The sequence below is a fragment of the Chrysemys picta genome, chromosome 1 (assembly GCF_011386835.1).
Source record: "Chrysemys picta bellii isolate R12L10 chromosome 1, ASM1138683v2, whole genome shotgun sequence".
Classification (NCBI taxonomy): Eukaryota; Metazoa; Chordata; order Testudines; family Emydidae; genus Chrysemys; species Chrysemys picta.
The window spans coordinates 120,535,578-120,607,666 of record NC_088791.1 but is presented as its reverse complement, the minus strand read 5'-3'; the positions used below and the strand labels follow the sequence as shown (position 1 = coordinate 120,607,666).

At 40.7% G+C, this 72,089-nt stretch overlaps 1 protein-coding gene across 1 annotated transcript; it reads left to right on the top strand.

Moving 5' to 3' along the window:
- Positions 1–12,958: 12,958 nt before the first annotated feature.
- ETNK1 (ethanolamine kinase 1) lies at positions 12,959–67,507 on the top strand. The gene is made up of 8 exons (XM_005296611.5): positions 12,959–13,291; positions 44,779–45,038; positions 46,826–46,966; positions 47,535–47,677; positions 55,195–55,278; positions 58,890–59,050; positions 62,295–62,368; positions 63,473–67,507. Exons 1-8 carry the CDS (start codon positions 13,136–13,138, stop codon positions 63,543–63,545), a joined length of 1,092 nt encoding a protein of 363 aa, XP_005296668.1. The 5' UTR covers positions 12,959–13,135; the 3' UTR covers positions 63,546–67,507.
- Positions 67,508–72,089: the final 4,582 nt, after the last annotated feature.

Genomic DNA, 72,089 nt, shown 5'->3' with positions numbered 1-72,089 from the left:
TTTTGTGTATCTTAAAAGAGACCTCTAGACAGCATGGAACCTGGCTTTTACTGCTGCTGCTGACGGCTAGCAGAAGGGTTACACAACTGCTAGATTTAATAAATAAATAAATATTAAATATTTTTCTATCATTACTTTTTCATGTCAGCAATTGCTGTAGTTAGCACAGGGATTATTCATGAAGAAGAATGGGAGGAGAAGTGATCTTCAAGACATTCTATTAAAGTGCGGACCACACTAAGAAGTTCTGGAAACCCCTCAGGCAAACTATTTACTGCATCACAATATTTACCTGTAACTGACATTCTAAATATCTACATTATGAAATTGGATGCTCTAGCTGTATTTTCCGCTTTTCCTTATCACAACCCAGATAAATAGTGTGTTTAGCAGTTAGAGCAGACAATTGGGAGTCAAGACTGGACAACATTGTTTTTATAAAGCACCCCTCAGGAAAATATCCTTGGGTCCAGTGCAGCAAAACAATATACAAAATGAGCAAATAAACAATTACATTTAGTAGCAAAGACGTTGTTCTTTACAAGTAAGTTAAAGATGGATGTCAGCTAGAAATGGGATATAAATGGGGAGAGTAGCAGAAAGCTTCTTCCACAGATGAGGGAATTAAATGGGGGCGGGGGACATACAAACCTCTCACAGTCTCAGGGTTGTACTAATAACTGAGTTCCCATCAGATTCAGAACTTAGTGGATGGTTGTGAATATAGGAGAAAATAAGATCTCCCAAACAGGATGGAGCTATTCCTTTAAAGGCCTGAGAAGTTAAAATCAGAATTTCAGAATCAAATCAAAACTTAGAAGGAAACTAGTGTAAGGATTGCAGATTTGAATATGTTGGAACTGTAATGTGCCTGTTAACAGACTTGCTGCTGTGCTCTGGATGAATTGCAGTCTAGACAGACTATAGATGTGCAAACATTTAATGAAGTGCAAAAAGCCGGCATGTGAGAGGGAATAAATGGCACTGCTCTCTTCTCACTTCTCCTGCTTTCTAGAGAAGGGGCAGGAACAAATGTTATTCCCCTCCCACATGCTAAATGGTTCAAGACTCAGCATAAACAACTGGATTTTGTAGCTCAACCAGCTTCACATAATGGAAGAGTACTTCAGGTTTCCATATAAAGAAACAAGGATGGATCATGTAAATGCATAGCAGACAACATAATACAGATCCCTGAGGAACCCCACTATGGAAAGAAGCAGGTTCTAAATCATGCAAGCCTAGTGAAACTATTGCCAAGCAATTAGCCAAATAAATTTCATGCCTGCTCAAGGTCATGCACAAAACTCCAAATCATTTTTTGTCACGATCAAAAGGTCCTCTATGCTGAGATGGTCCAGAGACAGCATGACTCATAACAAAATGGAATCATTAGCCATTAGCTTGTAGTTATGTACTTTCAACAAGTCTCCATCCTGTGGGCTTTCTGCAAGTCTGACTGAAAATCATCATAATGAAGCAGGGGCAGGAATTGTCCCTTTTCTGCATATGTACAGTACCCAGCACAAAGGAGCCCCGGTTGTAGAATATACATTTTTACCATAACATAATAACAACTGGAGAGGCAACATAGTCCAGTGGATAGAGCACTAGCACAGGAGTCAGGAAATATGGGTTCTATATTTGGCTCTGCCACTAGCCTGCTATGTAACCTTGAGCCAGTCACTTCACCTCTCTGTGCCTCTATTTTCCCTCCTATCTATCCTATGGCTAATTTATATAGATTGTATGCAATATGGGGCAGGCTGTCGCTCCCTGAATGCTTACACAGTGCTTGGTACAATAGGGTCCGAAGCTCATACTGGAATAGTAAGACTAATGAGAGAGCGCACAGTTGGTTATAAATAGGCTTTTAGAGTACTTTTTGTTTGTAAATTAAAAAAAGCTTAGTAACTTGATGAAGAGGAGATAGATCATTGCTACTAAAGTAGGTTTTACTTACCAAAATGAAAGAAGAAAGTAAAAGTTCTTCTTTGAGTGATTGCACATGTGCATTCCACTCTTGATGTGCACGTGCCCATGCACAGTTGCCGGAATTTTTTTCTGTCAATGGTATCCCTCAGTATGGCTCAACTGCCCTCTGCTACTGCACGCCACTGGCATCAGTATAAAAGGCCCAGCTGACCCTGAGCCTCCTGCCCCTTCTCTGCAAAGCAGGAGAAGTGAGAAGAGGGCAGCCCACCTGTGACAGTCGCTGGAACTGCTCTTCTTGCATTTGCAAGTTCTCTCAGTGGACTGTGTTCTTTTTTATTGTATATAATTAGTATTTAGTTAGATTTTTTTAAAGACAACTCAGGGTTTTGATTGACTCCCAGTTCTTGGTCACCGGGCTTCAAGCCCAGCATTTCCTTCAGTAAGGTCATGATGACCATGAGCAATCCATACTCAAGTTGCTTGAAGTGCATCAGGGAAGCTCATATTGGAGATCATTGCCAAATTTGTAAGGACTTTTAAGCCTTGCACAAAGAGAGACCATGAAGCCAGGATAAAGTTTCTACTCATGGAGGCAGCCTTGAGACTTCCATTTGAGCAAGGTCGGTCAAAATCGTCATAGAGTGACTTGGCATGGATAAGGAGCATGCCTCCTACTGTACCTGAGTCCCGACACCGCTGATCATCTCCAGTGCCTAAGAAGAGGCATAAGCAGACTGCCAAAATGGGGAGATCCCTGGTACCGAACTTTGCTAGGCATGGGGACAAGAGTAGAGTGTGGTCTAAGCCCAAGCACGCCTCTGCTTTGGTACTGCAGAAGATGGCACCATTTCCTAGTGCCTAGGCAGATGCCATCGAGTCCAGAGCCAGAAGGAGCTTCCTCTACATCGGCAGCACCACACCGTACCAACACCATCTCGGTACTGGTCATTCTGGAGATGTTTGCAGGTGCCAGGACCTCCTGACCCTGTTGGTGCTAGAGGACATGGGAGAACCTGCAAGATCACTACAACGCTTGGTACCAGGCCAGCCTCATGTACCTCTGACAGCTCGCCATTTGGTACCCTCAGAGGGGAAACCAATGTTTGCTTCTCTGTGGGCCTCTCCACCTCCACACCAGTCACTGACACCATCTGGAACTGCACCTCTGGTCAGCTTATTGAGAGATGTTGTCTTCCAAATCAGAGGTCGGGTCCTACATTTCCCATCCTCAGAGCTGCTCTCACTACCCCTCCTCCAAACGTTTCCAGCCTTCCATGGATCCTATCACAGGAGTACCATTGAGTGGTTGGCCAAGTAGTCACAGGGTTGAGGAGGGAAGAGCATGCCTGTCCAGTGGCCTTTTTGGAATCCGTGGGGCTTTTCCACAATTTCTAGATCGTATTCCTGGTACTCCTATTCGGTGACCTCAGAAAGGCATTCAAGTACCAACCCACCAGGCAGCACCCGTTCCTGAGTCCATTACCATGCCTGGTACTGGACTCCAAGAGCCTGCTCAAGAAGGACTCTGCAGAAAGGGAGGAAGAGCATCCTAAGCCAGTGCTAGCCTTCTCTTCCTCCTCCCTTGATGATGCAGTCTTGGGACAGGAGGCATATTGCCTCCCCCAGATGACTATACGGTGCACCAGGAATTGTTAAAGAGGGTTGTTTTAAGTCTCAGCATACAGGTGGAGGAAGTAAAAGAATCCTCTCACCGCTTGATCAATATTTTAGCCAGTGCAGGTCCTTCCAGAGTGGCTTTGACTCTAAATGAGGCCATTATGGACCCAGTTAAGGGACTGTGGCAGACACCTGCATTTCTTTTCCCAACTTCAAAGAGGACTGAGTGCAAGATTTATGTACCCTCCCAGGGTTATGAGTTTCTTTACTCCCATCCTCTGCCCCCAATGGTATCTGCTGCCAATGAGAGAGAAAGGCAGGACATCAGAGTGCAACCCCAAAATCAAAAGACTTGAAGAAGTTAAACTTGTTTGGTAGGAAAGTTTATTCTACTGCAGAAGCAGTTCAGCTAAATGCTGGTATTGTACAAAAACTTGACATAAAAAGGACAGAGCATCACAAATGTCTAGCAAAAGTCCCTCACCCTGCTCAGGAAATTGGTGGGCACCAAGCTAACGGGGCAAAGCTTAGAGGTACAAGTATCAGCCCCACAGTTTTTGTTTAGATCTGGGCAGCTGAGCAACAAAAATGGGAGTTTGGATATTGAGTGTGTAATAGGATCTGTGAAATGCCCAGGAGAAATTGGTTCTGGCTCAACGTAACAGTTATTGGATCAGCTATGCTAAAAAGGTTGGGAAATAGGGGATCAAAACTAAACCATTTAATTGGTCTCAAATCCTATTGGCACTTACTAGGCTACTACAAAACTAAATCATAAAACTGCAAAGAGTTCAAGGTCTTATTCTGCTGTTATATGTATCTTTTGTAAAATGTACCTGCCTGAGTTGTAATCCACAACCTTTTGGCAATTTACACAAGAAAAGGGATTCTGCCATTAAAGAAATGTGATCCTGCAGCATCCATCCTGGAGACATTTATAGCCAGACAAGATGTAATATTTATAAAATGATATATTTTAAGTTAGTATTTAACAAGATCAAAATTTGATCATAAAGAACAATCAAAGTGATCATAAAGCTATAATATCCCTGTGCATCTAGAATCCCAGATGGCAAATCAATATGGATGCTAGGTACTATGCCCTTTAGAAATCAATATAATAAGTATAGGAGTTGAGTAAGAGAATTAAATGTTAGTACAGAGATGTGAGTTGGCTAGACATAGGCAACAGATGCTGAATAATCAATAAAGATGATATGTTCTTTAAAGAGAGGTTGCCTTGTGGCTAAAGTACTGCACTGGGAGTCAAAGCCCACAGTTCTATTCCAGTTCTACCACTGACTTGCTGTGTGACCTAATAACAAGTTAAGGTCAGGGTCACCTTTGTGTGACCCAGTTTCCACATCTGTAAAATTAGGACAATATTTCTCTACCCATAACCCACAGAAATGTTGTGGGGCTTAATTTGTTAGTGTATGTGAAGCATTTTGAGGTCCTCAGATGTGCAAACTATTATTATAATAATTAATTGGGGTTAGAAAGGTAAAACTCACTTACCATCTACAATCAAATCTTGTGTATTGGGCTGTTTTTAAAGCAATTTCTTCCTTATCGGATGTTGGAAAACAGCCAGGAGAACTGAGTCTGGGAGGCTAAAACCAGTTCTGGGCCTGCTTTAAAAAAAACCCCAAAAAACAACTCAGATGTTTATTGTTGGGGGATCATGTAACCTAAAAGCAGGAAAGATAAAGAGCAGAGGAAGGGAGCAGAATGCATAAGTGTTTATGGAGGTTCTTTCTGAATAGTTGGAGAGGGAGGGAAGGAGAGTGGCAAAGCAATGACCAAAAGCCAGTCACGTAGTTACTATACAAGCCAGTGTCGCTGCTTAGATGGGACAGACTTTATTTTTTAGTAAAATATTAATCTTCTTCTCCCTCTGCCCCTCCAAGAAAAACTCCTCTAATCCAGTGGAGTGCCATTACTTTTTTCCTCAAATGTCCTTATTTATAGATTTCACAGGTTGGAGAGTATAGTAGTGGCCACTGGGATTAGGCTAAAAACCAAAAGAAATTGCCCTTAGAAGCTTTAAGACAGATGCCCCAGTTTTGTGGGAAATGTTTCCTGTAAATTGACTTGGACGTGCAGAGAATATATATACACAGCACACAAAAGATGGGTTTAAGGGCCAAGCCACAACTTTTGTTTAACCAATTTAACACAGGGGAGTATCCCAAACACTCCCAAGCAAAAATCAGGTACAGTGTAGGAGGACACGGCTTTATGCTTATATATAAACTTCTTAGTTCTTTCATCTATATACCACCTAGAAAACAAGGGATCATCTGGTAAATATTTAACAAGATGAAACTCAATTCCCTTACCTCCCAAACAAATTACGCCTTCATGCTGTCTTTCACATGTATCCCTTCTGCTTAAAATATCTTCACAATAAACTTTTGAGAAGTCAGTGAGACTTTGCAAAGTCAATGAGACTGCTCATAATCAACAACTGAACTTGAGGCTATTTATGATAGCAAGCCCCAGGACCAAAGTGTGAAGGACCAGACCCCTGATTTAGAATGAACCCTCTTGTTGAAATTAACTCCTCGTGTAAGCAAGCTGGCATGTTCACGTTTGACATTTGCTCTCTATATGGGAATGTCATGCTGCTCTTGAACCCTGCAACAACTTTTGTTTTGTCACCTTACCAATCTGCTTGAGCAGAGGAAGAGGGTAATGTACTTCACACCTGTGAATAAGTGCTATGACTTCATGCAACCATCATTTCCAGATGAAACTTCGTGTGTGTGAATGATGAGATTTTTCAAACATGTTTAAAGCTGTTCTGATGTCATTTAGAAAAAAAAGGTTTTCTTAGAGCGTAAATTTAAAGCCAGTTTTGAGTTTAGAAAATAGATATAAAGAAAAAGAAACGGAAGAGAAATAATGGAGAAAACTGGGGAATGAAAAAAAAGATGGGATGGAGAAACATTTTTCAGAAAATCAAGGTGTGAGTGGATGTATTTAGAAGTAACCAAAAGGGCAGGCCAGAAGTTGACCGCATTTCTAACAGTAATCAACCTATGACATTTAGATATAGATTCTAAATTACTCAAACTTCTGAAGTGTTTGGATTTAGGATTTTGATTTAGGATTTTGATTCAGGCCCATGTCTAACTACTTACTACCATTGCAACCCTGAAAAGAAATCAATGTATTATCAGGACTTTTATGGAAAATAGGCAATTACATGGAATAAGACGTTTACACAAATAACATTAAATCACACACACTGAGTTTTCCCTTAAAACACAGCAGATGCCCATTTAGTTTATATGATGTTTTGTATAGACAAATATATATTCCTTGCCCTACAGTGCTTACAATATAAACACAATACAAACTCTAGAGAAAAGAAAGAACAAAACTTCAGGTGAAGGGAGATTATGAAGATTATTGATGAGAAGAGGCAAGATTTAAGAAGAGGATTTAAAAGAGGATGGAGAAGTCACTTATTGGTTGACAAGGAGGCTGTTCCAGGTTTAGGGTCCAGCATAATGAAAAGAACCTACCTTGAGTCTGTCAACAGGGACTGTACTACTTTGTGTTTGTATACTGCCATCACAACAGGGCGCTATTCTTTGTTGATCCTTAGTCACTGCTGTAATAAACATGCTTTATAATAACATTGTGAAGGTGTATATGCTACATTTTCAAGTGAGTTTTTCAAGTAGCTTCAGCCAACCTCAGCCTAGAGCTGGGTATTTATACAGGATCAGGAAGCTGAGCAAGACAGAAGGGAGTAGAACCCATGTAGGCTGTAGTGGGTGGTGGTTTCTCTTTAGCTTCAGAGTAGCCTAACCAGACTCAGAGACATTTTTTTGTGAACTTTCGGTAACGGGAGTGTGGGGTTCCATGCGGAGCAGATAAAGCACACGACCACTGTGGTTGCAGGCTGAATCCGAATTCTGTTTATTGCAAGCTTTCTTTTATAGTTTTTTCTCAACATTACATAACACAATTAGGCTATAATAACACATCTACGGATTGGACAAGAAGGAGAATCATGTGTTTATCACATGTATAGCCCCACATCGATTGGTTCAACCGTTCCTTACATAAGGCCATGATTTGTTTACCTCATCTTATATAATCCTAGACCACCAGGGGGCCTTACATAAGGCCATGATCATCTTATATAATCCTAGACCACCAGGGGGTCTTACATAAGGCCATGATCATCTTATATAATCCTAGACCACCAGGGGGCCTTACATAAGGCCATGTTTGTTTACCTGGCAAGTGTCCCATCGTGACCCTTACCTCCTCATGGAACTTTTCATTAGGTTGGTGTAGGGATGATACATCCCCACACCTCCCCCCTTTTTCTTAAATAAGGCCTATAGGAGGGTCCAACTAACATTAGGACAATTACTAGCCACCTGACTACTTTTTTTGAACCTATAAAACTGACGACAGGTGACATTTAACAACTGGGAAATATATGGAGAACTATTAAAAAACATAACATTACATAAATACCCACGAAAACCATTGGGGTGTAAATAAGGATAGCCAATAAGACATGTTCTAAAGGGATCCGATGGGGTGGCCATGGACAAGCTTCTTGGCCAGTCTGGTTCGCCCAGGTGATCCAAACATTTTGTCGTGGGTTAACAAAAGGTACAGAGTTTGGACATACAAAGACCCCTGCTCCTATAATAAGGAGTCCGAACAAACAGAAGCACAGCATTATTAGGTGTTTAGGCTGTGACAAACAACAAGTGCAGGTCCAGTGTTGCGGGGCCGTTGTTCGGCTTCTGTGTGGCGGCATGGTGTTCGGGTAGCAATATCATCTGCCGGAGGGATCTTTTCCGGTGGTTTTTTCCTATATGTCCTTTCAAAGTTAGATAAGCCTGGCTCCGCCATTCTTTTTAACCTATTCTGCAACTGCTCACCCTGCCCCGGGAACTCCGCCCGGAACTTTGGGGTACAAACATTATTGGTGACAGGAAAGCCGGGCTGGTTCAGGGCTCGCAATGTGTGGGACTGCGGGGGATGGCTCTCACCGGCCAAATGGGACAACTGATTCAGCATGTCCTGTAGCTGAAGGCCCTGTTTGTACATTTCCGCCCGAAATTCTTGTAACTTATCCCCTTCTGGGCTTGAGACCTCCATTTTATCCGCGGGGTCATCCGGTAACGGGACGATACTAGGATCAGCTTCGGGTGCACTGGGGATGAGTGGTATGATAGTGTTCTCACCCCCAAAGAACTTACGGGCTCCCACCGGCAACACATAAGGCGCCTCCTCTTTTGGCCGAAAGAGGTCATTAATGGCCGACTGGACCTCGGCTTCTGCCGCAAGAGTCTCTATTAGTTTCTTAGATTTGCACCATATTTGGCTCAATGACACGGCCTCCTTGTTGCCGTGAGAGACCGACTCCCAGAGGTCAGAGCCTAGACTTTCCCAGACTGCCTTATCAAAGACAGTATCAGGAGTAACAAAAAACCCGCGTCTCTGCCCCCATTTCAACAAACGGGACAACGCGTCAGAGGGAAGCTTCTCTCCCCGCTTTTTAGCGATGCATAATAAAAAATCATGCACCGTCTCCTCCTCTGCAGACAAAGCAGAGCCCATTTTATTAAATGCAGCCGCTCACCTGTGAGCTCACGAATGTCTCTCTCGGACGACCAGGAGCCGGTATCCTCTGGTACCTCCTGCCGCGGCTGCCACCTCCGCCTTTTCTCATCGAACGCTTCAGTCGGCTGTGAGCTCACGAACGTCTCTCTCGGACGACCAGGAGCCGGTATCCTCCGGTACCTCCTGCCGCGGCTGCCACCTCCGCCTTTTCTCACCGAACGCTTCAGTCGGCTGTGAGCTCACGAACGTCTCTCTCGGACGACCAGGAGCCGGTATCCTCCGGTACCTCCTGCCGCGGCTGCCACCTCCGCCTTTTCTCACCGAACGCTTCAGTCGGCTGTGAGCTCACGAACGTCTCTCTCGGACGACCAGGAGCCGGTATCCTCCGGTACCTCCTGCCTCGGCTGCCACCTCTGCCTTTTCTCACCGAACGCTTCAGTCGGCTGTGAGCTCACGAACGTCTCTCTCGGACGACCAGGAGCCGGTATCCTCCGGTACCTCCTGCCGGGGCTGCCACCTCCGCCTTTTCTCACCGAACGCTTCAGTCGGCTGTGAGCTCACGAACGTCTCTCTCGGACGACCAGGAGCCGGTATCCTCCGGTACCTCCTGCCGCGGCTGCCACCTCCGCCTTTTCTCACCGAACGCTTCAGTCGGCTGTGAGCTCACGAACGTCTCTCTCGGACGACCAGGAGCCGGTATCCTCCGGTACCTCCTGCCGCGGCTGCCACCTCTGCCTTTTCTCACCGAACGCTTCAGTCGGCTGTGAGCTCACGAACGTCTCTCTCGGACGACCAGGAGCCGGTATCCTCCGGTACCTCCTGCCACGGCTGCCACCTCCGCCTTTTCTCACCGAACGCTTCAGTCGGCTGTGAGCTCACGAACGTCTCTCTCGGACGACCAGGAGCCGGTATCCTCCGGTACCTCCTGCCGCGGCTGCCACCTCCGACTTTTCTCACCGAACGCTTCAGTCGGCTGCCTCGATGCCCAAGCCGAATCACATCGGGGTCACCATTTGTGGGGTTCCATGCGGAGCAGATAAAGCACACGACCACTGTGGTTGCAGGCTGAATCCGAATTCTGTTTATTGCAAGCTTTCTTTTATAGTTTTTTCTCAACATTACATAACACAATTAGGCTATAATAACACATCTACGGATTGGACAAGAAGGAGAATCATGTGTTTATCACATGTATAGCCCCACACCGATTGGTTCAACCGTTCCTTACATAAGGCCATGATTTGTTTACCTCATCTTATATAATCCTAGACCACCAGGGGGCCTTACATAAGGCCATGATCATCTTATATAATCCTAGACCACCAGGGGGTCTTACATAAGGCCATGATCATCTTATATAATCCTAGACCACCAGGGGGCCTTACATAAGGCCATGTTTGTTTACCTGGCAAGTGTCCCATCGTGACCCTTACCTCCTCATGGAACTTTTCATTAGGTTGGTGTAGGGATGATACATCCCCACACGGGAGGGTCCAGAGGTGAGAACCCTATGAACTGTGTGTTGTAATTGCTCCTGTCCTGAAATTTTATTAAAATAGGACATGCTATGTTGTTAGTATATGTTGGCTTCTCCTTGCCCTGGCCTGTTAAAGTGAACCTACTGCTGCCTTAATTAGGGAAAACTGCCTTGGGCTGCAAGATGGTGCATTGGGATAGACCATGCCTTTACAATAGTAACAAGAACTGGGAAACTGATCAATTCCTATGTACGTTTCTCTAAATCATTAATTTTGAAAATGTTACGCAAACTGCAGTTTATGGTGATCCTTACAGGATAACATCAGAGTCAGCTGGAAAACAGGATTACCGGTTCCAAAAGCATATTTTTTCTAACTTGAGAAAGAGTCAAGTTGTGGTAGAGAGTCTGGCTTTGAAAATGTGCACTCCAACCCGTAAAGGCATGGAATGAACTCAAAATGGTTTGTAAACCTTGACAAAAGCAAGGTTCACATTGCATAACTCCTCCATGTTACTTAAGGAAAGCTAGGGTGATTATTAGGCAGATGTTTAAATTTGGGTAAATTCTCTGGAAGAGGCTTTTAGGGTTGGCTAAGGCCCAGATCCTCAAAAGTATTTATGCTCCTAACTTCCACTAAAACCAATGGAAGCTAGGAGCCTACAAACCGATGAGGATCTAAGCCTAAGTCTGTAAATGCTATTGCACATAGTTACAGTTGAAACTACATAAAGAGGAAAGAGTGAGGGGGAAAAAGTTGGTTAGGAAAATAACTTATGTTCAGGGAAAAATAAAGTTTGAAAAATGGCAGACACGTTAGAGGCAAAAATGAACAGAATGCAAAAGGACAACAGCAAAATGAACTAAGGTGTGTCAAATGTCCTCCTTTAACCACAAATTGACCTTTGTTCCACACACATATGGTGTTCTCACTTCTGTTGTAAATTACCTCACATTAAGCATAGCTAAACTAAGAGGTGAAAGGCAAGGTGACTTATACCTTAGGGTTAATCTTTTGCATTTGATTTTTCCATAAAATAATTAACTGCTTTCATTAATCATTTCCTTGGAAGCTTCATATGGATATAGCCAGGTAAAAAGAGGGATGCTAGGTAGATGAGTTATTCATTAAAGAACAACACAAAAAAATTTCCCTGGGGGCAGCAGAGAGTAAACCCAGTCAGAAAGTTGAGGGAGAGGGAAAAGAGAAATGCAGCCAGGGAGATTGGGGGGAGGGAGAGAACAGAGAAAGGGATGCAGCCAGGGAGATTGGGAGGGAGAAAGGGGAGGATGATGGGGCAGTGGGGAAGGAAAGATGCATCCAGGGAGATGTGTGTGTGTGTGTGTGTGTGTGTGTGTGTGTGTGTGTGTGTGTGTGTGTGTGTGTGTGTGTGTGTGTGTGTGTGTGTGTGTGTGTGTGTGTGTGTGTGTGTGTGTGGGGAAGGAAAGATGCAGCCAGGGAGGAAGGGGGGGGAAATGGGGAAGGAAAGATACAGACATGGAGATGGGGGAGGGGATGAGTGGGGAAGGAAAGATGCAGACATGGAGATTGGGGGGGAGGGATGATGGGGGAGTGGGGAAGGAAAGATGCAGCCAGGAAGGAGTGGGGGAGTGGGGAAGGAAATATGCAGACATGGAGATGGGGGGGGGAGGGGACGATGGGGGAGTGGGGAAGGAAAGATGCAGACATGGAGATTGGGGGGAGGGATGATGGGGGAGTGGGGAAGGAAAGAGGCAGACATGGAGATTGGGGGGAGGGATGATGGGGGAGTGGGGAAGGAAAGAGGCAGCCAGGAAGGAGTGGGGGAGTGGGGAAGGAAATATGCAGACATGGAGATGGGGGGGGGGGAGGGGACGATGGGGGAGTGGGGAAGGAAAGATGCAGACATGGAGATTGGGGGGAGGGATGATGGGGGAGTGGGGAAGGAAAGATGCAGACATGGAGATTGGGGGGAGGGATGATGGGGGAGTGGGGAAGGAAAGAGGCAGACATGGAGATGGGGAGGATGATGGGGGAGTGGGGAAGGAAAGAGGCAGACATGGAGATTGGGGGGAGGGATGATGGGGGAGTGGGGAAGGAAAGAGGCAGACATGGAGATGGGGAGGATGATGGGGGAGTGGGGAAGGAAAGAGGCAGACATGGAGATGGGGGGGGATGAGGGGGAGTGGGGAAGGAAAGAGGCAGACATGTTGATGGGGGGAGCCGCCGGGCGATGGCTCTGGGTGGCAGTGTCGGGCGGGAGGCGCTGCGGGCGGCAATGGGCTGGATGGTGGCGCGGGCGGGGCAGGAGGCCGCTGCAGTCCGGGGAGCCGACCCCGCCCACCACTTTCCCAGGCTGCCCCGCGCCGCAGACGGAGCCGGGGGAGGCGGAGCCGCAGCCGCTGTATCGGGACCGAAGTGGAAATTTCCCCCAGCACCAGCAGCACCAGCCCAGCGCCAGCCGCAGGTTTCGCCGCTCAGAGTCACGAGCCGCCGCCGGACCCCAGCGCCGCCCGCCCGCCATGGCCAACTACATCCACGTCCCGCCCGGCTCCCCCGAGGTGCCCAAGCTGGACATCACCCTGAGCGACGTGGATGGGCCCGGCTGCCGCGACGGAGCCCTGCAGCTGCTGCGTCGTCTGCGGCCCCACTGGAGCCCCGAGGAGGTGACGCTGCAGGTATCGGCCGGGGGGTTAGCGGGGCCCCGCGGGGGTGGCTAGGGAGGGGCCCGGCCCGAGGCTGGGCGGCCATGGGGGGCGCGGGGAACCCCCCGGTACCGGGCCTGGGGCTGAGTCCCGCTTGCCAGGAAGCCCGGCCAGGTGGGTGCAGCGCTGACGCCTTCCCGGCCCCTCCCCATCAGTGCCTGGCGCCCCAGCTTCCCCCCCTCAAAATTAGCCCCCAGCTCCTCCCCCCACAATCAGCCCCCGGATCCGCTCCGATCCCCCCAATCCTCCCCCAATGGGCCCCCAGCTCCCCGCCCCCATATGCTCATTTCAAGGCAGAAGGGTTTTTTTTGCCCCCCCCGCGACCGTCTTCCAGGCGTCGCGTTTAAAAGGCCCATCCGGTGCGCGTGGCTCAGTCCCTGCTGCGTGCGGGGCTTTAATAAAGGCGGGGCCCGGTTGGGAAAGGCCCCGGCCTGCAAGGCTTGTTCTGTGCAAAGCCTCCCGCTGGCTACGGCTGCCCTGCCGGCTCGGGGCGTGGGGGAGTGAGTGAGTGAGTGCTAGCGCCTGGGAGCCGCGCAGGGCGGGTAGGGAGGAGGCCGCTTATCAACCAGAGCCCAAGACCCCCTCCTCCATCGGTGAGCGGCAGGCAGGATGTAGCGAACGCCACCATTTGCCAAGTATATCTCCCTTCACACGCTTTCAGTTTCAGTACACTTGAAAATAAACTGCCGGTTAGACTGATACCGAAAGGTGTCTGTGTTTTGGCTCAGTACTGGTTATCTCCCCTTTTGATAAGTGGATGGGTATCGTCCCTATTTGATGTAATTAAAACTAAGTTGCTAATTGAGCTTACCTAGTCTCTTTCCTAATTCTGGATTCAAAAAATCCATTACTTTGCCTGTTGAGTTAGTTAGGTGGCCTTTGCTCGTAGGTATGACGAATCATTTGTCTGGGGCCAGCTAATCTTACTGAAGCTTATGCTTCTAGAATATACTTAATCTAGCCTCAGGAATTTGCTGGAGATTTGTTTTAACACTCTCTGCCTCTGTGGTTGCTAGTTGCAGCCTGAATATATTACAGCATTTATGATACACATTTTTGAAACATAGTTTCCCAATGTTGTTAATGTGTGGAAATTTCTTACTTAATTTTAGTGACGCTCCCCAAGGAAACAGATGCAAGAATAAATCTCTGTAAAAGCTGACTGCTCTGTAGTAATGGATCTTAATTCGACTGAAATCATTTTAAATTACACAAGAAGGGAATAAATTTAGCAAACATGCATTGTATCAGATAGTATCAGCTGTAAATGTAAGATGAATGTATAACAGCTATACTTGTTGAAAATAACTATAGTGGACGTGCAGGCAATTTCAAAGTTAGTTTTTGCTTAAAGAACAGTTAATTAATAGTTATAGTGGTGGTTCTAGATTATTGCTTCCTGGGATAAGTGCACTCACAACAAGGAACAACGTGGCATTTTTATTCCAGGAGTGGGGGATACACATGGGCAATTTTTAAAGATTTAAAAGAACCCTTTCCGTTTCATTAAATCCTTGTACAGTGCAATGTGTTTTGGTCAGTTGTGCAAGAAACAGCTCTCAGGTTTTTAAGAATGGAAAAGAAAATTGTTACAGTTCCTTATTTTGCTTTTGTTATTTTTGGGTTGAATCTTAAGAAAAATATTCTTTTGAGGATATTTTTGTTCTTGCCCACGATCATCATCATAGCTTGTTGCTCCAAAACTGCACCCAAGAGCTATTATCAGCCACCTGACCAGGACAGTGATAGTGACTATGAAATGCTAAGGGAGATTAGAGAGGCTATCAAAATAAAGAACTCAATAATTGGGGGATTTCAATTGTCCCCATATTGACTGGTTACATGTCACCTCAGGATGAAATGCAGAGACAAAATTTCTCAATATTTTAAATGACTGCTTCTTGGAGCAGCTAGTACAGGAATCCACAAGGGGAGAGGCAATTCTCGATTTAGTCCTGAGTGGAGTGTAGGATCTGGTCCAAGAGGTAACTATAACAGGACCGCTTGGAAATAGTGATCATAATGTAATAACATTTAACATTCCTGTGGTGGGAAGAACACCTCATAAGCCCAACACTGTGGCATTTAATTTCAGAAAGGGAAACGATGCAAAAATGAGGAGGTTAGTTAAACAGAATTTAAGATACAGTGACTAGAGTGAAATCCCTGCACGCTGCATGGACATTCTTCACCATAATAGAGGCCCAACTTAAATGTATACCCCAAATTAAAAAACACAGTAAAAGAACTAAAAAAGAGCCACCCTGGCTTAACAACTATGTAAAAGAAGCAGTGAGAGATAAAAAGGCATCTTTTAAAAAGTGGAAGTCAAATCCTAGTGAGGTAAATAGAAAGGAGCATAAACACTGCCAAATTAAGTGTAAAAATGTAATAAGAAAAGCCAAAAAGGAGTTTGAAGAACAGCTAGCCAAAAACTCAAAAGGTAATAACAATTTTTTTTTAAGTGCATCTGAAGCAGGAAGCCTGCTAAACAACCAGTGGGATTGAGATACAAAAGGAGCACTTAAAGACGATAAAGTCATTGCGGAGAAACTAAATTAATTCTTTGCTTCAGTCTTCATGGCTGAGGATGTTAGGGAGATTCCCACACCCGAGCCGTCCTTTGTAGGTGACAAATCTGAGGAATTGTCCCAGATTGAAGTGTCATTAGAGGAGGTTTTGGAATTAATTGATAAACTTAACAGTAACAAGTCACCGGGACCAGATGGCATTCACCCAAGAGTTCTGATAGAACTCAAATGTGAAATTGCAGAACTATTAATTATGGTTTGTAACCTGTCCTTTAAATCAGCTTCTGTACCTAATGACTGGAAGATAGCTAATGCAACGCCAATATTTAAACAGGGCTCTAGAGGTGATCCCAGCAATTACAGACTGGGCAAATTAGTTGAAAAAAATAGAATAAAATTGTCAGACACATAGAAGAACGTAAATTGTGGGCAAAGTCAACATGGTTTCTGTAAAGTGAAATCATGCCTTATTAATCTATTAGAGTTCTTTGAAGGGGTCAACAAACACATGGACAAGGGGGATCCAGTGGACATAGTGTACTTAGATTTCCAGAAAGCCTTTGACAAGGTCCCTCACTAAAGGCTCTTACGTAAATTAAGTTGTCATGGGATAAGAGGGAAGATCTTTTTATGGATTGAGAACTGGTTAAAAGACAGGGAACAAAGGGTAGGAATAAATGGTAAATTTTCAGAATGGAGAGGGGTAACTAGTGGTGTTCCCCAAGGGTCAGTCCTAGGACCAGTCCTATTCAGCTTATTCATAAATGATCTGGAGAAAGGGGTAAACAGCGAAGTGGCAAAGTTTGCAGACGATACTAAACTGCTCAAGATAGTTAAGACCAAAGCAGACTGTGAAGAACTTCAAAAAGATCTCACAAAACTAAGTGATTGGGCAACAAAATGGCAAATGAAATTTAATGTGGATAAATGTAAAGTAATGCACATTGGAAAAAATAATCCCAACTATACATACAATATGATGGGGGCTAATTTAGCTATAACTAATCAGGAAGGAGATCTTGGAGTCATTGTGGATAGTTCTCTGAAGATATCCATGAAGTGTGCAGCGGCAGTCAAAAAAGCAAACAGGATGTTAGGAATATTCAAAAAGGGATAGAGAATAAGACGGAGAATAATCTTATTGCCCTTATATTAAATCCATGGTACTCCCACATCTTGAATACTGCATGCAGATGTGGTCTCCTCATCTCAAAAAAAGATATACTGGCATTAGAAAAGGTTCAGAGAAGGGCAACTAAAATGATTAGGGGTTTGGAACGGGTCCCATATGAGGAGAGAGTAAAGAGGCTAGGACTTTTCAGCTTGGAAAAGAGGAGACTCGGCGGATAAGATGGAGGTATATAAAATTATGAGTGGTGTGGAGAAAATGAATAAGGAAAAGTTATTTACTTGTCCCCATAATATAAGAACTATGGGCCACCAAATGAAATTAATGGGCAGCAGGTTTAAAACAAATAAAAGGAAGTTCTTCTTCACACAGCGCACAGTCAACCTGTGGAACTCGTTGCCTAAGGAGGTTCTGAAGGCTAGGACTATAACAGGGTTTAAAGGAGAACTAGATAAATTCATGGAGGCTAAGTCCATTAATGGATGTTAGCCAGGATGGGTAAGGAATGGTGTCCGTAGCGTCTGTCAGAGGGTGGAGATGGATGGCAGGAGAGAGATCACTTGATCATTACCTGTTAGGTTCACTCCCTCTGGGGCACCTGTCATTGGCCACTGTCGGAAGACAGGATACTGGGCTGGATGGATCTTTGGTCTGATCCAGTATGGCCATTCTTATGTGTGACCCGATGGTGTCACTTATTTCAAAAGCTTATCTTCAGGAGGACAGGATGTTGACAGGGGGCAGTGCGTCAGATAATGTTGAACTGTTTGCCAAGGCTGTACACATTCATATTTGGAGCCATTCCTCAGCTTCTACTTGGTCATATTATGACCAGTCTTTGCCACCCCAGCTCTGTCTCAGTTTAGAGTACACCAGTATGTTCGTACAGTGTCAGTACCTGGGGTGAGGTGGGGAAGTTCTAAAGGAACCAGGTTCTCAAAGATGATCAATATTCCCCTTCAATTTGTTACGCTGTAACTTACCACAGTAGTATTTTGGGGTAAGAGATTTTCAGAGGCAAAGATCTTTCTGGATTTCAGCCTCTTGGGTGGTAGAATGTGTCCATACAGTGGATGTCTTAGATCATGCACTTGTTTTTGTCTCTCCTTTTGACTGAAGGCATCCTGCCTCACTGATGGTGATGCAGTTCCCTCAAGGCACCATAGCAACTGTGTGGGAGTCTTTCAAAGTCCCTGTGATGATCCTACAGGATCGATTGAGTTGAATATCAATTTTGTATGTGTGGCTGGAGCATGACCATACTGGGGCTCAGTACTCTGCAGTTGAGTAACACAGGGTGAAACTGGTTGCTCAGACTTTTTGGGGGGGGTCAGCTCCCCTTTTTTATTAGCTAGTTTATGCAGTACACAACTCCTGGAATTCCCTTTTTCTTTTAACTTCTTGATGCTCTTTGAGTGTCAGCATTCAGTCTGATGTGACCCCAAGGTACACCAGATACTCATAATGCTCAAGGATTGTTCCATCCCATGATATCTGAAGTTTTTGCATGGCCTGAGGGTTTTTCATGTGAAAGGTGCACACTTGGGGCTTGCTAAGATTGGCATTCAGGAACCATGTGTGATAATATTTTCCAGGTATACTCAGAGAGACAGTTAGAATGCGCTCAGTGTCCTCAAATCTTTCTGATTGGGTGATGATACAAAGATCTGCATAAATGAATCTTTGCATGTCTGTGTGAACTTTAAACAGCAAGGCTGATAGAATCATGGGGCAATCCATTCTGGTGAGCATGCTGTTGACTTTTTTGACCATCCACCTGAACAAAAAAAGTCTGTCCTCAAGCAGGGAGGAGATGACCTGGACTATCTTGCTATTTCTCAGAGTTCTTGCCAATTGTGCACTACGGTTCACAGTTTCATCAGCAGCTGACAGATGAACAAGATTCTAAACCATTTTAGATGTATTGAGTTAGGTTTGCAACTTTGCCATAGCATGAATATCCTAAGCAGAAACCAGCTTGGTCATCAGTCAGCTATCCTTCCACTATTGGTGATATTCTACCCATTATAATCCTCTCATATGGCTTGTAGGTTGAGCAATGTATGGATATTGGATGGTAGCTCTTTGCAGAGTTAAGGTTTTTATGTGATTTGAGTAGTGCAGCCACTTGTCTGCTCCACAGCCTGGGTATCTGCGTTGTCTCCATGCAAGAGTTAAAGAAGACAAGCAGCCACTTCTATATTCCTGTCCCAAAGGAATAATAATTAGACACGCCATCAAGTCCAGTTGCCTTTCCACATTTCAGTTTCATGTATTTGTTTTCTTGCACAGGAGAACAAGTAAATGAAACTGAAACCTTATTGCTTAACGGCTGACCCTTTTTCTTGGTAAGATTTTAGTGCTGTTTATAGCAGTGGAATATCACATTCATAATTCTGGCTCTGTTCCAAGCTGAGAGTTCACAAAATGAAACCCCCTGAAGACTGATGCTTGGTTCTTTTGAGCATGAACATGCTATAACTAATGTAATAAATATATATTTAGACAACTATAAAAATTGCTCTAAGAAGCTAATGGAAATTATTTTTCAGCCAAGTAGAAAAGTTGTGGTCTTAAAAATAGGTATTCAGATTTTGTCATTTTGTTCTTCTGTCTTTGTGCAACTGAAGAACTTTATTCATACTGAGATTCCTTCAATCACCATTTTCTTTTGGAGTCTAGTATATTTTTAAAATGTTGCACACAAGTAACAGTAGAAGCGAGAATGTGCATACACAAACTTCCGCTCCAAAGATCAGTGCAGTGGGGTGCTACACCAAAACAGATTTTGAGAGAAAAGTCTGTATTGGCTTTACTGGGACAGAAGAGAGAGAAGGACCACACATCTAGCAAAGAAATAAAAGCTGGAGATATATATTCAGTGGAATACAGGTTTGACTAGTCTGAAATGTAGTAGGACTGTAGCAGAGTAGCCTAGGAACTTGCTGAGGAGTGGACAGAACTAGTCAGTAGTGTGGGTTTTCTCATAATTGAACTCTACATCTAGCCACCTTTGCTCTTTATATTCATACTGTCAGCATAGTGTGTTGGAAGGGTAGAAAGTTCAAAGTTTAACTTAGTAAATTTACTAATTTTTACTTGCAAGAATGTGAAGTGGGCAAAACCATTCCAAGTTACTTAGTGTGTCTTCCAATTGCCTTGCATTTTAGAATAGTCTGCTGCTGCTTAATCATTCCTTCATTTACTATTTGTAATTAGTTGTATTTATAAATATTATACTAGTGTGTCCATTTAAAATTATTTTTTCCAAATATAATTGTTAGCTTAACATTTGAGCAAAGGAGGAAAATCCTTTAACCCAGTGGTTCTCAAACTTTTGTACTGGTGACCCCTTTCACACAGCTAGCCTCTGAGTGCGACCCCTCCCCCCCCATAAATTAAAAACACTTAAAAAAATATTTAACACTATTATAAATGCTGGAGGTGAAGCAGGGTTTGGGGTGGAGGCTGACAGCACGCGACCCCCCACATAATAACCCCACGACCCCCAGTTTGAGAACCCCTGCTTAACTATTTATGTGTGTACTGTAATGCTTCAGAATGATTGCTTGCTTTTATCGGAAAGCCTAGTGATAAGTGTTGCATAATACAGAATTGGTTCCAAAATAAGGAAATAATCATTCTGTATTGCTTCTCTATATCCCTATCCACGTACAGGGAAGAATTCCAAAGTAAATGATCAAACTGCCTCTTTCTGCCAACAGTTGTGTGGAAAGACAAAGTCCTCTTTTACCTAAAGATTTTTCTTCATGTAGTTGTGTTTAAATCTGACAAGAAGAGTGGCTCCTGGGAAAAAGCTAGGAGCAATATAGAACTGTTTCTATTTTTATCTCCAAATACTTAAGAATGCTTTTCCTCTTGCTTCATTGGCTTTGGTTACAATAATCCAAAGCAGTGTCATCAAAATTTATGCTGCTTGAGCTAAATTCCCTTCTGTTCCACTGGTCTAACAGCTGATTTTGGTCTTCCTTGTATCATTCAGAAATTGGCTACAGTCAGTATTAAGGATGAAACAAACTATAGACTTTTCTAAAAGATAATTGATAATGACTTCATAAGGAAACTTGAAGTTTCACTTGTCTAGTATTAACTTTTCACCTCCTAGACTTTGTACAGTGTGGTCATGTGAGTGAGTGAATCTTGCCACTTTCCTTTTAAGTTCTTTAATGTCTTCAGCTGTTTGGTCACACCCTTATTAGTAATAAGAAAACCTTTGTCACTGGTTTTGGTGGCCTATGTAACATAAAGATGGTCATTTCATCTGCTTTCCAGGTGTCCCACCACAAGTGGAATCCTTGTTACCAATCTTGACAGAGACCAAGGATAAAATAAGTACAGGAGACTGATCTCCCATCTTAGCTCAGAATTGATCATGGGTCTGTTCCAATATGGAAATTCCACTTGCCCTTCTGACAAATGCCAACTCAAAATCCCCATAATGCACCCTGTCAAAGACCTGTGCCATAAGTATTGGATCATTTCATAACAGGGATGCTTTAGAAGATTTAATTGGTTATTTTACCTTTGTTACCACCACTCAATTTAACATTCTGGGGCAGAGGGTAGCTCCCCCTATATCTATCCACCATTTCTCTTGTTTCAGTGCAGTGTCCCCCATGTCTCCAGCATAGGGTGGTGAGGATGTTGATGAAAGCCTCTTATCTTCTGTACCCTCTAACAGCAAGCATCAATTAATGTAAATCAAAATGATGGATTTATTTACACACTTTTTTTTGTTTAGATTTGTATGATACCTGATACATCTAGCTAAGACTGTAAGTACTTGTATCATGAAGTCATCATCACTTTCCTCTAGATCTTCTTGAAAGCACCTGTGTCTTAGATCTCTTCAGGATTTATAGTGATCGGCCACTTACTTTGTAGAGCTACCCCTCCCCCCATCGATGCTTGATTACTTGCATTCATCAGTATATTTGCTTTTTAGGCTTGACAGTTTGCACGAGAATGTAATTCTTGTATTGTAGGTACCAAGTACAACCACCTAAGCCAGGACTCTGCTAGTAAGATTCCTACTTTTGTTATTGAAATAACTTTTTTTCTTTCTATTTTATACCCCATGCCACCTTTACTCCTATTCCTCCTTGTTCTCCTTCCATCACCCATAGGATTGATTGTCTTTCTTGATTTGGGCCGCTACCTCCTTTCCTTGGTTGTCTTCATCTGTGTTCCTTTTCTGTTCTGGAGCTTTCCTGGTGTGTGTTATGGCTATTGTATGGCTTCAGATTTTAAGTGTTTTGGTTGTGGCTAAACTATTTTGAACTTTCTTCTATTAAACAGGCTTATTCTGACGTTTAAAAAGTAGAATGGGGACAGAAAAGTGTGTGTGTGTATATATTAGGGCTGTCGATTAATCGCCGTTAACTCACACGATTAACTTGAAAAAATTAATCACGATTTTTTTAATATCACTGTTAAACAATAGAATACCAATTGAAATTTATTAAATATTTTGGATGTTTTTCTACAATTTCATAATATTGTATTCTGTGGTGTAATTGAAATAAAAGTATATATTTTTCATTACAAATATTTGCGCTGTAAAAATGATAAAAGAAATAGTATTTTTCAGTTCACCTCATACAAGTACTGTAGTGCAGTCTTTGTCGTGAAAGTGCAATTTACAAATGTAGATTTTGTTGTTGTTACATAACTGGATTCAGAAACAAAATAATGTAAAACTTCAGAGCCTACAAGTCCACTCAGTCCTACTTCTTGTTCAGCCAATCACTAAGACAAATACATTTGTTTACATTTACAGGAGATACTGCTGCCTGCTTCTTCTTTACAATGTCACCAGAAAGTGAAAACACCATTTATATGACACTCTTGTAACCGGCATTGTAAAGTATTTACATGCCAGATATGCTAAACATTCGTATGCCCGTTCATTTTTCGGTCACCATTCCAGAGAACATTCTTCCATGCTTATGATTTTCGTTAAAAAAATGATGTGTTAATTAAATTTGTGACTGAACTCCTTGGGGGAGAATTGTATGTCCCGTGCTCTGTTTTACCTGCATTCTGCCATTTACTTCATGTTATAGCAGTCTTGGATGATGATCCAGCACATGTTGCTCATTTTAAGGACATTTTCACTGCAGATGTGACAAAACGCAAAGAAGGTACCAATGTGAGTTTTCTAAAGATAACTACAGCGTTCAAGCCAAGGTTTAATAATCTGAAGTGCCTTCCAAAATCTGAGGGATGAGGTATGGAGAATGCTTTCAGAAGTCTGAAAAGAGCAACACTCTGATGTGGAAACTACAAAACCCAAACCACCCAAAAAAAAATCAACCTTTTGCTGGTGGCATCTGACTCAGATAATGAAAATGAACATGCGTCAATCCACACTGCTTGGATCGTTATCGAGCAGCACCTGTCATTAGCATGGACGCATGTCCTCTGAAATGGTGGTTGAAGCATGAAGGGACATATTTATGTGCCAGATGCGCTGAAGATTCATATCTTGCGACAGCGGCTACAACAGTGCCATGAGAATGCCTGTTCTCACTTTCAGGTGACATTGTAAACAAGAAGCGGGCAACATTATCTCCTGCAAAGGTAAACAAACTTATTTTAGCGATTGGCTGAACAAGAAGTAGGACTGAGTGGACTTGTAGGCGCTGAAGTTTTACCTTTATTTGTTTTTGAGTGCATTTGTTTGTATATAATTCTACATTTGTAAGTTCAACTTTCATGATAAAGAGATTGCACTACAGTACTTGTATGAGGTGAATTGAAAAATACTATTTCTTTTGTTTTTTACAGTACAAATACTTGTAATTAAAAATATAAAGTGGGTCCTGTACACTTTGTATTCTGTTGTAATTGAAATCAGTATATTTGAAAATGTAGAAAACATCCAAAAATATTTAAATAAATGGTATTCTATGATTGTTTAACAGTGCAATTAATCATGATTAATTTTTTTAATCGCTTGACAGCCCTTATATATAGTCAAAAAAAATAAAGGCTTTTTCATTTTAATTTTTCACAAGTGTATATCAATGAAATACTAAAACATTTTAAACAGCTTGTGATATGATATTAAGCATGTTTTGTCTTGATTGTTGGTAATATTTTTGGTCTTGTCCCTTGCAGTGCACTTGAAGATCTGCTGATGTCTCCTGGGAAATCTAAACTCTTAATAGCAACATTTCTACTAATGCATCATATTTCCCATTTTATTACTATTAAGGACATTTTTATGAGAACAAATTATTGTAGTCTGAGTGTTCATCTGTATGTATGTTCACCTTAAGTCATAATCAGGGATCCTAGTTTTTTGTGATTTTAAACCTCCCTCCCCCCCCCCCCCCCCCCAGTTCTCTGATAAAGCATATAAATCCATGTTTTTCCACAATTAAAATGAAACGCTGAATTTTAGTTTCCTTAGTCACAATATATATATCTATATCTATGTATATAGATAGATAGATATAGATATCAGTTGAACATGTTTTATTGATATATTTACAATTTTAAGCAAATTTGAAGCCTCCCAGTGCCATCAGTCATTATAATAAAATTAATAGAATGAACCAGACACAGTGCATTGTTTTTTGCTGTTGTTGGCCATGCTGTTTTAGCCTCCTTGTTTTCGTTAGTTTTCATTCAGTTTAGTGCTTTCCATATGTTCTATAGTTGCCTGCCCTCAAACATAATCTACAGAACAGCATATTACCATCAACATGAAATTTGACCTCACCAAACTCAGTGACCTGGTCTTTAGGGGTGATTTTTAAAAATATTATTTTTTATCTTTTTTTTTTTTAACAGTGCAAATGTTTGTAATAAAAAATAATATAAAATGAGCACTGTACACATTGTATTCTGTGTTGTAATTGAAATCAATATATTTGAAAATGTAGAAAAACATCAAAATATTTATATAAATTTAAATTATTCTATTGTTTAGCGGTGCGATGAATCGTGACTATTTTTTAATCTAGTTAATTTATTTTGCGTTGCTCGCATGCATTAACTGAGATTATTGGCAGCCCTAATGTTTTTATTTTTTCACAAAATATAAAAACCAAACATTCTCTGTAAAAACACACATCCCTTGTTTTTCCATGGCAAACTGATTTATAGAATCCCTAGTCATAATCCTCTTCTTGGCAGCACAATTAGTTGTTGTGGAGGAATTTGATATTACTTATAAAGGGACTCTGACTTGCTTCAGGAACTTAAATATCACAGTGATGGCTGCCTTCAAATACTTTTGATAAAGATGACTGAAGAAAAACGGAGAAGAAAATAGAACACGTCTGAGTCATCTCTAAATAGAACATTTTTTCATAAAGCACTAATGACCGAAGGTGTGCTCTAAATAACACACCCCGTGGTGACATCTTGTTTATGCAACAGATGAGATCTTTCAGGCTGAGTTAGCATGTACTTTCTGATCACCTGACAATGCCTGAATACCTTAATTGCCTACAGTTTAAAAAAAACTGCATAATATGACCAGATGGAGCAGCAACTGCACGCTTGCCTTGTAGTCTCAGTTTAAAAAACAGCCACATCAGGGTGTGCATTCCTAGACCATTACTGTGTAGCTTGGGTGTATTATATTTGACAAGGACTTTGGCCCTATGCACTGATGGCTCACTTACACATGGCTTAGTATTATAAAAATTACAAAACATGGCTTGTTGCACTGTAGCTTAAATTCATAAGTATTTTTTAAATCACTGTATGAGGAAAAATAACTTATAGAAACATTGGACCTTAATATTTTGAGTTGCCTTTTTTTTTTTTTAAGCTGTGCTTTAATGTTAATCTGTCCCTTATACAAGGAGAGGATCTAGAACGGGGTGGGCAAACTTTTTTGCCCAAGGGCCACATCTGGGTATGGAAATTGTATGGCTGGCCATGAATGCTCATGAAATTGGGGGTGGGAGTGAGGGATCTGGCTGGGGGTGCGGGCTGTTGAATTCAGGGTGTGGGAGGGGGCTCTGGTCAGGGGTTTGGAGTGTTGGAGGGGGTGGGGGCTGGGGAATGAGGTGTTGGGGGTGCAGGTGGGTACTCTAGGCTGGGACCGAGGGGTTTAGAGGGCGGGAGGGGGATTTGGGCAGGGGGTTGGGGCACGGGAGGGGATCAGGGGTGCAGGCTCCTGGCGGCACTTACCTCAAGCAGCTCCCAGAATCAGCGGCATGTTTCCCCCCTCCAGCTCCTGCCTGGCCAGACAGCTCGGCGCACTGCCTTGTCCGCAGGTGTCACCCCTGCAGCTCCCATTAGCCACGGTTCCTGGTCAATGGGAGCTGCGGGGGTGGTGCTTGGGGCAGGGGCAGTATATGGAGCCCCCTGGCTGCCCTTACCCGTAGGAGCCAGAGGGGGGACATGGTGCTGCTTCTGGGAGCTGCATGGAGCGGGGCAAGCCCCAGATCCTGCTCCCTGGCGAGAGCTCAAGGGCCATATTAAAATGTCTGAAGGACCTGATGTGGCCCCCGGGCCGTAGTTTGTCCACCTCTGATCTAGAAATTCACTCTTAGAGAGGCCTCAGCTGTGTTGCCAGGGATAAAGGAAAGAAAGGAAGAGCCTGCATGGAATTGAAGAACATGAAGAGTAGCTAAAAATGATTGTTCACCTTATTCGCTAATCTGGTTTAGGAAACTGATCCTTCTAAAAGGAGAAGGTTGTTTAAAAGGATCAGAGTTCTTTCGCTCATTTCATAGTTAGATTTGAACGTTTTAGGTTTGGACTTTGAGCAAGGTGATATAGTCTGCATCAGAGGACTCTAGCTCATTCCTGCCATAGAAATAAAAATGAATGTTAGAGAGGGCTAAACTAACTTTTAAACAAATTAAAAGAACAGTCTTAAAATTGAAAAAAAATTCCCTATTGATTAGGTTTCAGCCATACATTCACTGACTGGTAGTGCACAATTATTCTGACAGCAAAAAGGCCCGAAGAGCTTTTTGAAGTGTGGTTTTGGATGATTGGTCAAGTGTTATATTCTAATATAAAGTACATTGGTGGTCTTAATCAAATGCCTATTATGTAAGCATCCACAGGGGAAAAACTGCCAGTTGTTATTGGACCTTTGTTTGACAGCCTGAAGAGAGACCAAGAACTACCCTTCCATCCTTAGGAGTGTGGCCCTTCTAGACCAGGGGTCGGCAACCGATGGCATGTGCACCAAAGGCGGCACATGAGCTGATTTACTGTGGCATGCTGCTGCCGGCCTGGGGTCCCCCTCGCCGGCCCCGCTCAGCCCGTTGCCGGCCTGGATGGACGGAACCCCTGGCTGGCAGGGGCCGGCGAATGGAACCCCAGACCGGCAGCGGGCTGAGCCGCTCAGCCCACTGCCGGCCTGGGGTCCCAGCCACCGGTCCGCTCACCCCGCTGCCAGTCTGGGGTTCCATCCGCCGCCCTTGTAAATGTAAAATTTATTACTGGCATGCAAAACCTTAAATTACTGTGAATAAATGAAGACTTGACACACCACTTCTGAAAGGTTGCCGACCCCTGTTCTGGAAAAAAACTGAGCCACTCTTTTGGGGTAAGATGTGGGGAAAAGAGCAAATAACGTGCCCTAGGAACACACTAGATATGGTTCCTAATCCTGGTTCAGTCACTGTTAATGTCTATGGATAACTTTTTAACCCCCACCATCACCACTGTTTTGGTAAATCCACTGTATAGAAACCTTAGAGAACTGAGCTAGTTTTTGCTACAATCAGAAAACTGTCTAAACTTGATAGAGGAATGTAACAGGGTGCACCTTCACTCCTGTCTTCTTGCAATGCAGAAACTGCACTGATTGTGCATTCATAGTGCCATTTACTGGAGTTCCCTCCACAAACACCACTACAATCTCCGTGCATCAGACTATTTTCCATATCTTTTGTGCTTTTAGCCTTCTTTTCAGTACCCGAGAGGAGCAGAAGTGTCCCTTCACTGAGGCCTGAGACTGGGCTCAGCTAGCCCTGTTCCTCACTCCCCTTGCATTTCCTTCTTGTGCCTCTATCCTTCTGGGCTGATGGGCTAATTGACTCTTTATTTCACCCAGCCTGCCATCCTGATTATCTAATTACCTCAGTCATCTTACTGTGGGAGAGCTAACTGGTGTCCAAGTGATCCGAGTGCAGACTCACCTGTTCACTCCCTGCACGTTGTCATAAGGCAATAGTGGTGTTTTGCAGGGCAGTGCTTTTTTTTAAAAAAAGTAACATGCTGCTGTAAGTCAATTTGGAAGTGGGTTAAGTATTTCAGTCTAAGTGGTGGGATAAACCTATATACAAGACAATTTGCATATGAACTCATGTCAGTTTCTGCCAGGAAAAAAAAAAATTACACTGGTGCAACTTTCCATTATAGACAAAGCATTGATTGTTGCATTATCAAAGGTCCTGACCCAAATGAGTGGTGGGAGTTGCAGTGACATGTTAGTGCAGGAAATTTAGTAGGCCTAGAATTTGGGAACGGATGGGGGTGCTGCAAGAATTGTTTTCAGATAACTAACGTTGAACATTGGAGGTTATTTGACAGAAGCCCATACTTACACTTAAAAGGACTACTCCATTTACCCTCATCTAGCTGCTTCTCTCTTTACCCTTACTGGAGGATCAGTGGTTGATTTGCCAGAGGGAGTGAAGGACATGAAGCAGGTATTTCAAAATCAATAGGGCACCAATGTTAAAATTACACTTTTATCTGAAATGTTCTACGTACTATTACGTACAAATGAGAAATGCTTGTTTAAATTGTGGTTTTGACAACTTTGTATAGTCACTTTCTCTTCTGTTTGTGCAAGTCTTTTCATATAGTAACTGGAGTGAGATCTTTAATAATAAAAAAATTGAAACCAAAAATATTAGCAGGAGGACTTTGGGACAAGTCAGTCAATATATCCACTACACGCAGTCTCAAACATACCTTCTGTTCTGTGTACAACTTGCATGATTTTTGACCCATATGTTAAAGCTTGTACACTTGAATGCTAGAATTCTGCCTTCTTCATTTTGCCTTACTTCAGTACAGGAGGATCTTGTAATAATTTCAGAACAATAAAAACGTTTCCAATTGATGTTCCAAAAATGGAAAGAATATAACCATGTTTTCACAGACCTTGTATGTAAAACTGGTATGTTTTATCTCACTACAGAATAATAGTTAATATAATGAATGGTTAGTATCATTAATATGGTTCCCCTGATTCAAAAGATTAAATTTTAACTGACGACAATATTGATTTACAAATTAAGCATACCATTTGTTGTTTGGTGCTTTATTCTTAACGAATTACATTGGATGTGATGGGAGAGGAGGGAGTGGTACTTCAGTCAATTTCTACCCATAATCCCAATGTTTCTGTTAAATTGCTCAGCAGTGCAGTTGTTAAACCTAAAATTTGTTTAAATGTTAAAAGTTAAAGATAGAGGGGAATATTTTCAAAAGGGCCTAAGGGTTAGATCCAAAAATAGACTTAAGTACCTAACTATCACTTTAGACCTCTAAGTCCAACATTTAGATGCCACTAGATCCACAAACCCGTGCTCAACTGCTGCCTTACCCTGGAGATGCCTAAATTCTCTGGGCGACAAAGCTTCCATTGGTGGGCATGCACAAAACCATTTAAGTCTTGACACTGCCAAACTGCTAAGACTGGCAAAATTGTCAAACAAGGCATTCCTCGCATATCTCACTTGTGGGGCCCTCACACAAAAGACAGCTGGGGGTGACCAGATTAGAATATTCTGTGTGGGTGTGGGGGAGGAAAGAAGGGGTCTCGTCTCAGCATACTCAACATCCCAGTGGTTAGGGCACTTACCTGGGATGTGGGAGACTTGTTTCAGATTCCCACTCTGCTTTGATTTGGAGCATGGACTTGACTTTGTCTCTCCCATATCCCAGATGAGTGCTCTAACCTCCAGGTTATTGGGTATTCTGATGTTGGTCTCTCTGTCTCTTCTTCTTCCACTATTCATTGGGCCAAAGAGGGGGAGCATGTGTGACTCTATATTCTGGGGGTTAGGTACTCACCCAGGTTGTAGGAGACTCTTGCTCCAAATCTGGCACAGTGGGGATTTGAAAACAGGTCTCCTTCATTCTGAGTGTGTGTCTTGACCGTTGGGTTATTAGCTATACTCGGCTGGAGGTCTGTTTTTTTCCCCTGAGATAGAGCTGACCTGTCTTAGGCACCTGAGCAGAGATAAGTGTCTCACTCCAGCCTGGAATTAGGTGCTTAATGGTTTTTTCAGGGGTGGGGCCTAGGCCCCTCCTGTCTTCTCAGAATTTCCTACTGGCTAGTTTACATGGGTCCCCATTAGCATGCTGGCTTCCATGAATCCTGTTCTTAGGCACCAGACTCTCCTCATGCTTTGTATAGGGAACCTGAGCACCTACCCCAGGGCTGAAAATTCCACCAGGCAGCAAGGCATCTAAAAATTAGGTGTTACAATGTTTAGCATTGCACCAAAGCACCTTTGTGGTTCTAAATCTAAGTGACTTAAGCTCATAAGTCCCAACTTTACCCATAGTCAACTTGAAGAGTAGGTCTAGAAGGTTATGTGATCTGGATTTACCCAAGAGTAAGATAATAAGAAGGGAGTTAAAGTCAAATTAGTGTCTGAATAGAAACATGAAAACAAAGGCAGGAGAAGAGCCTTAATGCTCCACAAAATGTGCAACATAGCTAAAGGATGCAGGGATTAATAGGAATTGGTTCAATTCTCTGTATAATCAAGAAGAAATTAGGGTTCCTCCAAATGTCTCAAATTTTAGTTTGTGTTGCTTTGAAATATGTAATATTGGAAATACAAGCTAAAAATAAATTAAGTGAAAATGATACACTGTATACTTGTATGTTGAGAGCATGGTCGTGCTCGCCCCTGAAGTCGATATGAATGTTATCATTGGGAGTAGGGTGTAGGCACTATGTTGTTTGCTATTAATTGTATGTAATCTTGTGCAATCATGTATAGGCCTGGACATTTATTCACACACATTTTCATCTTTTGGAGTCTGCAGCCAGCCAATTATTTCCTCCTATGTCACCTACAGTCCTCTAAAGTTGGCATCAGAATGTGGCCCAGAAAGGCTGACAATTTTTCCACTGGGGATCTACCTAGTGCTTCTAAATTCATTTTCTTGTTCTGGGGTTCACAACCCAGAAGCATGCAAAAACTAGTCCTTTCAGTGACCGCTTAAAACAGACTTCCCTGTATATTGAAAGTAAGATTGTATTCAATTAAACAAAATACTGTGGTCAGTGGAGTAGAGCTAGTTTGTATAGCTTGTAACTGAAATTTTGTGCTTGTAAAATTTCAACTTTAATAGTTCAGTAATAGGGTCTCCAAATTTAGCACCTTGGAATATAGTGTAAGTGCCTGGCAGATTTGATGTCAATTATGACCTGCCAGCTTGTAGAAATATTTGAACTTGGCAATTTTTAATTTTATTTCATTTTTTTTTGGTTCTGCTCCTTGGTTCATAAGGTTTAGTGTTATATTGATACTACAGGTAAGGCTGAGGTGACACTTCTAAAATATTATTTTTTTGATTGCTTAGAACTGTTGTGTGTAATATCCTCTGGAGGGGGATGATGCAAATTTAAAGTCACCATTTTCATCTGATTTAACTCCTTGTTTGGTCCCCATTACCATAATATCTAAGTGTCTCAAATCTTTTATGTATTTATTCACACACCACCTTTCTGAGTTAGGGAAGTTATCCCCATTTTACAGATAGGGAGCTGAGGCTTAGAGAAACTAAGTGACTCACCCAGAAGCAGGGAAATGAACCAGGTCGCCTGACTCACACGCTAGCACTCTAACCTGGACTATCCTTTCTCTCTTATTTAGGAGAAGATTCTTAAGAAGCAAAATCAAACATCTTATTTACAGATATCATAATTACGTAGTGAGATTGCTTCTGGCATAAACAAAAGAACTCGCTCATCCATCTGTCTGACCCCTTTATGTTTAGTCAACTGCAGCATTTGCAATTGATTATGTTATGCTAGCAGTTGAGTTGTGAATATAATTGTGGATGGACCATCAGAATAGGTATGGACTGAAACACAGTACTATATTTAAAAAACGTATTGTGAATTAATTCCTTCTGAAAGCTGCTCTGTCGACGAAATCTGGAGACTACATTTTCTAAAAATATGTTTAGCATGGACAGCAGCAGTGTAAGCTTGCCTGTGTTACTCTGCCCATATGCTGCAGTTGTGATCTGGAGAGATCAGTTCTAGAACAAACAGGGCATAGATTGAATTAATTGACCAGTTATGTAACCAAAAAAAAATCTACATTTGTAAATTGCACTTTCACAATAAAGAGATTACGCTACCGTACTTGCATGAGGTGAATTGAAAAATATTTTAATCACTTTTATAATGCAAATATTTGTAACCAAAATAATAATATAAAGTGAGCACTGTATATTTTGTATTGTAATTGAAATCAATATATTTGAAAATGTAGGGGGGGGGAATCCAAACTGCAATTAATCGCAATTAATTTTTTTAAGTTAATCACGTGAGTTAACTGTGATTAGATCAACAGTTCCACTTCAAACTCTCTTCCCCACCACATTTCTTGTGTGGTATCGTGAGCCCACTTGTTACTATTTCCAAAAACAGTCAGAATTTATCTTGGCTTGGCCTTCAGCTGAAATTTTTAATTTCTCATATTGACTAAAATACTTCCAGGGATCCAGAATCTTCCTGCTAAACTATCTGCTACAGGCATCAGAACTGCATTTCATCCACTTTGTCACCTACGTCGGCTTTCCTATTTCAGAATATACTTCTGGAATTTCCTTCCTGGTATTCAGGACGTTCTGTGAAGTCTTTGAACCTCATCCCACGCTAGGCCATGCGTTGTCTTGATCACTCTGCATTGCTATGTAGGCCTCTGTTCCTTACGTGTCTCTCCTTAGTCAGAGACTGCTCTCTTCATTTGTGATGCCCATCTCATGCTTTTTCTTTGCCATGGAATCCTTTTTCCTCATTGCACCTCATTTTAAAATCTCTCGTTTGTTTACAAATGACACTTTTCCTAATACTGTATTAGGAACATCATGATTAAAGAAAGAAACTTGTATATAAAATGCATTTTGTCTACATGCACTTAATTTTTGTGTGTACTAGTTTTGCAGCCTTTTAATTTTGATTTTCATTTCATGATACAAAATGGAAAGTATTATTCAGATGGACATAAAAATTACCTCTAAAACTGTCAAACAAGAGCTCATGAGGAATGCTTATTAAATTTAAAAGACTTCTGGTTGCAAATAATTATTTATAGCAGCATGTTACAAATAGATGCTAATAAGGACCTTGAGAGGAATTTCTAAATTATCAGGTGGTAAGATCTAATTTCCTTGATGTACGTAGTTTCCATTAACTTTAATGAGACTTGCACTGGGGGGTGGGAATACACAATAGGTATGAAATAGTTCATGAGAAAACTATATAGCAGTTCAGAAGACTAAGGACACCAATATGAAGAACTTTGTGGTCGGTCGGTCTGTCTTAATGTTAACACAGACTGTTTCCTCATGTATTGAGGAATTTATGCTGTTGTGTGTCAGAGCTGATATCTGACTACTATTGTGTTCTTTATTATCTCTTCTGATGTCCTCATGAGCTTGACCTGTGTACTGAATGCGTATTGTGTGAAATGAGAAAAGCCTCATTTAAAGATCACCTTTTATAAAATATAAAGGTACCAGAAGCTCCAGCAATTTGGAGGATGATCTCACTGTGTTCTGTGCAAAAATATAATGGGGTCCCTTTCAGGGTTAAATCCGTTTTCATCAACTTTTCCCTTTATACTTCAGTTAGGATGTAAAGAAAGGTGCATTCTCATTGGTTGATGTAACCATTAAAATATGTTGATTTACAACTAAATTGAGCCTTTACACTGGATTTGTACATCTTTTTGTTACCTGGGGAGGTACAACCCTATTAATTATATATATATTTAAATAATTATATAGATTAATATTTTCATATTCTAATTAATTATACCTTTTTAGCATGTTAGAAAATTGTGAATCATATATTGTTTATTTACTAGATAATTAACTTTTTGCTCATGATTTCTGTCAAGCTGCATTAGGATGGTAATTCGAATTTAATTAAATACACAACAGCATATACAACTTAATTTTATTAAACAAAACAAACCCTTAATGCGGTATCTGACCGGTTGTGCCATATTAATATAGCTTGACCTCAAAAGTTAAATGTTTTCCTTCTGATTCTTTCTTTATATAGAACACGCAACGCTTTTGATAGAGGCTTGTGGATTCAGCATATTTACTTTTTATGTAAATGTTTTAAAAGGTTATAAGAAATTTAGCCCTTAACATAGTTTGTATTAAATTCAGATTCAATTTTAAACTCGTTTATTTGTAAAAAGAATTTTTATTTATTTATTTATTTATTTATCCATCCACCCTGATCCCTTTTTCTTCCCCACACCTTCTGGTAGGGAGAAAGGTTCCAGTAGGGTCTTATCCATCTCAGTGCACCAGAACAGATTTGTTTCTTGGTCCATTCTTTCTCTGATGTCCATTACTCCCTGCCAGTAGACTTTCAGTGTTTGGTGGTTTTCCAGTCTGGTTGTAAACCTCTCATGCCATCTAAGTGAGAACCATGTCAATGATCTAACATATCTCCCTGCCACAATTTCCTTGATACTCAGCCCAAATGCCACTCTTGTTTTCATCCTATTGTTTTTAATTTATGCCAAAAAAATTAAAATGTGCACTTTATTTTAAAATTATGCCAATTTTATTTGTCAATACATAAATGTGGCTCCAGCATGGCAGTGGGGAACACAGGCCACTGGCTGCATTGAGGTGGGAGATCACCCTGAAGCCCCCACCTCCCCCAGTACGAGGACTTGGCAATGAGGCTGCACCCAACCCTGACACAGTACAAGGGCTGGGCCTGCCCCAGAAACACCCCTCTGTACCAGGCCCACCAGGTGTGGGTGGGCAGGCTCAGCCCAGCAGGATCCAAGTGTGGAGGGGCTTAGTGTGGGAAGATCCAGGTGTGGGGTGAGAGGTTTCTGTGTTTTGCAGTCTGGGTGCAGGTGGCTCAGTGGGAGATCTGGATGCACAGGGGCTCATTGGGGGAGTTCCCGGTGCAGGGGCAACTGGACTGTAGGGGATCCAGGTGAAAGCGGTTGGGACTCGGGGGGGGGGGGGGGTCTGGATGTTGGGAGATGGGGCTCGGCGGGGGGTCTGGGTGCTGGAGGAGTGGGGCTTGATGAGTTAGGGGTCCAGGTGCAGCTGGTTAGGGATCAATGGGGGGGGGGACTCGGCGGAGAGGTCCAGGTGTAGGGGGGTAGGGTTTCTCAGGGTGAGGGTTCGATGGGCCTGCTTAACAGGGAAGCCCCAGCTGCTGCCAAGGGAATTAATGGAGATATCCCATCTCCTAGAACTGGAAGGGACCTTGAAAGGTCATCGAGTCCAGCCCCCTGCCTTCACTAGCAGGACCAAGTACTGATTTTGCCCCAGATCCTTAAGTGGCCCCCTCAAGGATTGAACTCACAACCCTGGGTTTAGCAGGCCAATGCTCAAACCACTGAGCTATCCCTCCCCATTGATCCCTAACCAGCTGCACCTGGACCCCTAACTCATGCATGAATGCGGCATGCCAGGCTCCCGCTCCTCCCCCCACCCCTGCGATTTCCCCTATCCCCTTTTCTTCTCCATCCCCCTCCCTCCACTCCCACATTCGCCTCCCCCTGCCCTATTCCACCCACCCTTCTTCCCCTCACCCCACCCATTTCTTCCAACTCCCCCCCCCTTACCCAGCCATACCGCGGTCACTCACTGTTGCACAAAAAACAGGAAGGCTCCCAACTGGGGTGACCAGATCACCCAAGTCAAATATTGAGAAGCGGGGGGGAGGCGGGGCAAAAAACAACAACAAAAAAACACCCTTCCTCCACAAGCTCTGGGAGGGAGGCCCCGGAGACGCAGGGGAGCGCGGGGCCAGGGAGAGTGAGAGTCCGGCCTGGCCCCGAGCAGGCAGGACTCAGTCAGGTGGTAGGGAGAGTAGGGGAGCGGCCCACGGGGCCAGGCGGCAGCTGTTCTCCCCCCCGGGCAGCGGGACTCGGGAGCAGCCGCTGCTGCAGCTCCCACTGCCGAGGGGGGAGGAAGCGGCCGATGGCCAAGCTCAGTGGCTGCGGCTCGGACGCCCAGACCCGAACCCCCCGGGCCTGCTGCGGGGATCTAGCAGCGCGCACGCTGCGCCCAGCCCCTGGTCAGTCGCGTCTGGGCTGCTGCCCAGCTGGTGGTATCCCGCGGCGGCCCCAGAGTGGGGGCAGCAGGCTCCATCCCACTTGTCCTGCTTGGGTCCCGCAGGGGAACGAATGGGCCTGGGCTGCCGATGCCTCCGCCCCGGGGCCGCCCGCAGGATTGCACCAAACAAGGAAAAATCGGGACAGTCCCGATAAAATCGGGACGTCTGGTCACCCTACTCCGAACACACAGAAGGGGAGCACGACTGGCACTAGGAACCAGGAAGCGGCGTTCAGCTGCAGAGTCAGCGGAGCCTAGACACAGCCTCCTTCAGCTAGGCAGCTCTGTGCATGTCTCACCTCTGTTTGCGGGGGGGGGGGGGAGAGCAATCTGATTTATGCTATTGGATTTGCCAGGGGGTGGTAAGAAGAAGAGGGATTGAAGGAAGAAAGACTATTTAGATGTTGTAAACCTCATGGCAAATCCCAAAGGGACGTGGCCTCCTTGCAGACCATGCCACCTGGGTCGACCTCTGGTTAGGTCCTTAAGGTGTTCAGTCTGGATGTTTTCAGTTTGTCCATCACTGGCAATCTTATTGTGCCACCGCCTCCTTTGGTGCTCACATTATTGCCGGTAGTGTAGTGGCATTCCTTGGTGTAAACACTTCAGAATTTGTTGATCTTCCATTCTAATAATATGTCCATACCAAGAAAGCCATCAAACCAAACTAATACTGATAGAGACAATTGCTAGGTTTGGCTTTGAATATCCTTATTTCTGATCTTGTCCTGCCTCATAACCTGGAGCAGCTTATGAAGATGGTGAGAGTCAAAAACATCAATCCAGTATTCTTCAGCCTTCCTCAGCACCCATATTTCACTTTTGTACAACAGCACTTGTATACATGTGGATCTATAGAGCTGCAGCTTTGTGATAAGCTTGCTGTCACAGCATCCCCACAGATGCTGCTGACACATGACAGAGGCTGCTGTTATACAAGCAACCACGTCTTTAGAGCATCCTCCAGTACTGTCTGTGATACTGCTCATTATTCAGAAGTGCTGCCATGCAATTTGTTAGTTACAGTATGTCCGTAGCAATAAAAAAATGAGTTATAAGAAAACAATCTAGGCTATGGCTTCTCTTTCCCTATTCCAGCAAACATTATATCTCACCCTTAATTATAAATTTTGTTGTAGGGTGGGAGTTCATCTTCAGTATATGGAACTAAATAGGCTGCATTTTTAAATTTTTTGTTTTGAAACGGCAAACCAATCTAAGGTTGTTTATGTAATATCACTTATAAGAAGGGGATTAAAAAAAGACAAATTTAATTAACCATCAAGACATACATGCCTTAGAATAATCATGTGATCGCATTATTGTAACCATAGTCCTTCCTCTTGCCTTTCTCCATTTTTGTCCATTTATAACCCTTTTGTTGTGTTCTGAATTTAGATAATCCCTGACCTGGAAAACACAACAATCTCTTAACTTTAGAGACAATGTATTTTTCCCTGCTTTTTTTAAATTTTATTTTTTTAAAGATACAAAGGTCCAGACTTTAAAGGAATCTAGAACACTGAGCATTGCAGTGACTGATTGACTTAGGTGCCTAAGTCACTTTTGAAAATGAAACTTTGTCTCCTACATTAGTTAGAAGTTGCTTTGTTCAGCATTGCAATGCCCAAGTACCTTTTAAAAATCTGGGTCGAAATCCCCAACTTTGCTAGATCTGTGGTTGCACAAAGGCCTTTGTAATTGGAAAATTTAGATTTGCCCTTCCTATTGATTTTTTTCTATGGCTGTAAAGCGATTTTAAAAAATTAATCACACGATTAAAAAATATTTTTGGATGTTTTCTACATTTTCAAATATATTGATTTCAATTACAACACAGAATGCAAAGTGTACAGTGCTCACTTTATTTTTGATTCCAAGTATTTGCACTGTAAAAAAACAAAAGAAATAGTATTTTTCAATTCACCTAATACAAGTACTGTAGTGCAATGTCTTTATCATGAAAGTTGAACTTACAAATGTAGAATTATGTACAAACAAAACTGAACTTAAAAACAAAAACACTGTAAAACTTCAGAGCCTACAAGTCCACTCAGTCCTACTTCTTGTTCAGCCAATTGCTAAGACAAACAAGTTTGTTTACATTTGCAGGAGATAATCCTGCCTGCTTCTTGTTTATAATGTCACCTGAAATGTTGATGACCTTTCGGGGTCCCTTCCAGTTCTAGGAGATAGGATATCTCCATATATTATTATTATTATTATTATAAAGTAAGAACAGACATTCTCATGGCACAGTTGTAGCCAGCGTCACAAGACATTTATGTACTAGATATGAATCTTTAGCACATGTCCCTTCACGCTTCAATCACCATTCTAGAGAACATGCGTCCATGCGGATGACGGGTTCTGCTCGATAACAATCCAAAGCAGTGCAGACCGATGCATGTTCATTTTCATTATCTGAGTCAGATGCCACCAGCAGAAGGTTGATTTTCTTTTTGGTGGTTCGGGTTCTGCAGTTTCTGCAGTGGAGTGTTGCTCTTTTAAGACTTTTGAAAGCATGCTCCGCACCTCGTCTCTCTCAGATTTTGGAAGGCACTTCAGGTTCTTAAAGTTTGGGTTGAGTGCTGTAACTATTTTTAGAAATCTCACATTGATACCTTCTTTTTGTTTTGTCAAATCTGCAATGAAAGTGTTCTTAAAATGAACAATGTACTGGGTCATCATCCAAGACTGCTATAACATGAAATATGTGGCAGAATGCAGGGGTTTTTTTAACCAGCGCCATCAGCATGGAAGCATGTCTTCTGGAATGGTGGCTGAAGCGTGAAGGGGCATACGAATGTTTAGCATATCTGGCACATAAATACCTTGCAGTGTCAGCTACAAAAGTGCCATGCAAATGTCTGTTCTCACGTTCTGGTGACGTAAATAAGAAGTGAGCAGCATTATCTCCTGTAAATGTAAACAATCTTTTTTGTCTTAGCGATTGGCTGAACAAGAAGTAGGACTGAGTGGACTTGTAGCCTCTGAAGCTTTACATTGTTTTGGTTTTGAGTGCAGTTACGTGACAAAAAAAAATCTACATTTGTAAGTTGCACTTTCACAACAAAGACATTGCACTACAGTGCTTGTATGAGGTGAATTGAAAAATACTATTTCTTTTGTTTATCATTTTTACAGTGCAAATGTTTATAATAAAAATAATACACTGATTTCAGTTACAACACAGAATACAATATATATGAAAATGTTGAAAACATCCAAAATATTTAATAAATTTAAATTGCTATTCTATTCTTTAACAGTGCGATTAAAACAGCAGTTAATCACAATTAATTTTTTAATCGTGATTAATTTTTTTTGAGTTAATCGCGTGAGTTAACTGCGATTAATCGACAGCCCTAATTTTTTCCACTTAAAAAATTGTACAAGCATCTAGTCTCTAAGGCATATTGCTATAACATACAATATTGTAAGGCTGGTTCTGCCTTTAGTTATTCTGAAACAATGCCCAGAATTAAGTAAAGCTGTTCATTTTGAAAGCTGTAAAGTCTTCAACTAACACTTTATTGTAGTGTTCTGGAGATACTGTATTGACGTTTGAGAGGACACTTGCATTATAAACGGTTGTTTCTCCGAGCACTTGGAACATCTTGAGAAAATTACTTATTGGGCTGAAACTTTTGTGCTTGGTAGGGCTTCAAGTGTACATACCAACATGCACATGTGGAGCACCACAGGTGTGTAGGAAAGCAGTATGTCTATTTGAATGTGAGCCAATATGAGAGTAACCACTAAAAGGCTTTTTTTTAAATGGAAAATTGTAAGGAGAACACTGTCAGATTAGTGTTTTAAAATGAATGTCAGTTGTTACTAATAACACCTAAACTCTTAGTTTTGATTAGCATACATCACTTGTGCTGGCTCTTTACTCCTTTTTGCACTTTGCTCATCTTAGAAAATGAAATAGCTTAGTAATCAGTTTTCTTTTAACTTATGCATTTGCACAATGGTGTAAAAGATGGCTTGCAAAAACTACAGGGGAATTCAGACCAATGTGTGTTAACTTCAAAAATTAATGAAAACCTTTCTATCAATGCTTATTGTAGCAAGCTTAACTACGGTAAACTGGGGGTAACTGAAGACATAAATGTAATGGCATAAACAGCAATACAAAATTCTCTATACATACAGATTATGGTTTCTGTGGGCCCATGACTTCAAATTTCTTGCCTCTCTTTTTCATTTAAAATTGCAGTAACCTTGCACTAAGTTGTTCTGTATTCATGGTAAAATCCTGTTTCCAATCGCTTTTCTATTTGTTGTGCAGATTTTTTTCCTAAAACTAGGCCCGTCACCTGAGAATTTAAAAGTTTTAATTTTCAAACACAGTTTTTACATTTCCCTGAGACGTTGGATCTAATGAAGCAAGCCTTACTTATAGAGTTAGTCGTTACAGATTTCAACAAAACATCTTGCCAGAGTTTGCTGATTTGTCAGACAAAGTATTCCACGTAACCCTGTTGATTTTGATGAGATTCCACTGCAAACCTGTCTGCCTGGTTTTTGGCCAGCTTGCCCACACAACTCCCGCCAGGTGCTACTTCAGCGCCAGGGCAGCCCACTGAGCAGCCTACTCTGGAAATGGAGCTCCCAATAGATCTGGACAAAAACCTGTAATTCCTTTTTCATGGAGAATTCTGAAAATTTTTGGTTGTTCTTAAAGTGCTTATCCATGTATATTCCACTGTTGGTGCACATTTACCCCCAAGCACTTGTTTATTGTTTGTCATCCATGTCAGTTGAGGTTGCACCTATGTCTTGAGTGTCCTCATGCCTCCCACTTTGAGCCTCTAGTTGCATGTTCTCTATTCCATCTGTTGATCAATACAGCCTTTTTAGTAGCAATAATATCTGCTAGGAGGGTGAGGAAGATACAAGCACTCTCGGTAGGACCTCCATGCACGGAATTTCATAAAGACAGGGGGACCTTGATATCTCACCCAGAGTTCTTGCCAGATGTAGCCCCTGACTTCTATCACAGTCAGATAATACGTCTGCCTGTCTTCTTTCCCAAGTCACATTCCAGCAAAGGGGAGCTAAGCATCACATTTTCCATGTACTTTGGGCACTTGCCTTCTACTTTGACAGGACCTGAGCCATTTTTTATATCCTCTAGATAGGATGAAAGGTCAGGCACAAAGACTTTATTAGATTTCTATCTGCATTAAATATGGCTCTGATTTAGCCAACAAGTCCAGAATACGGACCCTGGACTTCAGAAAAGCAGACTTTGACTCCTTCAGGGAACAGATGGGCAGGATCCCCTGGGAGAATAACATGAAGGGCAAAGGGGTCCAGGAGAGCTGGCTGTATTTTAAAGAATCCTTATTGCGGTTGCAGGAACAAACTATCCCGATGTGTAGAAAGAATAGTAAATATGGCAGGCGACCAACTTGGCTAAACAGTGAAATCCTTGCTGATCTTAAACGCAAAAAAGAAGCTTACAAGAAGTGGAAGATTGGACAAATGACCAGGGAGGAGTATAAAAATATTGCTCAGGCATGCAGGAATGAAATCAGGAAGGCCAAATCACACTTGGAGTTGCAGCTAGCAAGAGATGTTAAGAGTAACAAGAAGGGTTTCTTCAGGTATGTTAGCAACAAGAAGAAAGTCAAGGAAAGTGTGGGCCCCTTACTGAATGAGGGAGGCAACCTAGTGACCGAGGATGTGGAAAAAGCTAATGTACTCAATGCTTTTTTTGCCTCTGTCTTCACGAACAAGGTCAGCTCCCAGACTGCTGCACTGGGCAGCACAATATGGGGAGAAGGTGACCAGCCCTCTGTGGAGAAAGAAGTGGTTTGGGACTATTTAGAAAAACTGGACGTGCACAAGTCCATGGGGCCGGATGCGCTGCATCCGATGATGCTAAAGGAGTTGGTGGATGAGATTGCAGAGCCAGTAGCCATTATTTTTGAAAACTCATGGCGATCGGGGGAGGTCCCGGATGACTGGAAAAAGGCTAATGTAGTGCCCATCTTTTAAAAAAGGGAAGGAGGAGGATCCGGGGAACTACAGGCCAGTCAGCCTCACCTCAGTCGCTGGAAAAATCATGGAGCAGGTCCTCAAGGAATCAATTATGAAACACTTGAAGGAGAGGAAAGTGATCAGGAACAGTCAGCATGGATTCACAAAGGAGAAGTCGTGCCTGACTAACCTAATTGCCTTCTATGATGAGATAACTGGCTCTGTGGATGAGGGGAAAGCAGTGGATGTGTTATTCCTTGACTTTAGCAAAGCTTTTGATACGGTCTCCCACAGTATTCTTGCCGCCAAGTTAAAGAAGTATGGGCTGGATGAATGGACTGTAAGGTGGATAGAAAGCTGGCTAGATCGTCGGGCTCAATGGGTAGTGATCAATGGCTCCATGTCTAGTTGGCAGCCGGTTTCAAGCGGAGTGCCCCAAGGTCGGTCCTGGGGCCGGTTTTGTTTAATATCTTTATTAATGATCTGGAGGATGGTGTGGACTGCACTCTCAACAAGTTTGCAGATGACACTAAACTAGGAGGCGTGGTAGATACATTAGAGGGTAGGGATCGGATACAGAGGGACCTAGACAAATTAGAGGATTGGGCCAAAAAAAAACTGATGAGGTTCAACAAGGACAAGTGCAGAGTCCTGCACTTAGGACGGAAGAATCCCATGCACTGCTACAGACTAGGGACCGAATGGCTAGGTAGCAGTTCTGCAGAAAAGGACCTAGGGGTCACAGTGGACGAGAAGCTGGATATGAGTCAACAGTGTGCTCTTGTTGCCAAGAAGGCTAACGGCATTTTGGGCTGTATAAGTAGGGGCATTGCCAGCAGATCGAGGAACATGATTGTTCCCCTTTATTCGACATTGGTGAAGCTCATCTAGAATACTGTGTCCAGTTTTGGGCCCCACACTACAAGAAGGATGTGGAAAAATTGGAAAGAGTCCAGCGGAGGGCAACAAAAATGATTAGGGGTCTGGAGCACATGACTTAGGAGGAGAGGCTGAGGGAACTGGGATTGTTTAGTCTCCGGAAGAGAAGAATGAGGGGGGATTTGATAGCAGCCTTCAACTACCTGAAAGGGGGTTCCAAAGAGGATGGAGCTTGGCTGTTCTCAGTGGTGGCAGATGACAGAACAAGGAGTAATGGTCTCAAGTTGCAGTGGGGGAGGTCCAGGTTGGATATTAGGAAACACTATTTCACTAGGAGGGTGGTGAAGCACTGGAATGCGTTACCTAGGGAGGTGGTGGAGTCTCCTTCCTTGGAGGTTTTTAAGGCCCAGCTTGACAAGGGGGGTTGGACTAGATGACCTCTTGAGGTCCCTTCCAACCCTGATATTCTATGATTCTATGAACAAAGACCCTCCATTGAGTGTTACAGCTCATTCCACAAGAGTTCAAGCAGCTTCTGAAGCTCTTTGATGGGTGTTCCAATACTGGAGATGTAGGACAGGTACTTGCGATTCAGTACGTATGTTCACCCAACATCACTCCATAATAGCAGCATCGAGATCTGATGCTAACTCTTTCATGGCTGTCTCACAGTCATTGTTCAGGTAGACTCCTGTCACCCACTGCTTATGATCTAGGTTGCTGCTTGAGTTAAAAGCAGCGGAATATAATGTGGACAAGCACTTGAATGAATGGTGGTCCGTATGTATTTTGTGACATGCCCTCCTTCCCTGCTAATAGAGTCCTAAAACACAAGCATTCTGCATTGGTTGGGGCCATCCTTCAGGTGGGAGGCTTAAGGACACTTAAGGCGCAGGCAAGGCCCCAGCAGAGACATTGCTGACCAAAACAATCTGAACTGGGGTACGTGCACACCAAAAGTGGAATGTATATGGACAACACCTTACAGTAACTGCGGTCTTTCTAGATGTAAGTAACAGGGTTTTTTTGTCCTGACATAGAACAAAACCATATTTTGAAATCTTAAAATCCTCCTCAAAATGGAATTACTGTTCTCTGCCTAGCTCTATTTATTTGTTTGAAAAATTCAATACAATGTCCTGAAATCCTGTTTTGTTGGGGGGGGGGGGGGAGGTGAAGGGGGGGGTTGTGTTGCTGAATAGATCTCAAAGCAGTTGCTTACCTGAAAACTCCTATTACAGTCCTACTTTGATGTATGTAGCATTTCTTAATTCTAGTGTCTTTCTCCTGTCTCTCTCCTTATGGCTTGTTACTCAGAAAATACCTTGAAATGCCCTTTTAAAAAGAAATCTGCATCTTTCCACAGTACTTAGTTTTCCACGTCTGTGTTTTTTAAAGATTGTTTAAAATGTACAGACTAGCAAATATCTTGGTTATAACAGTTGTTTCTATTCAACCTGAGTCAAATAATTAACTAAAAAAATCCACAGGATTAAGAGTGATCCATTAAGTGGAAAAATTTCCACCTATCTTTCCCATTTTTCTGAAGTACATACAAATGGGAAAATATAGAATCATTGAGTAGCTTACGTATTATTTTTACATTGCAGCTGTTCACAGATGGAATCACCAACAAGCTTATTGGTTGCTATGTGGGTGACGCAATGGATGATGTGGTTTTAGTTAGAATCTATGGAAACAAGACCGAGCTGTTAGTAGATCGAGATGAGGAAGTGAAAAGTTTCCGGGTGTTGCAGGCCCATGGCTGTGCGCCACAACTCTACTGTACTTTCAGTAATGGTCTATGCTACGAGTTCATGCAGGGAGAAGCACTGGATCCGGAGCATGTCTGCAACCCAGATATATTCAGGTAAACATCTTCAAAAATATTAAAACTCCACAGTGCATTTTGGGAAACTAATGTCTAGGGCCCTACCAAATTCATGGCCATGAAAAACGCGTCACGGACTGTGAAATCTGGTCTCCTACCATGAAATCCGGTCTTTTGTGTGCTTTTACCCTATACTATACAGATTTAACGGGGGAGACCAGCATTTCTCAAATTGGGAGTCCTGATCCAAAAGGGAGTTGCAGGGGGGCCACAAGGTTATTTTATGGAGGTCACGGAATTGCCACCCTTACTTCTGCGCTGCCTTCAGAGCTGGGTGCCTGGAGAGTGGTGGCTGTTGGCCCAGGCACCCAGCTGTGAAGATAGCGCCCTGCCAGTAGCAGTGCAGAAGTAAGGGTGGCAATACCATACCATGCCACCCTTACTTCTGCATTGTGCGGCTGATGGCATCTCTGCCTTCAGAGCTGGACTCCTGTCCCTGGGCCATCCAGATGGGGGGGCAGGTGGGGCCATTTGTCCTGGGCCCTGCAGCAGCCCCACGAGCCCTGGCCAAGAATCCCTTCCCTGGCTAGAACCGCCTTTTTAATTTTTACTCACCCGGCGGCGGTCCGGGTCTTCGGCGGCCGGGGGGCCTTCAGTGCTACCAAAGACGCGGAGCGAGTGAAGGACCCGCCGCAGACTCGGAGCACCGCCTGGTGAGTACAAGCGCCGCAGCGGGTGGCGCCTTTTTTTATATCCGCTCCCCCGCTTTGCCCCAGGCCCCCTGAATCCTCTGGGCGGCCCTGTCCTGGCCAGCAGCTGCCACTTTCCAGCTGCCCAGCTCTGAAGGCAGAGCCATCACCAGTAGCAGCACAGAAGTAAGGGTAGCAATACCGCATCCTCTCCCCTACAATAACCTTGCGACTTCCCACAACTCCTTTTTGGGTCAGGACCCCTACAATTACAACACCGTGAAATTTCAGATTTAAATAGCTGAAATCATTAAATTTACGATTTTTTAAATCCTATGACCGTGAAATTGACCAAAATGGACTGTGAATTTGGTAGGGCCCTATCTATGCATAGGAAAGTTGTCAGTGTGGAGCATGCTATTGACAACTATACACAGAAGAACTTATGGAGATGGCTGACTGTGTACACATTTTAGTATCCAAATGCTCTTCTGCCACAACCTAGTGTTCTCCCTCCACATGGCCATGATAGCTCACTGTTTCCCATCCAGTCTGGAAGGATCGACTTGGGTCTTGTAGGTAGTCTGCTCCCTCCTCCTACAGCGGGCCACAGGGCACCATTTTAGGAGTAAGGAAGTGCTGTTGAGCTTTGTCTGCCAGTGCTCAGCTCTTTCGAGCCGTCCCCCCTGCCTCCCACACTTCCTTGCTCCTCTCCGTTATAAAGCATACACCTCTACCCCGATATAACGCGGCCCGGTATAACATGAATTCGGATATAACGCGGTAAAGCAGCACTCCGGGGGGGGTGGGGGGGTGGGCTGCGCACTCCAGCGGGTCAAAGCAAGTTCGATATAACGCGGTTTCACCTATAACACGGTAAGATTTTTTTGGCTCCCGAGGACAGAGGTAGAGGTGTATATGTTTTGGGGAAACAAACTTTTTGAAGGAAATTGTGAGACCTATGTATTCCCTGATGAAATTTAAAATTTCAAGTAAAAAGTCACCAATAAGACAAATATAAAAAAAGATTTAAATGTCAAGAAAGCAGTAATTAACTACCAAATGCTTTTTGGCAATCTGCTTGTCACCAGTTGAAAAGTAAGAACGCAGCAATACAATAACCTTTATATCTTACAGACTCATAGCCAGGCAGCTTGCTAAAATCCATGCTATTCATGCACACAATGGATGGATCCCCAAATCTAACATGTGGCTGAAGATGGGAAAATATTTCTCACTCATACCTACAGAATTTACAGATGAGGAAGTAAATAAACGGTAAGTGTTATTTTATTAAATGTTTGATTACTTTTTTAATAACTCATTTGTCTCAGTTTTCATCCCATACCTTATTAACCAGCTGAGGGGGAAAACCTAACCAGAGTGTTTTTTAGACACCCCATCCCCCCTACCCCATATCAATGTAAATGCTCCTAAAAAGCAGAATAAAGTGATGGGTTTGACCATCCTCTCTCTTTTTTTGGCCACATTCTTCCTGCTCTTTCCTTTCCACTTGAAAAGAGTATGCATTACTAGTCTTGTTCTCCTCCCACAACTAGGACTATGATATTGTCATGTCTGAGAGCCAAGTTGTTCTTAAAGAAGTCACCTTTGTAAAAGTAATAGGAATTCTTGCCTTCTTCCCGTCTTATGTTTCCGTGACTTCACTACAAGAGTGAGCAGTGAAATCTGGACTAAGATGGCTTACTCAATTATGTGTTGAACTAACGGGAATACAGAAAATAACTGACCAAGTGCACCAATGTATACATTTCTGTATAATTCCTTTATTATTAACACTATGCTCAGAAGAGAAACTTTTTTCAATTTTTTTGAACCCCAAAAGGTTCTTAAGTGATGTTCCAAGTCCTCAAATCCTTCAGGAGGAGATGGCCTGGATGAAGGAGAGACTGTCAAATCTAGGATCCCCAGTGGTGCTTTGCCACAATGACCTGTTGTGTAAGAATATTATCTACAACGAGAAACAAGGTAGGTATTGAACACAGCAGTAAGTAGTGCTTCATTCCATACTTGTGTTGTATTTGTGTTCTGTGGCAATTGTCTTAGGGTGGGTATGGAATTATAATTCAAATTCATTAAATCACTTATGACTTTTTACTAATGGTGGAAAGTGAAGTAAATTTGCTGCTTGAAATCAAAGTTCAATGTAATGTTAGCAGTATTTGTATAAATATATGAACTGTCTTAGCAGCTATAACCATAATTTTAATTCTAAAATGTTTTTAGCATGTGGACAAAAATCTTTATATTCTTATTTTCACTGTAATGATTTAGTCTGTAAAAATGGATTTCAAACTATCAAATTGTCTTTTTGTCTTTCTAATTTAATAGAAATCTCATATACATTTATAAAAGGTTGTCATGCATTCAACAACCTTAGGAGCTAATGTCTCCAGGTTACTTTGTATTATCAATGTATTGTTCTGATTTGTCAGATACATTGGTGCCAAGGAGGAGTTCCCCAGGGTGAAGTATCATAATGATACTTACGCTACTTTCAATGGCTCAGTTTATATCCTGCATATGAGGTACATAGGCATCTTAATGTTGAAGATATTTTTGTAAATATTATTTTTTAACTCAGAGGTAGGGAGTAGGCTTATCTTGGAAATGGCAAATCAAATTTTTGTTCATTATTTTCAGATCTTGTAAATACTTGAACTCTTGAAAGAAATCCTAGTTTTTTGGTTTTGTTTTGTTTTTTAAATACAAGGAACTATCAAAAGTTCTCATAGAAAACCTTAATTCCTTTTAAGGTTATTCCTTTTAAGGTTTGGTTGTTTAGTGGTTTGAGGTTCGGTTACTAAATGATACATTCAACAGGCAAACATGGTGAACCAACAGTAAATTTGGGACATTGAAAACAGGGATATTATGGTGCAGAAAAATGCTTTAACGAGACTAGTACCTCAATTTCCCACACCTCCTCCCAAATCCCCAGAAGTCTGTGAGCTGAAATGAAAGTAACAAGTTAATTTTGTAGAAGCATGTTGGTAGTTGCAGGGAAGCTTACAATTGAGATAGTGAAGACTTTCTCTTTAAAGAGAAGTATTTAATTTCAGATTTGTCTGAGTAATTTAATATTATCTTGTAATTTATCACTTCATTGACAATTAGCTTACCACTAAAGCCAACGTATTTGTTTGAAATCATTAAAATGAATGTGAACAGCATTTAAGGTGTTCTCTATCAGACATTCAGCAATAATTGAGGCATCACGTCTTAGTTTATGTAGCTTACATAAAATTTGATACAAAATAAATATTGAAGTTGTTTCTGATTTTTGAAAAGTGGCTGTGTACATCATTTCTACATCAACTGTGCTCCTTCAACCTGTACAAGTAAAAGATCTTTTAGCTGCAATCCATATATATGCGACCTCTCTTCTGAGTTAGGTCTTTCTTTCTTGCACATAAATACTAGTGCTATATGTTCTGCAGGCCAACGTAGCCATCAAGTACACCTTAGCAGCACCATCATCTTCCAGTATATGCCCTTGCATACTTGTGTAATTCTATTAATTTTAATTAACTGTTGAGTTAGTTCTAACTATTGAGTAGGAGTTAGTAAGCAATTTTGTTGAGGTTTTTGACAGGGGAAAAAACTTCAGTTGTTGACTCTGCAGTGCTAATAGGAATTAAAAAGGGGGGGTAAAAAATTATTTTTGTCACTAAAGTCAACAGGTCTGATTCTGAATACGCAGATCAGACCTACTGAGAAAAGATGCTATTTTTAGTCACTTTTCATAATAGAACCATGCTTTAGTGTAAAATGCTTAAACAAAAACTATAATTCAGTTAAATGTTCACTATCACGGTTGATAAGCTTAACATTCCCACTTTGAAAACAAATGCTATATGCTTCTCTTTTTTATAAACAGAGTGGAGGAAAAAAACAATGCCAGCAGTGCATCACTTTTGAGCAAACCTACAATAACCAGTGTGTGAGTGTTTAGTGTTTGGGGACAAGGTGGGGAGGAGGGAGGAATCTGAATGTAAAGCACTTAGGCTTCGAGCTGGTTGTAAATAACTGAATGGGAAAAGATTTGAAAGTATATGCAATAGCTAGACTGTGTCCATTAAAGCTTACATGCTTGAATATTGCAGCACATCATGTACGTTGTTGTAAGAACTCTGCAATACCGAGATACAACAGGTACTATTCTTATAGTAACCAAACCTCAATGCCATCTGCAAAATGAGTATTTGTATATTGTGAAAGCTGTATATTTTGTACTGTACACTTTTACGGTGCAAAAATTTATAAACCCGTGTTACATAATACAGTCTTAGAAGGAGGATCTTCATCTTTATTTTTGAAGTGGAAACTCAGCTTTAACTTTAACTGCAACAGTTAAACATGCAAACATGAATCACATCAAGTATGTTCAGCCAAATAAAGATCCTTTATTTAAAAAAAAAAAAAAACTCTAAAAATTAAGTATCAGCATGCAATGAATTCTTCTTTGAAGCCGCTTTAATAAGAGCACAAAGAACAATCTTAAAGATGCAGTTCGCTTTCTGGAGTTGTTACTGGCCTAAATATAGGAAGGTAGATAAAAGTTCTGATTATGCAGCAGTATTCATATCAATTCTTTCAATCTCACCTTGATCTGCTCTCTAAAGAGGCTGGGTCTAAACCGGCACAAACAGAATCCATAATTCACCATTGGTGTTTGTAGCACTTTCATTAGCATGTTGTCTAGTCATGCTTAGGCCAAGTGTAATCAGCATACTATTTAAAAAGCTACAGGTGGTCAGTTTACACTAGCTCACTCAGAGTAGATAGTCCCACCATTGTTTATCCCAACTTTTTAACTCTACCCTTTCAAAGACTATACTTCATTTCCAGTCTACACAGGGTTTTAAAACCTGCTAGATATTAAAAATAGATTGATGTATATACATACAGAAAAAACATACTTTGTCACTTATGGCTTTAAGAATTCTTAAACCTGAACATCTAACTCTCTTTCCAAAAAAGAAGAACAGGAGTACTTGTGGCACCTTAGAGACTAACAAATTTATTAGAGCATAAGCTTTTGTGGACTACAGCCCACTTCTTCGGATGCAAACCTCTGAAACCTCTCTTTCCAAAGAGAGACTGAAATAACATTTTGAACTCTAGCATGGTTAAATGGAGTGCATCACTCATTTGATGAGTTGAATTTGCTCATGCTGTGGCTCAGATAAATCTGCCTCTTGCTGCTTTGTTTAATCACTCCGGATATGAAAAATTTCAGTAGTGTTACCTTACATAACAGATTTATAATTGCCTAGAAGACTTGTTCTCTGAAAGAAATAGCTCACAGTTTCACTTCATTTCTTGCCCTTGAATATATCTTAATGTGTGAACAGTGGTTTTAAATTTAAGTAACTGACAGTTGGAAGGCATTTATTTATAACCCTTTTGTCGTGATGCTCTTGACTTTTTTTTTTTTTTTTAAACTTGAGCAGGAGTTTCCAAAGGCTCTTCTAGACTCTCAGAGTATTCTCAGATACCTTATTACTAATGCTTGTCAGATCAGATTTCTTTCCAACACTTCTAGAATATCTTCAGTTACTCCTCACTTTTCTTAATCATGGCAAATATTTTTAAAAATAGCTTAACATTAGGCACCTACATAAGCAGCCTGACTTTTGAAAAGTGCTGACCACTTAACAGATTCCACTGACGGTTGTTACTCAGCACTTCTGGAAATCAGGTCACTGTAACTAGGTGCCGAAGTTAAGTGTTCTGCTTTTTTTTTTAAACTTTGGGTGAACATATTTTAGTGTGTGTCTCAGAGATGGTATTTGTTCTGTGGTAGGGGTTTTGTAGTGACGTTCTCATCACAGCAAGGTGATACACCCTGCTACATTAAGCTTTGTTTAGTTCAGGCTTTCTCACTACTTTTCATAGTATCGCTCGCTCTTAATAAAGAGATTATCTTGCAGGGCACTTCCATTCACATTTATTATCACAAGTTATCTCTTTTTCTGTTCATACAGCAGTGGCTTATGTCAGGGGAGTAGTAAAGTTTGTTGAACTATCTATACTGCAATAAAGAGCAGCTAGAAACAGGAGAGTCATCATTTCTTGACTGTCAGCTCCTTGAAGACTGTCAGCAAATCCCCTGTGGATTACCCAACCTCTGATTTCAGTTAATAAACACAATTTTAAATGCATCAAACATAAAATGACATGCACATTGCAGATCACACATTCATTTTTATATGAACAGTGAAATAGTATGTAGCTTTCAGCATTAAAGCTTTGATAAAATACATATAACTGACTTTCAGATATAGAATGTTGGATGCTTCAATTTGAAATATCTTCTGTCTGGATAAACTCTACAGTGGACAATAGTACACAATTATGATATAACACTTTTATAGGTTGCACATTCCACAAGTGTACTTCATGTATTAGATTTCTGTTTTGGGAGAAGTTTTTAGTAGTAGTCAGCATTGGCCTAGCTGTTCCTATTGAAGTCAATGGGAGTAGACTTAGACATTTTAAAAACCCCAATCTAAAAGACTAATAAATTGCTAGTAGCTCAGAGTTCATCATACTGGGAACTAGTTGCTCTTTTGGATGAATTCATCTTTACTAATTCTTAGAGTGTATTCCTATAATTTTTAAACATAAATTAATCTAAAGAATGCAGTGATAACATCATACAAGTCAGTTCACTTTCTCTTTATCACCTGCCTTATTTTATAGCAAAATGTTATAATAAAAATTAATGAAGTGATCCTGTCTGTTCATACTTTCTTGACACAGAAAATTGAAGGGAACTGTGCATCTTTAACCTTAATACTTGTTGCAAAAATTAAATTTAAGGTTGAGTTCCACTGTAGAATGGGTCTGAAAAAGGAGAGCAGTAAAATGCAAACTTTTCTTTTTAAAGTTGTCATTTCAAATGTGAGTGTGCCAAATTTTCTTCATCTGCTACAGATTAGGTATGCCATTGTTGCTGCCATGTGGCGGCGTGCACCGTGCTACTTAAACGCACTGACTGGAGGTTTATCGCATCAATTGTTCACGTGCACCTCCCCCAAAGGAGAGCACAGAGCCTGGTAACAGCCTCATCTGTATCTTGTTAGCTTCATATTCTTACTTTATAAACCATTAACTATAACTGGAAATAACATTTTTAAATAAAGGCTAGCTATAATCAGAATAATGGCACTGCAGTCTGAGATAAAATTTGGATTAAAATTTTTTTTTTAAAGTATGTCTTAAGTTGACACTTTTCAAGCAGGCTTTTTACCTGCTATTTTTATCTGCTTTATATGCAAAATCCTGAATACAAGAGACTTTTATAATTATTGGATTTTGTACTGGCTAGTTCAATCCTATGACAAAACAAACATTAACCAGGGTTGGGCTGTGCATTTTTATTGGTTTATATTTAACAGATGAGCTTTAGAGGTTATATGTGCTTAAATCTACAGCACTATTAAGGAACCAGCAAGAAACATGTTATCTGTTTCATGGACTTGCCACGCAGATAACTCTAATTAAGCTGTGACTTTGCTATGAGATCTTGGACTGCAGCCCTTGTAAAATCAATTTCCAGTGCTTTCAATACTTTTAACAGCTTTTAAATCATGGGAACCTCTTATCATGTACTGCTGGCTGGATGCTCTCTGTGAAGGGTGCTCTGCTTTAGTCACTTCCCTGGGTTGGTCTGACCAAGAACATGTTTGTTAACCTTCCAGGCAGGTTGCAAAGCCCACTTCTTCCCTCATCCTCCCCCCCGCACCTCCCCCCCCAAGCATGAGGTGAGGGTTGCGGGGTTGGTAAATATTTAAGTAATCTTCTTACATTTATTATCTGTTAATTGTATGAGATAGGTACCTAGACTAAAGGATGGGTGCTTATCGACACATTTTATACATTTGAATTAATAAATATGTGGAATGGGTGGCAACATGTGTAATGGCACTGATTGAAATCTTAAATATTTGCTGCTGCATGCTGTTTCTGAAAAAAATTACCAAAGCACTCTATCTGTGCAGTAGGTAACTCGGGAGATGCATGCTCATGGACACTTATAACACATTTTAACTTGTCCTTAATGTCCAGTTTTAAACTCCTCCAGTCTTTTAAGGAAATAACAGCTGCAATGTAGTTGGGTTAAAATATTTCCCCATATCTCCTAAAAGGTTATAATTCAGATCAAACTTAAAATATTTTTCTAATTTCAGATTAGTGTTAAATTTGCTCAAGGATTAAACTTTCAGTTTTGGCTTCGAGAGAGAATAGTCAACATTAGTAATTGCAAAATTATTTGCTTCATTATTATGGCTTAATATGTATTAAAATCATTACTTCAGAGTCTCTGAAATTTGCAGTACAACCTTTTAGCAAGGGTAAACTTGATACCTATAGAGGAATAATCATGCAGCTTGGAAGGAGTTTAATAGTTACAACATATTTCAGGAATAGAGTTTAATTGAATGACCATTAGTAGTTATTAAAGCTCAATATGGAGGAATACAAAATTTAAATCTGAACACGTTTGAGGTGGGTAGTATTGAGTAGTCAGAAATATATACCCCCTGCACTCAGATGGTTATAGTAGTTGATAGTATATTTTTTTTTCTGAGACTGCAAGAGCAGTAGCAATCCGGTCTAGCTTATATTAAAACCTGATTTCCAGATGTCCGTTTGACTATTGCTGTGGAATGGATTTACCAGAGGCGACTCAAAGGCCATACAATCTGGACGTGATGTACTTCCCACAACTGCCCTCCCAGTTGGCCAGATAAACTTGTTGTAAAAAGCCGTTAAGCAACAAGGGAGCATTTGGGGTAGCGCTATTCCTTTTGTCCACGCTTACTTTATGCTGTAAGGCTTCTGTTACTTAATACCTGCAGGCCCTTTGTTTTTGAGATGGGTATTCAAACATGGCATGCCATTGCTTGAAATAACACTAAATTAATTAACGCCATCATCAAAATGAGAAGATTGTTGAATAATTGGAGAAACGCTGTCTTGCAAAAAATGACTGTGCGCGCTACATGTATTCTGTAGTCAGGCTGCACTACTTGCTTGTCAAGAAAGTAGATTGGATTACTTATATTGTACCTATAACTCTGCTAGTTAAAAAGATAGACAACTAATCTGTATTTCTACCTACTGTTAGAACTAAAAGAGTCTTTTTATATAGTATTTCTCATTAGAACAGAATCTGAGTTTCTAAGGTAACTGACGCCCTCTTGTGGTAGAAATGGAAACCTGAAATAGCTATTTTGATTCTAAATTACATAGTAAAATACTGAAGCAAGCTGTTGATCAGACTGTATATCTTCTGTCAAGTGAAGCTCATACCATAAAATTCACAGCCTTACCCTGGAGTGTCTCAAGAGTGCATGCAAATGGGCACAAACAGTGAGACTGAAATGTTGGCAGATGTCTAGGGACAGCACTGAATTAGGGCATTGGTCTGTTTGTTATGGATTCTTACGTTTTCATGTTTGTGTCTCATATAGGTGATGTACAGTTCATTGACTATGAGTACTCTGGATACAACTACCTGGCTTATGATATTGGAAATCATTTCAATGAGTTTGCAGGTAAAAAATGAATTGCCCATTTAAAAGTTAATTGGTAATAAAACAATGAGTCTTTTGTTCTTTTATATAGTGCCTTTCCTCTGAGGATCTCAAAACTGTGACCATAATGAACCCCTCAGTGCCAACTGGCAAAGGCTTCACTGTTCTGTAATAGCAACTCCCATAGGCCTGTCAAACTCACTACACATAACGCATTGTTTTTATAGCATTTATCCCTAAATATTGTCACATAAGATCTTAAATGAAAGTCCAAATCTTGCTGGTCACATATGGTTGGTGTAACATTGTGTACATTGTGTGTAACATACTGATATGTCTATATACTGAAAATATGTTCTTAGGGCTTGTCTACACTGGCAATTAACAGCACTGCAACTTTCTGGCTCAGGGGGGTGAAAAAACACACCCCTGAGCGCAGCAAGTTGCAGCGCTGAAAAGCGCCAGTGTAAATAGTGTCCCAGCACTGGGAGCCACGCCCCTTGTTGAGGTGGTGTTTTTTAGAGCGCTCTCTCCCAGTGCTGCACCACAACTACACAAGGCACATTAAAGCGCTTCCAGTGTAGACTTGCCCTTATAGTTTGTAGCAAGGTTACTCCCCAGGAGAAGTGAGAAACTGGTTTCTTGCCAGACCTGAGATGTTTATCCATCTGTCTTTTGAAATGTAAATTGAGTATTGACTTATCCACAATCACCAGTCTGAGCTAAATGCACATGGAGGCTTGTGAGATTTAAGAAAAATAGATGAACAGCAGGGTGGGGGGAACGTTGTCTTGCACACTTTAAAGGTTTATTGGCATATAAATAGGGAGCACCGTGTTATCTTGTACTTGAGGAAGTAATTGGGCAGAGCAGTTACATTCGTGAAAACAGGATTCCAACTTGTCCTAGTTGGAAACTCTGCAAGATAGCTTTTGGGTGAGATAAGATTGCTTTTAGACAGATTGTTAGTCTGTTAAAGTTAAGTTTAGTCTAGTAAGAAGCGTGTTATACTTTGTTTTATATGTAATCATTTCTGTTTCCACTTATTAGCCTTATCTCTTATCTCTTAATTTTTGATAATATACTTATGATTGTTTCACTATGCCTATATCTCAGTTCTGTGATTTTTATAAAGAATCTGATCCTGAGTTGTACCAGTTAACCTGTGTATACACTGATCCTTTGGGGACATCTTAGCTGGTAATTTCTGTGCGTGTCCTGTGATAAGGGCTGGATACTACAGAGGGACTCTTTCAGTGGAGCTTGGGAGCTGGGGTACACTGATAACCTGCAAGGCAAAGTAAGGGCTGGCATAGCCTGAGGAAATATTTTGGGTTCCTAACAGACTGGTGAGGTCAGGGAGCACAAGCAAATCTTGTTTTCACTGGTGGCAAGCAGATAAGGTGATTCACAGTCCTGGGCTCCCTAGGAAAGTGTCACAAAAATGTATTACGGTCACTGATGAATTCAACTTAAAATTTCTGTGGGGTGGGCTACTTTGCAGTTGTGGGAGCTTAGGCTATGTCTACACTGGCAATTGAACGACAAAACTTCTGTCTTTCAGAGGTGTTAGTCCCCCTCCCCCTCGAAAGACAGAAGTTTTGCCACGGCAAATGCCAGTGTGAACAGCGCAAACACCGCTTGTTGCGAGTAGAAGATTTTTGTCGGCAGGAGAGTCGACGCACAGCAGCTACAATGCGTGACTTTTAGTGGCATGGCTGTGGCGACGAAGCCATGTTACTAAAAGCTGTGTAGTGTAGATATAGCCTAAGATGTGGGAAGGCTGTGACTTTGCCAAAGTCATGCAAGAAGTCTGGCAGAGCTAAAAATAGACCTAGAACTCCCAACTTCCTGAGCTCTGCCTTAACTGTGAGAACATCCTTTCTCTGTGGTATTAAAAACAATATCATAGGGGCACTGATACTCCTTCCCTCCCAGTGCAGATACGGTGTGGAAAATTCACAGTTGCCTTCATATATAATAACCTCTACCGCCAAATGACAGTCTTGTGATTCCTTGCACAACTTGCAGTTGAGACTTCGCTTTGACTTGATTTTTGACAAACTGAGAAGAGCAGAACAAGAATCAAAGCTAATGTGCAGATTTGTGTGTGGTGGGGAGAAGTTAAGGTTTAGGAACATAGGAAAGGTTATGCTTGCTCAAAAAGTAGCTTATCTAGTCAAGTCTAGTTCATTGAATGTCCCCTCTACAGTACTCTCATCTTGGAGAGTTTAAATAGGAGTGCCTGACATACCTTACCTGTATGCTATTTACTTTGGGAATGGGGTTATAGTGGGAATTCCACCATAATGTTTACAGTACAGCAATGTAAATATAGTACAAGAAGTTTAAGTAATTTTGATCTATTTGTCATAGTGTTTTCCAGGTTGTGTACTTCTAAAGTGGTCATGGTAATTCACTTTCAAAATTCTTAATTCCTTGATGACAATGTAGCTTACTCTTTGGAACCTGTTTGTACAATTTGTTTTGTTGAGCATTTTATACAAATTGTCCCCCAAGCACTTTAGAGTTAATTTTGCCCACTGTTGTTCTTGAAGAGGTATAGGCAAGATTTCAGGTGAAGGAGTGCTGTAGGGAGTCGTTTTTAACGCATGGTAGAAAATGCAGAGAACCACTTTCTACCACCAGTGAGTAAATATTGCATAGGGCTAATGCTGGGTGAGCAGAGATTGACAAAGGTTAGGAACTTAACAGGAGCAAATCCAAGGAGGGCTTTAAAAAGGTTTGAACTGGATCCTGAAATGGAAGAGAGTTGTGTTGTCATTCTTATATACAGAAGATTATATTTTACCATGTGCAGAATACGAATTCCAGAGAACTTGGACTTGAGAAGGGGATTTAGTCCAGGAGACAGAGGAAGGTGTGGGTGAGGATTTCAGCGGAGATGGAGTTGAGGCAGAGGCAGTAGTATACAAGGCAAAATTGTAGGGTTTGATAGAGGCAGATTTATGATATGCAGAGAGGAGAACTTGGATCAAGAATGATGAGAAGATTAGACAATGGAGACAAATGAAACTTCTTAGTTCCAAAGAGAGGAAAGGAAAGGGAATAGAGTTGTGATTTGAGTAGGTTCCTTTTGTGTAAGGAATTCACTTCTTTCTGAAACATTAGCTTAATTTTTGATGAAATATAAGTATACCTGAATGTCTAATGTTTTGTAACAAGGATTCAGATTGCATGCAAATCTATTTTCTTCTTTCATTAGAATTTACAGCCCTCTTTGAATTTTCCTGGGAAGATTTTGGGGAAAAAATTCATAATACAGATGCTTTATTTTGATGGGACTTTCCCCATACAATTGTAACTTGCTGATGTTCAGATTATACCAGACCACAAATACACATGTATGCTAGAAATGGTCAAATATTTAAGCATAGAATCTTTCATAATGTTAGTGTCCTCTTCTTTGTTTTTCATTTGGGTTTGAGGGGTATTCATTGATATGAGTATCCGAATCTGTTCATATTTAGTTTATATATGGTACACATTTGCAAAGTTTCTGAAAGTATAGGTCATTTATAATTGTGAAGTCAAACATCTGACTTTTTAAAAAAATATATAAATAAATGTTAATTATTTTTGTTTGTTTTGTTTGTTTTTTGTTTTTGAAGGAGTGAGTGAGGTAGACTACAGCCTTTATCCAGATAGAGAATTACAAGAGCAGTGGCTGAGATCTTACCTTGAGGCATACAAGGAATATAAAGGTTTCGGTACAGATGTTACTGAGAAAGAGGTAGAAGTCCTATATGTGCAAGTCAATCAATTTGCACTGGTAAGTTTCTCAAGATTATTAATGTATATACAACACCCCAGGTATGCTTACCACTTTCCAGCCAAATAAAACTGAGTTCCCTGTCCCAAGGAACTTGCAGTCTTGAGATTATGCAATACCTGCAGGAAATCTTTAATACAATATAAGTGTCAGCTTTTCTTACTATTACTGATGGAAACCATTATGCAATGAATATTGTTCAATTTCTATTTGTTTATGTGTTAGACGAACTCAATGTAGATCTTTAGAAAGTAAATGGACTCACTGCTAGGCCTTTACTATCTGGATACATTTAGTGACTTTATTCCCTAGGCTTTATTCCCTAGGCCCCTTTCTGATGAGCTAAAGCCAACTAGAATCCATCATCTAGAAGCAACACGTTTAAGTTCACTGCAGATTTTCCTTTCTCTCCTCTGTTTAACCCTCTTCTGTGGAGGAGCAACTGTTCTTCATAGGATATAGCTTCCCTCAAGCAGTAGTGTAAGTAAAGTCAATTTGATTGAGAGATTTCTCAGTCTCAAGGAAGAACCTAAGGATATGTCTATACTACCCGCCGGATCGGGTAGTGTTTGATGTATCGGGGATCGATTTATTGCGTCTTGTCTAGACGCGATAACTCAATCCCTGAATCGACGCCTGTACTCCACCTCGGCAAGAGGAGTAAGCGGAGTCGATGGGGAGCTGCGGCGGTGGACTCGCCGCCATGAGGACAGCCAGGTAAGTCGAACTAAGATATTTCGACTTCAGCTACGCAGATAGTGTAGCTGAAGTTGCATATCTTAGTTCAACCCCCCACCCTGCTAGTGTAGCCCAGGCCTAAGTCATGGAGGGATCTTTCATATTGGCCAATAAAGGTGGGCTGGCATGATAGATTCTCAGTCCTCCTAGCTTTGGTAGTAAGGAATAGATATCAGGATTTGAACTGACCCCATATGTAGGGAAATGAGCCTTACCAGGCCTTATCCTAGATTATTTTTAATTTGAGAACCAAAGAATCTGAGTAATAGAATATTGAACTGTGTAACATGTATCTGGAGCAGTAAGTGTGTCCCTTCCATAGAAATTTTCTAAATATCATTAAGGTTTAACTTGATAGTTTGAAATCAGTCACCCTGTGTTGATTATAGAATATCAGGGTTGGAAGGGATCTCAGGAGGTCATCTAGTCCAACCTCCTGCTCAAAGCAGGACCAATCCCCAGACAGATTTTTATCCCAGTTCTCTAAATGGCCCCCTCAAGGATTGAACTCACAACCCTGGGTTTAGCGGGACAATGTTGAGTTGAGGAAAATTAATGTGGCTTTGCCTCAAGAGTTTGATGTTGATTTTTGTTTTGTTTTTTTGTAGCGTGTGTGTGTGTGTATATAGGACTTTACAGTAAATAAAATTTGTCAAAGACCAAAATTCTGTGTTTGAAAAATAAAAGGAACCACTGAAGTTCTTTGCATCAAACGTACTTTGAAGACTGTACATAGGACACTCGTGTCTTGACGTATAGCAAGAAGCTGAAATTTTGGCTCTCTGGTCCTATATGCTCTTCCATCCTTCCTCTCCTTCCACTGATTTGCCTCTGAAAAGCTGTATCTGCTATCACAGTGCTGGAAGATTGCTTAGAACTGACTTCCCAACACCACTTCTTAAAGTTCTAAATTATCCCTGGTCCAGTTTAAGCACTGTCCAGGCTTGTTCATGCTATGTACAGGAGATGACAGCATGAGGTGTCATGGCAGCAGTGCCTCTTACCCTGCGTTTACTTAGGCTAAAATAAAGTCTTTACAAGTGCAACTATAATGCCTAGTATGCCAGTGGATGTGCAACTCTGGACAGCTAGTATGACCTTATGATTCCAGTACTCTTTCTGACTTTTTGGCCCATATATATCTGACTAATCTATACATGGCTTCTCCAATTTTCTGGCAAAGGCTGGTAGTTTATAGTGAGGAATTTTGGTTGGCTTTCCAAGAGGATGATCCACTAGACGAGTCTTTATTAGAAAATACTGCTCATTTGTTGTTAGCGCTCTTAGTACCAGCTGTGGTAATTATATTCAGCTGTCCCATTTACTTAAATTAGTAAAGCTAGATTTGCAGCTATATAACTCTATTTTTCAGAATATATAGCATTGTTTCATGAGCTCTAAACTTTGTTCATATTAATGCTGGAGGGCGGGGGGGGAGGAGTTTCTGTTTACTGAACAGCTTAAGACCGATCTGTAGACCACACAAGTTGTACAAATATTGTAAAATTTAAAAAATAAGGGTTCCTTTAATGTTGACTAAACTTCATTAATGTGTGAGGTCATGTTAGAAAAAACAGGAACTAGAATGAATGAGTATTAGTGTAAAACTCCAAACTGCTACCATTAGACAAATTGATCAAAACTTAAATAAATGCATTAGTGAGATGTTAACATGCCTGTGCTTTGAGATATTTTCAGATGTGCACTCACACTGTACAGCCTTAGTAAAGGAATTTAAGTACAATACTTGGATTATGTGGATGCTTCGGGAAACAATTTAGGTCATTATTGTAAGCTTTTATTTACAGAACATAAATAGAGGTATGAAGTATCACTTGCAACATGGGTGGTCCAGAAATCATATGCATCTTTCACAAGGGGATTGTGAAACTGATGGCCACAACACGCAAGTTTCAAAGTTTATTAAAGCACATTAGCAACCGTATAATTCATGTGATCCATAGCTTTAGTCTGACATTGAACATATGCTTACAAACTGCTTATCTAAACTTTAACAGGAAGTGGGGTCAGAATAGATTTGAAACTTATGGAAATACTGAGTTTTAAATGGTTAGTCTCATTAGCAGCACTGGAAAGTGAAGCATTCTGGTGCCAAATAATATCTAATATCTGAAACAATCAAACAAGTATGTAGATTTGTAATGGTTGTACACTGCTGGAATTCTCTTTATCAAACTGAAGCATAGGTCATTTGTTAACGCTATTGAACAAGACCCTTTCTAGAAGGTGATTCCCATGTCAAGGTGTTTTTTCTACACATCTAATTGACAGCATTAGGGTTTATAACACTTGCTGGTATCTGGTTTCAGAAAACTTACATTTTAGAACAAAATCTTTAATTATAAAATCACATTTTTTTTCTTTTTTTCTTTTTGTAATTCTAGAATAGTCCTTCAGACAAGCCATTTTGCTCATTCCTTTTAACATATACTTGCTTTACAGAACATTAAGCTAATAATCTTTCACCAATTATTTTTCTCTTTAGGCCTCTCATTTCTTTTGGGGATTGTGGGCTCTGATTCAAGCCAAATATTCCACCATTGACTTTGATTTTCTAGGGTAAGTGACTGTACTGTCTATAAATAACTAATCTATTTTCCTCGATTGGAATCCTGACTTTCAGAACTACACTAGGTCTGAGCGAATTGATCCTGTTTTGTTAATAATATGTTCAAGCAGGATTCTCCACAGATGACCGTACACAATTATTTTTATGGTGAGATTCTATTAAGACAATCAGGATGTCCGGGTAATGTCAGTTCATCCATAAAAGTCTGGATTTTTTAATGTATTTATTTTGCTTTTTGTGGGGAAAAAGTCAACCCTGTATTTTATATAAAAAATAATAAAATAAAATAAAAAATTCTTGTGCTCCAGTATATAGTGTCTTCCATGCATGCGTTATCCAAGCACTTGACAATTATTAATGGATTAAGCCACACGAGCATGTGTTTGGTAGGTGGTATTTGCATGGGAGAAGTAGAGGCACAGAAGTTAAGTGGCTTGTTCTTGGTCATACATAAGTGTTTATGGCAGAGCTAGGAATGGAGCTCGGATTTAAGAACCAGGAGATCTGTTCTTATTTAAAAAAAAAAAAAAATCCTTCCTTCCAAATAGCAAGGGACATTTAGTCTAATACTGAATATTTTTCTTTCTAGTGTCCTTTTTTGAGATACTAGCTGACGTTATTGTGGGGTTTCATGTTCTTATGAAAAATGTTTAAAATTGTCAAATGAATGCCCCTTGAAATATGAAGAAGAACCTATTAAGTTTATCATGACAAGATTGTGCATCTTTTTGGAAATTTTGCTGTAGCAGTTAAGATGCTAGCTTAGTTCATACTTAATATGACTCAGACTAGTAACTTGTGACTAAGCTGATGAAATACTATGTTGAGATCATAATTTGTTCACTTGAATTTGGTATTGAAACTCACTGGACTAGTGAATCAGTCATAAGATTCTCAAAGGTAAAAGACACTGGATAGTAACCAGTAGATGGCACAATAAACTTAAACAAAAGCATCACATGGTACTCTACAAAAGCATGTTGCTGTTGTGAAATATTACAATAAGATTTCACAACTCTTGCCATAAACATGATCAGACTCTTAAGGAACTTTCATCTCTTTGTAACTTTGTTTCAATTCTATCCTTTTAATAGGTACGCAATTGTTCGTTTTAACCAGTATTTCAAAATGAAGCCAGAGGTCACAGCATTAAAGCTTCCCGAGTAATGAAGAACTTCAGTTCTCCTCAAGTGGATAAGCGATCCTTAGAATCCTTTCTGAGAACAGATACTGAAAAAGCTAAACATTTTGTTTAAGTTCTGTAATGTTCACTTGGTTGTTTTGCTTTACAAATGATGCCTCTAAACAAGTCTTAATGTTAAATCTAATAAGAAGAGCATACCTACTGTTGATATAGAATGGATTAGAAATTTGCTAAATCTATAGGGCTGTAGAGATGGCAATTTAATCCTTACCTAAGTAATTTAACATATGTTGTATGTGATTTATTTATTATGAGTTTAACATGATTCCATTGCTGCGTTCATCAATTTCTGTAAAGGTTGAGTTCAGGCAGTGAAACTGTTCCAAAGGATTTGTTTTTTCACAACTTATTTTATTAAAGTGACATTAACTTATATAAAGACTGTATATGGTCAGTAGAGAATCTTAATCTTTAACTGTATACAAAAAAAAACATGAATAGTGGTCATTTACTCTTGAAATGCCAATCACTGGTACCAAGTAATTGAGGGAAGGAAGATGAGGATAAAAGCAATTTTCTGCATCACAGTACTTTACATTTTATAGCAAGGCCTATCTACTTATTAGGGTTAAATATCAACATTTTGACTTTCCTTCTGCTACTATTACATAGTAGAAATCTGAAGGCTTTATGGCCACCTGATTATTTAGGAACGTGCATAGGATCTGACAGGAAATGTACCAACCTTAACTTGTATGGGAGAGTTTCTTGTTTGTTAAATTTTTCCATTTATTTTAAAGACCGCTATTCCAAAATCTCAATAAATTCCTTATGTTCTGAACTATATATATTACTGCAACATGATAGACTATTGGGTTTAAAACAGTGAGCATGAAATCCCATTGCTCTTGGGAGCAAAACACTACCACTTCAGTTAAAGGATACATAGATTTTAAACCTTTTTCCTTCCTTCCTCATTTTTTCAGCTTGGATTCTTGTCTTTGAATACTTAGGTCCAGTAGTTATAGATTCTGTTACATTTTCTGGCTTTCTTGCTGTACTGATGGCAAAAATATTAGTAGCCCAAAGTCTCATGTTCAAAGGATGTTCTTGAAATGTGTGAGGTTTGAACAATGGGGCTTTAATCATCCTCAATGTTTTTTAAAAAGCTATTATACCAAGAATGGTTTGAAATACAAATGTGAATTGAAAAGAAAATGTTTACTTTGTGACTGTATGTTGAGAGAGGTTGGGGATGATGCTTTAAATCTTGGAAATTGCTGTGGTGTTGAGCAGTCAATCAATTCTGATTATTACTCTGAAAAAACTTCGCACTTTGGTCACTGAAGTGCCCACACGTACAAAGTCTGCGTGTATGCACATACAGTATGTGCAAACACACTCACCTTAGGAGTAGATTTTATGGGGAGCCAGTTGCAGACTCGGCAAGAATATTTATTCAATATTGCTTTATAGCATATTGTCAAATGCAGATGGGCTTTACAAAAGCGTAGCTTGTTTCAGGATGCTTAAAGCAATGACATGGTGAAAAACTTTCACCTTATACACCATTTTAAATAGTGTTCTGTTATTTTACAAAAGCAAGTTTTATTCCTTAAAACTAGTTTGTATTCATCACCTGGTGGTTTCAACCGTGGATTTCTTACAATCACATTCTTAAAATTTTAATATAAATGGATAAACTTTTCATAAAAAAAACTTGAAAGTGGGTAAGTCTTATTTAGTACTTACTAAACTAGTTTATTAAATTGGACAGATTCTTTTCATAATCTAAATAAAACTGACCAACTGAAATGGCATTTCCTTCTGTAGCATTATCAAGGATGTTGCTAGAGCTCATGAAAGTGACAGACAGCGAACAGCTTTTTAATTTTTGTACCTGAAAAGTTCTCTCTTCGCTAAGAGTATTATTCTGCCACACTTACCCACATTAAGTAGTATCTTGGTTCATAAGTTGTCCCTTTAATTTCAGCGAGACATCTCTTGAAGTAAGGTGCTACTTAGTGTGAGTACCAGTGTTGGATCCTGAAAAAAATTATTTCAAAATAAAAACAACAAAAACCCCTTTCCTGATAGAGTAAAGTGACAACTTAATTTCTGGCGTTGGTAACACATACATATTTGAGAGTGAGCTTTCAAAGTTTTATTTTTAACCTGGTAAATTGGAACACTTACCAGATCCCCCTTTCTAACTATCCCAAAGAGAACTGTTTTAAAATATATACAGCGGTGTCTGGTTATTCTGAAGTACAGTCCAGCTCTTATTAGCCCTAATTCTTTTCAAACTCTTTGGCTATTCAAGAGTGATGTCCCATACTCTCTGAAGAGAGAACCACAAGGTCCAAAGAAGCCCTGGTAGTTTGACCCAGAGAAAACATCTGAATGAGAGCTTCTTGAGTAAAGTGCTGGCTGAAAGAGGCTTGTTAACTGTGTGAGCAAAGAATCAGCTGTTGTTCGATTCCTATTGTGGGAAGCAGGACTTTACAAAGAATGTACGAACAGGATGGCATCAAAGAAATACCTGATTACATCATCAGTCTCTCCTCCTATTGGAAACTGCCTGCTAGAACTTGAAAATTGGGCTAACCATTCAGGTCAAAAGAGGGTGACACTGCAGATCATTCCTTCCCCAAGAGGGAGAGGGCAGAGCTAGGGTGTCTCCTGTGCATTTTACAGATTCCATTGTCTCCCTGCCCTAGTAGCTCTTCCTATGCTGGTACTGTTTCAGTTTGGAATTGTACTTTAATTTTTAAAGGAAGTGTTTGTTTATATAGTGCAGGTAACAATCTCTGCAGGGGAAAAGAACGTAAGCTTTTTGTGACTGGATCTCAGCCTCAGTCATGTTGAGCTGCTAAATTCCACTGAACTCCTTTCACAAACCTCAAAAACACTTTGAGGCAAAGATATTATAAATACAGTAATCTTTGAGCCATTTTTAAGAAGCACGAGACTTATCACAGAGTTATAATAGGAGACTCGTCAGTATAGTAGAGACTTGCATTTTCATATTGCACATTAAAATCCATTTTTAGAAAACATGGCTGTGCAATGGCTTCCATTTAAGACTAGCATATGCAACAAACTTCAAATTCCTAGAGCAGGTTGTTTGTGAGAGATGTTATTAGGAAGTAGTTACTTTTTCCAAAATGAAATGCCAGTCACCTGGAGTCTCTCACCTCAACAGTTTTATCCATAACTACTCAGAATTTCCTCTCCTATAGAGGGTAGCCTACAAACATGTTCAAATGGGAACTTGGGATGGTGCACGGTGCAAACTTGGGTTTGTCACTGTAAATACCCTACGGCCTGAACATGGGTGAACTATTGAAGCCTCAAAATAAGGAACGCCCATTTTGTTAAAATTCATTTCCTCGTCCTTAGTATTTTGAGGCTATTTAAAAAGAAGGAAAATGTCTCAGAGCTCTAGAAACATCCATCCTGGCTTTGCGTTGCCAAGAAGATACTCTATTGCCTTTCTGTTAAGCTAAAGGCTTGAATGCCCAAATTAATAACTTTTACTGTATAGTTAAACCTATATTGTAAATATAAAGAAGGTTGTTAGCAATGGCATTCATGCATGTTCAGCATCAGTCAGTAGACCATAGTGGCCTGGTTGCTTTTGTAAAGCAGAATTGTGTGAATTTTTTTCTTCTGACACATTTCTACAATCAGACCAGGTTAATCCATGTCTGATTTAATAAGACACTTAAGCATCAGAGCTTTTTAAATAATAGCCAGTGTCATGTAATTTTAAACTCATTCATCTAGCGTTCTTCTGCATTTGAAAAAGGAATTGTCAAACTGACTCACATTAACCGGGTCTGACTGGATATGTATATACAACAGTGTAAATAACCATTTGTAAATTAATGTGAATTGTACCGTATCTTGCATTTATGGACTTGTGTATTGCATTGTACTCTCTCCTATTTTGTAGAAATTTTGATGTAAAGAAAAAATCCAACTTTGTGTGTGCTGACTTTTTGTTAAATTGACCATATTCAAGGCATCTGTGTTGTGTGATAATCACATACATTACCTTTAATGGAGCATATTTATGTTTCATGTTAATAAGGTATCCATTCTAGTCTACTGCTGCCATTGTCTTTCCATGTGTTTTTATGTTCCCTTGCTTTTGGGGATAAATGAATAGTAATATGCTTAGTTGTGGGGAAGAGCTATTCTAGTAACAAGGCAAATTAAAAATGCTAATTAGTGGTAAATTTATTGTCTTTCAACATAGGGAAACTGTTAAATCTGATACTACTGGCTGCCAATGTTTAAGATGTGAGTATCTGCTGAAAACGTGGAAGTTTTAAGTACACTTCTTTAAGACGTATTGTTGTTCCTGTGGTGACAGAAGTTTGTTAAGGGAACATGTAGACAAATTCCTAAATTAGAAGTTTCCAGTGTACATAAGCTGTGTAATGACAGGAGGATTCATTACTGTTGTGCAACTGTGTATGGTGTAATAAAAGGCCAAATAATTAAGATACTTCTATCAGTTTCCAGAATGCTACAGTAGCTAAGGTACCAACTAACTAGTAGCCCATTCATATTTATGGAAACTGGTGTCCGCTGGGTACATTCTTCCACCAAATCCTTTTGAAGCCTAGATTGATAAAATACAGGACTAGTACACAACTTTCTCTCTCAATGTAAAAGCTGCCTTCCCTGGACTTGTAGTAAAATTAAACAGTTTATTGATGTCTTGCATGCAAGAACAAAAGCAATAGTTTGAAGCAGACTTGGTACCGCTTTTAATAAAATAATCAGCTGTTGATGCCAGTATTTCAACTTCGAAGGAAAGTTAGGGCAATCTACAGGTATCTTCATTCCCTTTGAGTGCTTACTGTAAGCTATTAACTGAATTCCCTTGGACATTAATTCCATTTTTCTTGATGCAGTATCCTTTCACTGTTTGCAAGCCAGAACTATTCCCATCAAACTTCGCCTTATTCAAATAATTAATGGCCACTGTCTCCACCATACAAAGAAATAAAGACTTAGTATCAGAATCAGTTTCTGGTTTAGGAAGTCCCCTGGAGATTAGGGAATTAACCTCAGAAGTGACGTGTAAAGTTTTGCACACTAGCTTCTCTGAACATCTTTTCATACACAAACTGCCATCTATCTTATTTTTAAACTAAGTTCTTTAGCTATCTACAGTGAAAACAGAAGAGCTTTGAGCCTCTTGCCACTGCTATGTGTAATAGATTTGCTGGAAAATGTTGGTACATAAAATATGGAGGCTAGGAGTATTCAAATATTTTGGTTGTCAAGTTCACAAACACATCTTGGTGCAAGTCTTCTATCCTGCTTATCGAATATAAATATACCAGACAAAAGACACATACACACTCAAAAGGTATATATGTTAATATTGTCTAGGATCTTCAATGGTGCTGTTTGATGGTAATTAGATTCCAAAGGCCTAAGTGTCAAAAGGTCAATATTGGAGGGGAAGGGAATAAATACAGGTAAGAGGATATAATCCAATTGAAGCACGTGTTTAGAGTTCTGTTTTTTGACCTCCTTATACTTAGGCAGTTTATTGATTGGATCCGATTATAAAGGAAAGGGAGCTCATTCCAGCATGATGAAGCCTGGATTTCTTTAAGAAGGCAGTTGGTGGTTAAGAGACGTTAAAGTATACCCTTATTTCCTTCCCACCAAAACAACTTTTTTTTTTTTTTTTTTTTAAATAGACATAGTCATGAAATAGAACAGCAATTTCCTGGTAAAACCTTCATTCTTTGTACCAGTTGGAATGTAATTCCTTTTGTTGGGGAGGCTTGTTTTGAAGGCTATCAGGAAGGTTGGCTGCATCCTACCTGGCTGTGAATTTGAGTTGGGTTCTTCAGTGGGTTTTAATGTTTTGTATTTTGATTAATAGGTTCTTAGATGCCTTTTGAAAAGGCTCTTAAAAATGTGCAGGTACTAAACTGGTAAAGTTAGCACCTAGTTGTACGCCATTCCTTATACCATGTAGGATGTAATTACAGTTGCTGAACAGTAAGAGTTGGATCATATTTCCAGAGATTCTAGTGCTGGTGGTGTACATTATCACAACTGATTTTTTTTCATACATTTGCTACTGTGGATTTGTTGGTTATGAAGGATATGACAAAAGGCTGACCGTGTTCTTGCGCCATGTAGGTGTTCCTTTTGCTAACTGCACAGCTAGAATGAGGCTCTCCAAGGTGGTAGAACCGCACCAGTCCAGAAGGTACATGACTAACTTTGTGGCCTACAGACCTCTGGAATGGAAAAGAAAATGTGTAAATTGCTTTCACGTGCCAGTTGTGTGGTGCTGCTCTAGTGGTGTGATGAGACTGGAAATTCCATTGTCTGACTTCAAGTGGCTTTACCAAATGAGCTGTTTGTGTAGTTTTTCAGGTTCCTAGTTACAGTAAATGAGGGGAATCTTCTAAAACTATTGTACTGTATTTTTGTCTGTGCGCAATTGGCTAGTTTGCATAATCTGAAGTATTTGATTCTTTAAAATGCTGAATAGTCTAGAAGATAATGATATCTTTAATGATAGCTTCTTCATTCACTGTCAAGAGAAAAGTTGATTGAAAACAGTCCAGTAGTGTCAGAGGAATGGTCTGAGCACGGGACTGAGAGCCATGAATACCAGCTAATTCAGGAATTGATACTGATTCCCTTTGTGGCCTTTGAAAGCTGTTTAGCTTTTCTGCCTCAGTGTCCTCAACTTGTAAAAATGGAGAAGAATTTACATGTCTCCCATGGATGGTGTGAGCATTAACTTAATGTTTGCAAAATGATAGGAGTTGTAGTTTCATGTAATGCCCCTGATCATGTTTGTTTTAAAATCACTTATCTTTATATGTATATATATATTTTTTCACACAACTGGGGCGAAACGCACACAAAACGCAATGTGAAACTGACTTATGGGGGGAACGGTGTAAATTACCAAACACAATATTATCAAATGCACAAAATAAACTGGAAAACAAAAATTCTAATCTTTGTTATAATTTTAGCTGTTTACTTTTCCTGATTGCTGTGAAATCTTCAGTCAGAAGTGTGTGGAGGTTTTTTTGTTGTTGCAATGACCGTTCTTTCATTTGTGTATCTCAGATACAGTCTGTGGTAGTGTAACGCAGTGTTGTACATAAGAGCTTTTGATTAGTCTCAGCACTGAGAATGTATCAGTATCTTAAACAAATATAACTTGAAGTAGATTTGTTGGTTCACAAATTTGTATTAGCCAGCTATCCAAAGCCCTTTAACACTTGCAAAGATAGGACTATGGGATAATAAGAATACTTTCCAATGTCATTTCATTGTTCCACAACATTTTTTCATTGTTTTCTCATTTTTAGGTTGCTGTTAAGTCATATGTCCTGCGAATAAAATGCTCCCAATCTTTAAAAAAAAAAATCATTTCTTTGTCATGGAGTTAACATATGTTCTGTTCATTCATCAGTTTTCATTGGAGTGAACTGTTTCTTTTGAACGAAACGTTGTTGGAGCTATGTTATAATAAAGGCCTTCTACCATTGATTAAATGAAGGAATGTATCTTTCAAAGATTTATATTGTGTAAATAATTTAAAACTGGTTGTAACAATAAAGCTGGTTTCTAACTGCATTATTAACATTTATTTTGATTTTGATTTTCACTTGAGCTACGCATGCTGCTATCTTTTACTATTGTCAAGGCTACATATTTCTATTATAAACACCCATTTCCAGGTGTTCATGACTCATCTGGAAATAAAAATTCCCTGGGGCTGGTACTTGGCTTACAAAAACTATAAGCCTATTAACATTTCTATTTTACAAATTAAACATTGCTAGGGCCATTAACCAGTACATGTTTTAAAAGGGAGAGGGAGTGGAGAAGGTATGAATGAACCACATTGCTGCTGCTGCTGCTAATAGCAGTCAAGCAACTGACTAGTGCACATACAATAGTTAACTACCTTCCAAGAAACATGCTGTGGATTTTACTATGCATATTTAGGGCTGGATTATCACCAAAAAAAATCAGACCCATGTTAAACATTAAGTAGAAATCTCCTTTGATATCTGTAGGGATTACTGCCCAAACTGATGACACAATCTTGGCCCTTTGTGTTCCAAGGCTCTAATAGCGGTTGACATGTTAAAATGCAGCTTGACATCATCTTACTGGAGAGGCATCCCCTCACACACCAAATAACACCCTGTCATTGTTCCATCCTAAAAACGGGGCATGGTTTTTTAGTCGTGGCCAAATTATTTATATCAAACTGTCTGCAATGAGCATATGGGGTTGGGGGGGGACTATTCCTTGAGCCAAATTCTGCCTTTATGTTATACATGCAATGCCAACTGCTGTCAATGGGATTTATATTTAGAATAAGACTGAAGAGGGCAACATTTTGCCCTCCGATTACATGCATATACGTTTGAAATAATGTCTGCCATTTCCTATGTATAGCTAATAGGGGGAGATAGAAAAAACTGATGAGTCTTTTAAAAAATGCAAAATCCAGTATTTGAGCCTTGTGTAATGACCCTACAGTGGAC

Coding starts and splice junctions, on each gene's coding strand:
- ETNK1 (XM_005296611.5), top strand. CDS start 13,136: ATGGCCAACTACATCCACGTCCCGCCCGGCTCCCCCGAGGTGCCCAAG. Junction 13,292..44,778: donor CCGAGGAGGTGACGCTGCAG/GTATCGGCCGGG, acceptor TTTACATTGCAG/CTGTTCACAGATGGAATCAC. Junction 62,369..63,472: donor ATTGACTTTGATTTTCTAGG/GTAAGTGACTGT, acceptor TCCTTTTAATAG/GTACGCAATTGTTCGTTTTA.